Genomic DNA, 72089 nt, shown 5'->3' with positions numbered 1-72089 from the left:
CAGTCTGAATCTAAAAAAGATGGATTTATGTAAGCATATAAAGTTTTACACTTGGGGTTCAGAAAGTCAACCTCACAAGTATCGGATGGAAAAGATGTGTTGCCATAGACACTAGTTTCCATGGAAAAGATCTTGGAGTCTCAGTGGGCTACAAGTTAAAATACAAATCAGCACCATGCTATGGCTGCCATGAAAGCTAATGAAGCCTTAGCCTGTGCGAAGAGGCAGAATGAGGGAAGTACGACTGCTATACTTCGCTCTGGTCAGATGGCATCAGTGGTCATGTATTCAGTGAAGGGCATTGATGAATCGGAGCTCATTCAGAAGAGGGTGACCAAGATGGGCAAGCGTCTAAAGATCATGCCCCATGAGGATTGGACAAAGTAAGAGGGGATGCTTAACCTGGAAAAGAGAAGACTTGGCAAGATCTGGGAGAGTTAGAGGAATGATAGGGATGGCTAGCTTCAAATAGTCTTGAGTCGTCATGTGGAAGAAGGATTCTATTTGTTATTCTTGGCAGAAGGAGGCAGTAACTTGGAGTAGTTGTGGAGAGGTGGATTTTGGCTTTGTGTAAAGCAAAATCTGCCTGAGAATTGGACTAGACTCAAAATGAAATGGGTCCCCTCAGGATGTAGAGATTCCATTTCACTGGAGGATTTCAGTCAGAGGTTAGATGACCACCAGTCCTGGCAATGATGTAGAAAGGATTCTTGTCCAGATTTGGTTTGAACTAGCTGTCTTCTGATGCCAGTCAGTCGTTCAGTTGAAAGGCATTTATTAGGTACTTACTAGACATCAAGCGTGCTTTAGGTGCTACAGATACAAAGAAAGTTAAAAAAATGAGATCTTTGCTCTCTGGGAGCACACATTCGATTGGATGAAGCAACATGCAAAAAAGTAGACATATCATTACAATGTATGTATGTGTGTGGCAACTATGGTGGATAGAGTGCTGGGTCCAGACTCAAGAAGACTCAACTTCCTGAGTTCAAAGCCAGCCTCAGACACTCACTGGCTGTGTGAACCTGTTCAAGTCACTTACCCTATTTGCCTCAGTTTCATCTGCTGTAAAATGAAATGTAGAGGGAAATGGCAAACTATTCTAATATCCTTGCCAAGAAAACCCCAAATGTAGTTATCAAAAGTTGGGCATGACTGAAAAACTACTAAACAACAATATATGTATGTGTGTAGAAAGATATAGTTACCTCCATCTGATTCTCTCTTTCTCCTCTCTCCTTTTCTCCTCTCTCACCTTTTCTCCTCTCTCACCTTCTCTCCTCTCTCTCTCTAACCTTCTCTCTCTCTCTCTCAACCTTTTCTCATTAATTGTGGTAGTTATATTCTATAAGGTCGAAGTGAACACTGAATTAACAGATATTGAGCCATTGTGCCTCAGGGAAATACAGATTTCGGCTTCTCTTAGCCTCTAGTCACAACATTTACTTTAGCACTTTTTGGAGTGGCCATATGTACAGATTGGCAAATTTCCTCTTTCTTTTTCTGGATATACTCTATAGTTGATTCATTAACACTGAACTCATGGCCAATAGCACTTCTGCCTCATGCCTGAATGAAGCTTATTTAACACACGTATTTTCTCCACGAGGCACATCACAGCCATCTACTGCTTAGAAATACTAGACAACACTTCAGCGCTGTGCTTGAAGGCCATTTTAAACAGCAAAATCACCAACAAAATGTACCGAAAGGTGGGAAAATGTGGCACTAAATAGACTGCAAAAAGGACACTTGCTTACATTATGGGGGTTGAAATGAAAATGCAGAGCATCGTCTTGTTTGGCCTCAGTTGGGAATGTGCATTGAGCAACTGAAATTTTTCTTCTGCTTTGCGTGCATGTCCTCGAATGACTGCCAAAACACAACAAGTATTGAGTTGGGGGTTACATATACAAGCAAGTAAGAGAATTCCCAAATACAGTCTGTGAATTAGGTTTGACTGTCTGTGTATACACACACACACACACACACATATGGGTATATACACAGACATATATACATGGATATATAAATACACACAGATATCCAAACATATGCATATAATAAGGTCTTTGCGTATTTCCCTGTTGAGTTTAAAGTATTACAGTACCAAATTCCTTGGATGTATCTATGTATTATGTATTTGTGAGTATGTGTTCAAACAATCTTTTATCTGGTACAGCTAAGAGTTTAGTTGATGTAACGCCCCCTAATCCCTTTTACTTCCTCCATATTTGTATACACTTTTTTTCACCCACTCCAATTATTAGACACAGTAAGTGCTGTACCTTCCCTTACAATTCTGAGATTCTGATTCTATGAGTCTATGGGTAGGGAAGGAGGGCTAAGGATGGAGGGGGAGTAATGGGGAAGGAAAAATTAAGAGAAACTCTTCCACCCACTGTTCTGGGGTCAGTTTGAAGAAGTTATTTTAGCATCAGCAGGAAATCTCTCCAGAGTCCTGCTAAGACAGGATCTAAGTCACAAAGTAAATTAGGGACACGTTTAGAGTGAATACCAGATTTAGAGATATCTACTGCCACACAAGACTTATGAATGAGATCTCAAATTTGAGCAGCAGCCAATGGAGAGAAGGGCATAATGAGGTGATGTGGTCAGCTTGGGTTTGGCAAACAACAGAGGAAAACATAACTTTTTTTCTATCCCTAGAGAATCTAATTTGCAACCACTTAAGCCAAATGTAGTTTGAGGTTTGGATGAAGAATATTTTTCTAGTGGTTCCAAGCACTAAAACTAGAAGTATCGAATCCTTTTGAAGTCTTTCTGAACCCTTCAGCATGAGCACTGCTGAGAAGACAGGGGAAAGGAATGAAGGTTGGGAGTGATAACTTCTAATTACCGACTGAAGAGAGTTGGAACTTGATAACTTAGCAATTCTCATACAGGCTATTTGTATCCAACCTGTGTAGAGCCTTCCCAGCTCACATTGTTCTAATAGCCAAAGTTGAACACACTTCACATCAACCCCGACACAGTCATGCCATTTTAGTCCTCTTCCAGTACAAAGGACAACAACCAGCTATCTCCCTTCCCTCTCCCAATCACTTCTGACCCCATACAACTTTTTTAAATTTAAATTTTATTGATTAATTAAGAAAAATTTTATATGGTTACATGATTCTTTTCTTCCCCTCCTCTCACCTTCTCCCATAGCCAACATGCAATTCCACTGGACTTTACATGTGTCATTGATCAAGACCTATTTCCATATTATTGATATTTGCACGAGGGTGATTGTTTAGAGAAGCGGTTCTCAAGCTCTCAATTTGTAGCAATGAGAATACATAATGCATATCAGATATTTACATTCCAAGTCATAATTGTAGCAAAATTACAGTTTTGAAGTAGCCACCAAAATAATTTTTTGGTTTGGGGTCACTGCAACATGAGGAACTGTATTGCGGGGTCACGACATTAGAAAGGTTGAGAACCACTGGTTTAGAGTCTACCTTCCCAGTCATATCCCCATCTACCCATTTGATCAAACAGTTGTTTTTCTTCTGTGTTTCTACTCCTGCAGTTTTTCCTTTGAATGTGGATAGTGTTCTTTCTCATAGTCCTTCCGAATTGTCCTGGATCGTTGCATTGCTGCTAGTAGAGAAATCCATTATGTTCGATTGTACCACAGTGTATCCATCTCTGTGTATAAGATTCTCCTGGTTCTGCTTCCTTCATTCTGCATCAGTTCCTGGAGGTTGTTCCAGTTCACATGGAATTCCTCCAGTTCATTATTCCTTTGGGCACAATAGCCCATAGAACTGTCAAAGTTACATATCCCATGTAGTGTATAGAACTTAAGATAAGACCAGCATGTTCCAATGATTGGGCAGATCCTCATGTAAGAGAAGACAATCCCCAACCAGGAAAGAGGAATCAAAGTTTAAGCTTGGAGAAAGCAAGAAAAGAGTCAGGATCAGAACCAGGCTGTCCAAAGAGTACCAACCTCTAACATGCTAAGATTAGGTACAGAAAAACTAAAGGAGATCACTGGCCAACTTGCTCGTATCCGATGTGAGGAAACTGAGACCTAAGAAAGCTAAGTTTCTTTCCCATGGTTATCAGAATATCAAATATTTAATATCAGAAACAGGATTTGAACCCCGAACCTCTGACTCTACAGTATTTTTCCCATTGTTCCAAACTGCCATAATACATGGATTTCTGACATGCCAGCTGTCTGACTTAAACCCAACTTACCAAAACTTAGATTTTTAAAAAAAAATTGTAGCTGTTTGCATTCTTCATCCCATGGAATAGAGTCTGACATGAGTTCATGAGTCAAGTCCTCCCAAAACTTCTTCTTCCTTTTCCCTTCGACCACAGGCTTGTATACTACCATTTTGTAGTACATTTATTTGAGCACATGCCTTATATTTCTTACTAGAATGTAAGTGCTTTGGAGAGTAAGGTATTATTCATTTTTTATTGTCCTCTGTACTTAGCACAATGTTTATAATAAGAGCATTATTAAATGAGCATTAAAGTTTGCTGAATTGATTTGAACAGAATCCTTCAGAAATCTAGTCACATGACCAAAAAGATGGGGACTAGACATAGTTTTCTCTGCTTCTCACAATTTCTCAAAATTATGCACAAGAGATAAGTCAATTTCACCTGTCCCTCTGGTTTGGGACACCAAGAACTCAAACAAATTATCAATTTAATAAACTAACAATAAAAGCACTAGTTAATGCTCCTTAGTGATGCACTCACTCAAAACCTTACTCCCCCACCACCCACTTACACTCCATCATCAGAGCTGTATAAGGTGATCCATAGGCTTGCAACAAAATTCAACTCCATACTCTCTTGCTTTTCTCTTCTTTCACTGTTTCTGAAATCCAAAAGGCAAAAGCTTGCTTGGGTTTGTATAGAAGTTTGGCAGTATTCTGTGCTGCAACATACAGAACTCAGTCAGAGAACTGAGGAACAGAGCTAACTGGGACAGGACATGTGTAGGGCCTTGTGGCACTCCACTAAGCTTGAAAGAAAGAGTCTAGCATCCAGCTGACCCCCAGTTCTATCACCCCAGAAGTTATTCGGGGCATAGACTGAGACCTGTGAAATGTGAATTGCTCAGTGTAGGAGGAGGCTATAAGGGTTTTGAGATTTAACCCCACCATCAAAGGGGAAAGAATCAGAAAGTGATAAAATAGAGAATGTAAGATTTTTTAAATCCTGAAATTATTGGAAATCTCAGGAGCAAGAAAAGTTATTTAAAGGTATTAAAACAAGGCTAAACCAATAAGGAAGATAATAATAAAAAAGGAATATGCCCTCCAGATCAACTAAAAGAAACCAGACATTTATGAATAAATATTGTAAGACCTAGAAGAATAAATCAGTACCTGACAAGGCAGAGAAACCTATGAATTCTCAAGAAAGCAGAGAAGTATAGAAATATGTTTCTAATTTTTAAAAAGAGAAATAAGAATCATGAATTGAGTTCTCATTCTAAGATTACAAATCAATCTGGTTTGTAAAATTAGTCTAAAAACTAGGGCATTCTTTGCTTCTTATTCCTTTTTCAGACATCAATTTTTCACTCCTGATTGTAACAAGAGGAGACATTTTCAAACATAAGACCCCAAATATTTCTCCCATCTCTGCATTATTTACTGTCCTAAATGTAATCTAATGTAATCTAAAGTTCACAAGACATTCCTGTTTTTGTTAGACTAAGTAGGGTGGAGTAGCCTAAAGTTCACATCTATTTTAGGAATTCTTAATGAGTCTAAAAATCCCCAGAAATAATTTCTGGGAGTCATGAACTTAGATGGCAAAAATAACATTTTTATTTCCATTAATCTTTAACTGAAATGTAGCATTTTCTTTGAGTATGTCTGGGGCAACAAACATTTATCCTAAGAATGAATCCATAGACTTCATCAAACTGTCAAAGGGGTCCATAACCCAAAAGAGGCCAAGAATCCTTGCTTCATTTATATCACTGGAAAAATAAGATTCAATAGCGGGCAGCTTAATGTAATGGATAAAGTGGTGGGTTGCATTCATAACTTACTGCTGCTTGAATCTTTGTCATTTGGAATACTTAACCTTGAAGCAAAGCAGATAGAACAAACACAATTTAATGTCAGGAAGAGCTGTGTTCAAATATAACCTCAATACTTCTTAGCTATGTGACCCTGGACAAGTATTTATCTTCTGTTTCAGTTTTTGCATCTGTAAAATAGGGATAATAATTCCTACCACCCAGCACTGTTATGAAGATCAAATGAGGTATCTGACAATCACTTAAACCTTAAAATGCTATAGAAATATGAGCTATTATTATCATTTTTAAAATGTGCTATTATTATTATTCCCTTTTTATAGTTGAGGAAAATGAGACAAAATTGACTCTCCCAGAGTCATACAACTTGTCAGTATCTAAGACTGGATTTTTACTGTGGTTTTCCCAACTCCAGGCTCAGTGTTCTATCCAGTATGCCATCTAGCTGCCTCTACAAAGGGAGAGCATCCACTTCTAAGATACCTTCTAGCTTCAAATCTAGGTGCTGAAAGACCTGACTCACTGAGAATCATCCAGAGGGCTTTGAGAAGCAAACACAGGTGGAAAAACATGGCAGAACTGGTTTGGGGCTTAAGACACTGCCATCCACACCTGCTTGCACTATTTTAATCCTGGCCCAAATGTTTGTTTACTGTCATACACAGGCTAAGTATAAATCTGTAATAATTGGCTTTTAAATTTTTCAAAAACTCTAGTTTTCTAGAAACAGGCTGTGCCTCCCTAATTGTCTATTGTGGGATTTTTTTTTTAGTTGCTTAAGAGCTTGGAATCAACCCAATGTAATCCACATTCCCATTTTATGCCTAATTTATAAACTATACCTTATAATTTGCAAGCACTCATTCACTATTAACTTAGTCTCTCTGTTAAAACTCATAACCAATTCATCTGCTCTATTAGCCAGGCTGCCTAAATGTTCTTTTGGCCCCTATTCCAATCAGGAAATCTCTGATACCTTGTGTCAGAGGGGGTGGTATGAATAGCCAACAGGTGAAAGGACAATGGTGGTAACCACAAGAATAAAATCTAACCCTTGTGCAACAGCTCCCAACTTTACAAAGTGCTTTTGTGTTATATCATTATATTTTTGTTATGTTATTGTGTTATATTGTGTCATACAACAATCCTTTGAGGTTAGGAGGGAAGTTATCATTATCCCCATTTTTCAGATGAGAATACTAATGTCCAAAAGAAGTTTACTGATTTGCTTGAGGTCACAACAGTTAGTTTTGACAGAACTGGGACCTATAGTTAGGTCTTTTGACTTCTAGATCGATGCATGTTCTTACCTCCTTTTAATTAGAGATTTGGCACTGATTAAACTAGAGTTTTTGAAAAATTTAAAAGCTAATTATCACCTATTAAGGGAGATAACTCAAAGTCTTAGAGAAAGTTCCTGAAGCCCTTTGAAGCTTCCTCAACTCCCCAGTCCCATAGAAGAGGGATTTTTATAATTTTTAAAAATTTTAATTAAAATTTTTATTTAATTCTTTTATAATATTTTTCATGGTTACATGGTTCATGTTCTTTACCTCCCTGTTTACCTACCTGTTCCCTTTCCCCCTACCCATAGCCAACAAGGGTTCCACTGGGTTTTACATGTGTCATCGATCAAGACCTATTTCCATATTATATACATCCCCAATCACATCCCCATCGACCCATGTGATCAAGCAATTGTTTTTCTTCTGTCTTTCTACTTCCACAGTTCTTTCTCTGGATGTGGATAGTGTTCTTTCTTGCAAATCCTTCAGGATTGTCCTGGATCATTGCATTGCTGCTAGTAGAGAAGTCCATTATATTCAATTGTGCCACAGTGTATCAGTCTCTGTGTACAATGTTCTCCTGATTGTGCCCCTTTCACTCTGCATCAATTCCTGGAGGCCATTCTAGTTCCCTTGGAATTCCTCCAGTTCATTATTCCTTTGAGCACAATAGTATTCCATCATCAATATATACCACAATTTGTTTAGCCATTTCCCAATTGAAGGTGATCCTCTCATTTTCCAATTTTTTGCCACCACAAAGAGCACAGCCATGAATGTTTTGAAAGAAAAAAAAAGAAGTCTTTTCCCCTATGATAGAAGATGGGTTTTTAAAAAATATGTTCTTTAACTGTTCCAATACCATCCAACAGAAAATAACTTCCTTAATTAAAATGTAGCTCTTTGTCAAGTAATTGGGATGTGGAAATATATGTGGGTCCTGGAATAAGTGATGATAGTGGAAAGAATATTGAAAGGACACATGGCTTCCAGCACTGACTGTGCAACTCACTATTCTGTAGCTAAGGAGCTTTGGGCATATAAGTGTTCTCTCTTGGGCCTCAGTCTTTTTATCTGTAAAATGAAAGAGTTGGGCCAGGTGACCTCCAAGGTCCATTCCATCTCAGAAGTCTAAATGGATATGTCAGGGCAGGAACAGAGCAGTAAGACAGTGTGAAGGCTCTGTTCTTACCATTCAACACACATTCTCCACTCTCTCTACTCCCATATTACCCCACAGGAACTAAGGCTTATCTAGCCTTGACAATAACCCTTAGTGCCTGGCAGAAGCCCATGAGCAGTGAAGGGGCTCATTTTGGGTAGCCTTTACTATATAACCCTTGACTACTAATATGAAATGTTCCCTCATGGTATTATAATGGAAACTGAGACCCTGCTAAAAACTGTTCTATAGCTCTCAACTGATCAGCAAATATGGAATATATACTCTTGGGTCTCAGATCCAGATTATGGCTCTCACCCACCTTCACAGGTTATCTCAGACTACTTCAAATCAATTCAATCCCATTCCACAAACATGTATTAAGAGCCTGTTGCATGGGAAGCACTGTACTAGTTGCTGGACATACAAAGATAGAAAAGGATTATTCTTGCTCTTATTGAAGTGAAAACACAGACCTGTCCTGGGTTACATTTAGTGAATGAGAAATGGTTTTTGTTACTTATACCAAGCAGCCACTTGGGATATGGTTTTCTGACACAGACAGTTCTGTCAACTAGCTTTCCTTGTTTGAAACAAGAAGTCTTTGGTTTAAACTTCCAAGGATTTTTAGAGACCTCTAAGCAACAACTTTAGACTGCAAAGCTTGCATTAAAGTTAATAAACATGAACAGGGCATTTCTTTAACAGAAAGGAAAAAGCAATCAAAGATATATTTTATAATGATAATAATAATTCATATTTATATATTACTTTAAGGTTTGCAAAGTGTTTGTCAAATACTTCATTTGATCCTCATAACAACCTTGGGTGGTAGGCATTGCATTCTCCCCAATTTACTGTTGTGAAAACTGAAGCAGAAGTTAAATAACTTACATAGCTAAGAAGCTGAACACAGATCTTCCAGACTTTAGGTCCAGTGTTTGTTTTAACTACTTTGCTTCAAGGTTAAGATTAAAGTATTCCAAATGACAAAGATTCAAGCAGCAGCAAATTATTAATGTGAAATATTCGTAAGAAGTAAATTATGAAAATATGAAGTTCAATTACTTTTAGTCATTGTGGAGATTGGATTTGGCTCTCCCCTGATTGTAACAATGAAGGTACTTAGCTCTTTCTTTATTGTGAAGATTAAATTGTATTCCCCTGTCTACTTTTAGATTTTAATCCCCAAAGTGTAAACCCAGTATTTAAAGTAGATCTACCCATTTTAACCACAAAAAGGCATGAACCAACCACAAAAATGTATGAATTAACCACAAAAGGTGTGAACACCCATTTCATACATTGAGTGGGAGGTCTGTGACCCATGTATGAAAGAGTGAGCAGACCTGGAGAAAAGTGTCTGCTGTAATTGGTTGATGTAGAATTTAGGGGAGATGACACAAGAGAAAAAGGTCTTTAAATAGTGGAAACAGAGACACACAGGTATTCATCAGTGACTCAGAGTTGGACTGGATGAACAGTCACTTGAGGAGGGACTGGAAGAGAGTCACTTGGAATTGGACTGGAGGACAGACACTTGGACTCACAGTTAAGACAGTCACTTGGAGCTGGAGGGAAGACAGACATTTGAGGAGAGCCTGGAAGACAGACACTCAGACTTGGAGTGAAGAAAGTTGGCTGTGGAACTGGATCCCTGGAGGAACTTGTGCAGGAGACCTCAGACTGCTTTCCTTTTAGATGATCACTGTGGTGAGTGTAAAGGCTGATTTCTTTCCTTGTCCTTTCTGGAGGTGTGAACCTCTGAGAAAGAATCATCATCTTGAGACTCCTTTCCCCTGACTAGTGCCTTAGAATTTCTAACTGGTTTAGAGGAAGCCATAGCTTTCTACCATGCTCTCTCTCCCATTTCTCTTTTCCTTAATATCTTCCCTCTATTGTAAAAATAAGCTACCATAAATTCCATTTTACTTCAGCAATTCATTTTGGGATTTAGAAATTAAATCCCTGGTGACCATCAATTAAAGATTCAGTCCAACCATAAAAATAACACATGTAACAACAATTGTTAGGATTATTCCCTGGTACCTCATAGCATATGACAGTATTGCCACATGGGCAATTAACTTTGGCCAAAAATAGGTCTAGTAAATTCAACTAGGCATTAAATCTTTCTTAAATTTTCATTTACTGAAAACTTTGAGACCAAAACTCACTTTCTAAACCTTCCAGGAGCCCATACTCCTATGCTCTATTCAGTAGACTACAACATATAAAGCAATGCCTATAATATACAATAAGGGATTACAGGATACAGATAGAGACATACAGACAAACTTTTTCAAGGGAAATTAGAAGAAGGAAAGATTGCTCTAATCCGGGGGTAGGATTGGGGGTATGGGGACAAAGATAACCAGTCAGCCAGTCTACTAGCATTTATTGAATGCCTACCAAAAGAAAGGGACTGTGTTAAGTGCTGAGGATGCAAAGAAAGGCAAAAAATGGAGAGGCATGCCATTTCATTTTCTAGCTCATTTTACAGAAGAGAAAACTGAGACAGAGTCAAGTAACTTGCCTAGGATCACACAGCTAGTTAAGTGTCTGAGGTTGGATTTGAACTCAGGAAGATGTCTTCCTGACTCCAGACCCAGAACTTTACCACCTAGCTCCCCTTAATGGAGGAGAAAGTATGCAAACAACTATGTACAAACAAGAATATGGGGTAATATCAGAGAGAATGCACTAAGATTAAGGAGGAGCGGGAAAGTGGGAAAGGCTTCTTGGAGAAATTGGAACATCAGCTGAGACTTAGAGGAACCCAGGGAAGCCAGGAGGCATAGATGCAGAGGAAGAGAGTTCCCAGGAACAGTCAGTAAAAATGACCAGAATTGGGATATAGAACGTCATATTTGAAGAGCAGCAAAGAGGTCAGTGTCATGAGATCTAAGAGTCCATTGTCAGGAGTAAAGGATAAAGGAAAATGGCAAGGAGGCGGCATCACCTTGAAGGAAGGAAAGGATTTCATTTAGAAGAGATGAGGAGCTCTAGAGAAAGAACTGTTGAGTCAGATGGATACAAATCAAAGCATACTGTCTTTCACATCTGTGTAGTTAAGGTTTTATTTTGGGGGTTAGGGTTTTGTACAAGTGTGCACTTACAACAGTGACCAATATGGAAGAGTGTCTTGCATGATAACACATGTATGGCCCAGATTAAATTGCTTGCCATTTCTGAGAGGGGAGAGTCGAGATAGGGAGGGGTGTGACTAGTTTGGATCTTATAATTGTGGAAAACATATGTTGAAAATGGTTATCATATGTAATTAGGAAAATAAAATATCTTTGAATTTCAAAAAAGGAGAAATGAGTATTAGGAGCTACAGTCTATTCATTAGGCTAGAATATAGAGTGAAGATGGAGCAACTAAACCTAGAGAGGAAAGTCAGAGGCAGATTTTAGAAAACCTTAAATGTCACATTGAAGAGCTCATATTTTGTCTGAAAGGCAATAGGAAAGTCCCAAGGGGTTTTTGAGAAAGTGAATGACATGGTGAAGCCTATACAGTAAAAAAAAGATAATATTTTCAGTTCAGCAAAGGATGAGTTGGAGAGTGAGATAGACTGGCGGCTGGGAAACAAGTTAGGAAGCTATTAGAACTCTTTTCTGTAGGTGAGAGAGGATTTACAGGACCTAGACCAAGGTAATGAGAATATGAGCAGAGAAAAGATGGATGACAGAGATATCGCAGAAACAGGGAGGAGAATGGAGAAGCAAAGATGACCCTGAGGATGGTGATGCCCTTCACTAAAGAAGGACTTTGAAAGGGGATCCAGATGGAAGAGGAAAGATGATGAGTTCAATTTTGGATATGTGTGCGAGGTGCCAGTGGGATAATGAAACAAACATGTTTAGAAGGTAATTGAAGATATAGAATTGGAAGTCAGGGGAGAGAATGGGGTTGAATATACAGATCTGAGAGTTACCCACCTAGCGATAATAATTAAACCCAAAGGAGGGAATGGGATGATTAAGGACCAGGAGTAGGGTCTGGGGGTAGGGGAAAGAGACGTTTATATTAAGGGGGTAGAAGGGTAATGAAACAGAGGGATAATCAAATAGGTGGGAGGAGAATCAGGGCAGTGCAATGACACGTAAGTCTAATTGTGCTAATTCAATAAGAGGCTGAGTCTCTGGGTTTATTAGCCTAGGCATCCATGCATCCTGGAGTACTGGAGTCCTACTAGTGGTATTCACTGACTAACAAAGATTATTAGAAACGTTGAGAGCATGATCCCAAAAGGACTGTAGGGCAGAAGCTATCATGAAAGGGAAGAGCACTCAGAGAGTGGTGAGGAAATTGAGGTAGCAAGTTTGTAATCCTCTTTATAGGAGTTTTGAGGAAGGAGAAGAGAGAGAGCTATACGATAAAAGTTTGAGGAGCCTGAGGGTTCAGGGTAAAGGTATTCTTGTTATTTGTTTTCTAGGATGAGGAAAGATATGAATACAGGAGAAGCTTGAACAAATTTGCCTAATGTCCATCCCCAGCAATCTCGTCCTACTCTGCCTCATCTCCATGCTTTTGCTGATGCAAAATGTTTCAAATGGTCTTCCCTCACACTGTCTTTGCCAGCTGAAGTAATGCACATCTTCCCAGGCTCACCTCAGGAGCTGTCTAATCTACTAAGCCTTCTCTGACATGTCTCCTAGTCGAAAGTGATCTATCCCTCTTCAGAAATTTCTTTTCTTTTTTTAAACCCTTACCTTCTACTTTAGAATCAATACCATGTATTGGTTCCAAGGCAAAAAAGCAGTAAGGGCTAGGCAATGGGAGTTAAGTGACTTGCCCAGAGTCATACAGCTGGGAAGTGCCTGAGGTGAGGTCACATTTGAACCCAGGACCTCCCATCTCTAGGCCTGGCTCTCAGTTTACTGAGCCACCCAGCTGCCCCCCCCTTCTTCAGAATTTTCAACAAACTTTGCAGAACCACAGAATTTTGGAGTTAAAAGGGACCCTAACTGCTTTCTAGTCTAAACTGTAAGCCCCAAAATATTCTTACTACAATATACCCAACTGATGGTCACCCAGACTTTGCTTGAAAACCTTTTCAATGAGCGAGAACCTCCTTTGGATAACTCTAACAGCTGGGAAGTTTTACCCTAAATGTTTTTTTGCTTGTTTGTTTGTTTGTTTTTGCAACTTTCATTAGCTGGTGGAATGTACCAGTTTGGCCCTTTGGGACTAAATGGGGCAAGTCTTTTACTTCTTCAACTTGACTGTTTCTAGTACTAAGGTAAACTAGAGGATTATCACCTCACCTTCTGGAACTTTGATCTTCCTTAATGCAACCCAAGGGTTCATTAGCTCATTAAGTTTCCATATTGACTCATATTGAACCTGAAGCTCACTAAGACTCTGCTTGGGTTAGTCCTGTCCCTTGTGTTTTCTACAGTCTTTTTGGTATCATAGGTTTTCATAAATGCATCTTCCTGCCTTATCTTCTACCTTAAACTGGCTGAACTTCATTGAAAATTGGGCCCTTTTCATGGCCTTCTCCATATTCCCAAAGCCTTACCCATAGTGGATAAAACATTGGTTGAATTGAATTGTTACAGGAACCACTTATTTCTAGAACTGTCCTTTTAGGAGAGAAGCTTTTTTGTCCATAATATGGGACAGATTCATTTTGGTGAGCCCTATGCCTAGAGTTCAATAAGTATTCCCTTCTTAGAATGACAATCAGGAGTTCTTCTCCAGGACTTCCATGCAAGTAAAGTTACAGGGGAATAACCAATTTCAGCATATTAGAGAACACTCAGCTCTCTTTTTTACCATCTTGCTTTCAAATAACTCACAACACCATTCTAGAGGTTTCTAATAAGTAACACATTTAGTTTAGAGGACTCGGTTTAAAATCCTTAGCTTAATAGATGTTATGTGGGGAAACACAGGATGTAGAGTCAAAAGATTTGGGCTTGAATTCCATTTCTGACATTAATTAATTAGTTGATGGGGACACAGTTAATTAATGTGATCTCAGTAGAGCCACTTAAAATAGAAGTACATTTAATCAACATAGAACAGTAAAGTAAATAGCCAGGAATTATTCTCCTCCACACACAAAAATGTTTATTATCTCAAATAAATCTTCATGTCATAGTTTCTTTTTTTTTGAAAGTCACAAAGAGAGAGTCTGAATAATAGTTAGCATTTATATAAAACTTTGAGGTTTGCAAAGCACATTTACAAATATTATCTCATTTTATCCTCATAAAACCTTGGAGGGAGGTACTATTACTATCTTCATTTGACTGATGAAGAAACTAAGGCAGACAGAGATTATGTGACTTGCCCAGAGTCACACATCTAGTAAGTTTCTGAAGCTAGATTTGAACTCAGATATTCCTGATTCCTAATTCAGTGCTCTTATCTGTTTTGCCACTTTGCAGCATCATAATTTGCTTAACCTCATAATCTCTTTAAACATCACACTTACACATGGATTGAATTTATTTTATTTAAATTCATTTATTAACCAACAGGCATTTATTGAGCATTTGCCTTGTGCAAGTCTTGATGTTCAACACTGGGAATTCAAAAATAAACAAAAAAAGAAATAATTACTGCCTGCAAGGAACATACATTCTTTTGGAGAAGGCCACAATGTATCTATAACTACATCTAAAATATTTACAGAATAAGTACAAACATAGGGCGTAGTTTCCAAACTAGCAATTTGAGTCCTCTGAGGGAGGCTATTCTATCTTCCCTTAGTGCTCCAGGGTTAACCCCGAAGGGATGGAAAGTACCTTTTCAAATGCTGTAGTTCATGAACTCCAACCACTGTGCTTCCCTCCATCAATATCAATTAGTCAGTCAGACTCAATTAGTTTTTAGAAGGGATATTATTAAGGTGGTATAGGAAGAACAGTCAATATATAAAGCATCCTCTTCTCACTATGTCTGTCCCATACTCTCCTCTCAGTACAAGTAGATGCCAGGGGGAAGTGGGTTCAGACTTGGAGAGTTCATGTGTGAGGGTACGTAACTCCACTCCTGGCTGCTAGAAGACTTCTCCTTCCTGTCGTGGGGTTACTCATAAAGTGCTTTATAGGCACAAAGTAGCTTTTCTTCTGTTTTTCTTATAGAGCCTTTTCTCTTCATGTCCATGCTGTTCTGAGCTCCCAGTGTAAGGCTGCCTCCAGCATCTGTCCCAGGGACACAGCTAGGATGCCAGTGAAAGAGATGTAGGACCCTCCAGGCCCTTGGAAGCTCATAAGCTCTTCTTCAGTTGAGGTAGCAGGGGAGGAAATCAAGGCTGAGAATGAGGTGTTCTTATCCTCCACCCTAGGTGACTCATGAGGAGTCTGTTCTCTTGTCTAAACTGTTCTCCCCTAATTTATTAATGACATCTGGGTGGTACCATGGATAGGGTATTGGGCTTTGGAGTCAAGTAGACCTGAGTTTGAATTTGGCCTCTGATACTTATTAGCTGTGTGACCCTGGCAAGTCTTAACCCTGTTTGCCTCAGTTTCCTCATGTGCAAGATGACTTGGAGAAGGAGATGGCAAACCACTCCAGTATCTTTACCAAGAAAACTCCAGTTGGGATCATGAAGAATCAAACTTGACTGAAGTGACTGAACAGTGGCAAAAAAATCTGCTAGCCTCTGAACTCCAAGCTAGACTTTCCAAGACAACTTAGTGCTGCTCTCCTGCTCTTTCTTCCTGGAGTTACTATGTTTTGCTCCCTCTGAGGCTGCCGCTTATTGTTTCCCCACTGAGCTGCTACTGGAAACTGCTGCTGCTGGATTTCTTTACAGAACTTCTGCTCTCATTTACTGCTGGACTTCCCCCCACAGAGAGGGTTGCTGTTCTTTTGTGAGATAGCCTATGACTCAGACTGTTCTAGCTCTTTTATCAGCCAAGACCATAGCTATTCCCAGCCAACACAGAAGAGAGTCCCTCCGATCAAAGTTTTTCTTTTCCCTTAAAAAAGAAATCACCTTACTCCTCCTCAGCATGAACTCTCCAAGACTGACTTGATATTTAGGGTGAGGTGAGTATTTATTTTCAACTCCCATAGTGCCTCTGGCAGCTAGTTCCAAGTCTATCCAAATTACCTAGGAGTTTTACTTAGGAATATTGGAGGGGCAGGATGAAGCTGGCTACGTTTCTGTAACTATGCCTAGGTCAGAACTTCCCTTATGTAAGATGATCTTTTTTGTCTTATTAGCCTATTTTTTTTTTAAACTATAGGGATCAGGGATGGCTAGGATCCAGTGTCTTCTCTCCCCCCACCCCAACCTCATCATAGGTCTGATGAGTTTAGGTGCCTGTAGGGGTGGGGTATAATTCACACTCAAAGGGCTCAAATATTGCCCTACTATTTCTTGAGACCCCCTCTTCTCTTTTTAGGCAATTATTAATCATTACAGTCAGCAGGAAAATAGATTGAAAAATTGTAGCTTTGAGATTTCCTCTTTTGACTTCTTTATTTTAAAAGATGAGGTTTCTGAGTCCAAGAGATATGGAGGGACTTGTCCAAGGATGTAGAGACAGTAAAGCTGGGATTAGAAGTCATATTCTTTGTGTTCATATCTGATGTTTTTTTCCTATTAAATTCTGCTACTTCTTATATAGAAAGAACATTAGATTAGAGACTTGATGATTTTCAGCCAAAGTAAATGTCTTCTAAGATCACAGGGATTTGACTCAAGAAATAAAGATGAACTCCAGGTGTTTAACATAATAATTTAGGTCATTTTGAGCTAAGATCATTCTCTCCTCTCCCCAATCTATAAACATGACATAGTTATCAAGTCGATAGTCCCAAATATAGATCTGGCCATGTGTGGTCTAACCACCTCTTTACTCAAAGAATCTTCAAATTGCCTCTAGAATAAAATATAAATTCCTCAACTTGACATTTAAGCCTCTCCACACCGTTTCTCCCACTTACTTGTCCAATTAAAAAATGGTGATTCCCCTTTCACTTACCCTCCAGTTCAATCAGACTTGGCTACCAGCTATTTCCCTTCCATAATATTCCATCATCATCCTTGGCACCTCCATACAAGTGACCTTCTGTATCTGAAATGCACTTCTGTTTGGTAGAATTCCTAGCTTTCCTTTGCAACACAGATAGGGCACTTACCTCTATGTGAAGCTCTTCCTAATCATCCTAGTTATTAGCTTTTTCCCCACTTCAAATGATCTTGTATACACTTTGCATTTACTTTTGTACATGCTATATCCCTGGTAAAAGAATATAACCTCCTTGAGGGTAAGAACCGTTTCCTTTCCTATATTATATCCTTAGCATCTATGTATAAGTGCATGTAATAAAAGTTTATTAAATGGAATTGAACTGAGTTACCTTAGTATTCAGGCGCCACCCTAGTACCTTGAATTTCTCATAGCCTTTAGAGGATGCAATGCCCTATATCAGTAAATATTTGTCCTGCAGGATCAAGTGATTACTCTAGAAATTATTTTAAGTTGTTCCTATTACAATTAGAGCTTTGCATTTAAAAAGCCTTCTATCTGATTATGTCAAAATGTAAATCCATTTGCCCTGAATTACCATCATGATGGTGATTGTCATTGTTTTATCCCCAGTATTCTGGATATTATGAACCAGTTGTTTCTATTGTTCACCATTTTGGTTGTTTCAATTCACTTGGTGAGGTTTTTCCCACTATGAGTTATTTTACAGTAAGACAAAACTGGACGTGAAGAATAGCAAAGTTCCCTTTTTTCTGGTTTTTCACAATTTTTTTAGGGACTCCTATGCCAGACCCTACTTAACTCTATGAACAATAGTGTATGTACTTATATTTCAAGACCTGAATTAAAGATTTGTTTTTCCTTAACAAATTATGGTGTGAGGATTTTCTGTCAATAGCACCAGTGTACTTTAAAAAAACCTATGCTTTTTGGAGGGTCCTACTCCAAAAAGACTGAAAGAAATCAAGAGCTCAGGGCCACAATTGTGGCATTCATATTATTTCCTGATTAAATACATTTTAGGGAAAAAAAACCCACTCTAAATATGGTGCCTAGAGTTTCCTTCTGCCCAGGGCTATAACTCCATGAGGGTATTAGATATATCTTTTTATGAATACTTTAACTCCAGCTGGGAACTCCTCCCAGTCCCAAATACTTATTCATTTGTGGATGCTCCATAATTATCTCTCCTCCCCTTCTTCTTTACTCCCAGTACAAAATTCCTTAATATTGAGGACCCTACCAATGGTGCTTTAGTTTATGCAGTATATACTTTTGGTATGGTTTTGGAGTCTCTATATGTATGTATGTATATGTGTGTATATATATATGTATATATATATACATATATATATATATACATTCTGTTTTAGTAACAACTCTAAGAAAGAAGGATAAAGATTAGGCAAATGGGCTAAATAACTTGCCAAGGGTTATATAGCTAGATGTATCTGAGGTCACATTTGAACTCAGGTCCTCTCAATTCCAGGGTTGGAACATCATCTACAGTGCCTCTTACCTACCCTTGAATGTTAATATTTTAATCAGTAATGTAATGGAGAGAGCCCTGGATTTGGAGTCAGAAAACTTGGGTTTGAATTTTAGAATTGATACAAATTATCTAGGTAACCTTGAACAAATAACTTTACTTTTCTACAGTTCAGATTCCTTATCTGTCAATTGAGGGTTGGGCTAGATAATTAATTAAATTTCCATAGCAATTTAAGGTTTTTACTGAGTCAGAAAACTAGTATTGAGGTAGGTAGATTGTCCAGTGGATAGAGTGCTGGACTTGGGAGTCAAGAAGATTTGAGTTCAAATCCTGCCTCTGATACTTCCTAAATTGTGTGACCCTGGACAAATCACTTAACCTCTATCTGCCTCAGTTTCCTCCTCTATAAAATGGGCATAATAATGCCAGGATTCTTGGTGAGGATCAAATGAGTAAAAATTTGTAAAGCACTTTGCAAACCTTAAAGTGCTATAAAACACTAGTTATTATTATTGTAGTCTAGATTATCTTTAAAGTCTTTTCCAACTTGAAAACCTTATGATATATTGAACTATAACAGATTATGTTCCTACTTCTTTGATACACAGATGGGTAGTCTTAGAAGAAAGTCTACCACTTCTACTTCCTGGGCCTCAGTTTTCTTATCTTTTAATTGAAGGATCTGTCCTGCAAAATTATTTATGCTTCTTGAGCAGTTTAACATTTATTATATTTTCATATTATGAGGATTCCTAGAGTCCTTTCCAAATCTAAAATTTTATCATCTCTTGAACCATAACAGGCATCTCCCAACTTCCTTTGGCAGATGGGGTTGGGGGAAAGCCTGACCCACAAAGTGAGCCTAAGCAAAACCCCTTACCCTCTCTGAACCTACTTTTCTTCATCTGTAAAATGAGGGAGATGCACTAGGAAACCTCTGAGGTTCCTTCCAGCTCTAAATCCTGACCCAGGTTTGAGTGGCAGTGAGAAGGTGGGGAAGGGGCTGCCAAGCTCTTTCCATTCTCCGGTAGGTACACAATTCTCCCTCCCCAACGTAGGTACACAATTCTCCCTCCCCAAGGTCAGCCACTTTTCTCTTCCGACCTCTTGGAACTACAGGAGAACTGGGATTAAGAGATTGGGAGAGGGATAAAATAATGAAGATGGAGGGACTTGGAGAGAAGTAGACTGGGGATGAAGGTAACTCCGAACTCTGGCTTTTAGGGGATTAAAAGAAAAAAAGTAAAACACCTCCACCCCACCCCCACTTTTAGAAAGGAGCCCTTAATACATTATTCATTGGCCAGAAACGGGCTGCAGCTAAAGTGCTGATGTCAGGAAGGAGTCAGTTCAGCCAGCAAGATCAGCAGCAGCGGCAGCAGCAGAAGAGGCAGCGACTACATCAGCAGCAGCAGCAGCAGCAGCAGCAGCAGCAGCAACGACAGCAATAGCTGCCTCTCTCCCGGTTGCAGGCAGAGCCCTGGCTACCGCCGGAGCACAGAGGGGAGAAAGAGCAAGGGTGGGGGTGGGGGCCGGGGGGCAGCATGCTGCTCGGCTGCGGCTCCGGCTCCCACACCCGCCGCTTCCACCCCTCTAGTAGCAGCAGCAGGAGCAGGAGCAGCAGCAGCAGCAGCAGCAGAGGCAGCGTGAGCGGGCGCGGCTGCAGCGTCGGCAGCCTCTCAAGCAGCAGCAGCAGCAGCAGCAGCAGCAGCAGCAGCAGCAGCAGCAGGAGCAACAGCAGCAGCGGCGGCAGCGCCGGGGTACAGGGGCCACGGGCGCAGGGGCAAGCAGCCAGGGCATGGCTCTACTGAGGGGCTGCGGCGGCGGCAGCGGCGGGTCGCTGCTGCTGCTGCTGCTGGCCGCCGCGTGCCTGCTGCAGCGCGCCCAGGTGAGGCGGCTGGTCCGCTGCCCGGCCACTTGCAGCTGCACCAAGGAGTCCATCATCTGCGTGGGCTCCTCCTGGGTGCCCAGGATCGTCCCGGGTGACATCAGCTCCTTGTGAGTGGAATCCCCTCTTTACTCCCTCCTCCATCTCGTCACCCCACGCCCTCCTCTAGGACTTTCCTCCTGCGTGAGGGTGCTGCGGGACCAGCCCCCCAAACCTCATTCCTCATCCCCTCTTCTCCCCACCCCCACTGCCTTTGTGTCTTCCTTTACTTTCGGGGGTGGGGGAGGATAGTGGGGCGTGGATAGGGGGTATTCTGGAGACTGGCTCGGCGGAAGGAGGGAGAGCAAGGGCGATGGGGTGGGAAGGCCCCCAGGTGGGAGCTTGCTGCACCAAAGACCCCCTGTAGACTGGGCGCTAAGTTGCTAAGTAGTGTGTTTATGTTATCCTGTGTGTGTGTAGCTCTGAGCGCCCGTGTGGAAGCCTAAAGGTGAGTTATCTGCTTGTGGTCTTTCCAGGTACCCAAATTTGGGGCTGCTTTCCCTCCAGCCCTCTTGTGCGAAAGCTTGGCTAGATGGGACTGAAAGCTCTCAGTGTGTGCCCTGAAGTACCTTCTTTCACATAGGGGTGGGGGACACCTGAAGGGGCAGGGGGACGTGGGCTAGGTGACCAAATGTCCAGGTGGAGTGCTGACTGGCCGCCTTTATAAGGGTTTGTCCATATCTTCAACCCAGCTCTTGAAGCTGACTCCTTTTCCTGGGCTAGGAAAACTTGGTGGTGTTTCTGTCCCTCCTAAGCAGCGTTTCTTTCAGTTACTTGAATCCAAAGATCTAAGACCTGCAGGTAGGAGAGCCTAAGAGTTATGGCCAAGTATCCACTGAGAATTGAGGATCATTTCCTGCTCAAACAGCTTGCTTGACAAAGGGCCAGTGAGCCTTCACTAGAGGCTTCCAGGGATGCCACGCTGTCAATGTATGGCAAACCTCTTGCTCTTGGAAGAGGTCCTCAACGGAGGCTGAAAGTTAAGGCCTCCATTCAAAGTCTTGCATCTAATACATACCGACTGTGACTCTGGGCAAGTCAATAACTTCTCACTGTCCTGGGAAACTTCTTAAAACTATGGGTTGCAAAGGTTCTGACTTGCCTTAGTAATGGGTGTCCTTACTTAGGAGAATATTGTTCCCAGTGGTATCATGGGTTCAGTCTCTATCTCCTGTCCTTGATAATATTTGAGAGCAGACACTTCTACCTATGTGACCCTGGGCAAGTCACTTACTCCACATTGCCTAGCCCTTGTGACTCTTGTCCTAGAATTGATACTAGGACAGAAGGTAAAGTTTTTTTTAAGAATATATGAGAAGGGGGCAGCTGGGTGGCTCAGTGGATTGAGAGCCAGATCCAGACCCAGAGATGGGAGGTCCTGGGTTCAAATCTGACCTCAGACACTTCCTAGCTGTGTGACCCTGGAGAAGTCACTTAAGGCCCATTGCCTAGCCCTTACCACTCTTCTGCCTTGGAATCAATGCACAGTATTGATTCTAAGACAGAAGGTAAGGGTTTAAAAAAAAAGAATATATGAGAAGCAGCCTGTCAAAATAGTATGCCTGCTTTGGCATCTGGAAAACCTGTGTTCTACTCCTGCTTTTGACACATAGTAACACCATGTGACTAAGGGTCTGTCCACTTCATTGACACTCTGAGGAACTGCCCGTGGGCTTCAAGGGAGGAAGTTTGCAAGCCAGTATTTCCCTGCAATGAAAAAAAGTCACAGGTCCCCCCCCCCCAAAAAAAAAAGTTTGTAGCTATGCAAAAAATTCAAGAGCAGAACTGAAGTACTTAGTTGTCTAGATCTTTTCAGCTCAGCCCTGGTAGGTCAGGAAGTTGCCTTAATTATCCACAACTTGTTTTTCTAAGCTTTGATCACCTTCACCAGCTCCTCGCTTGCCTTTCCATTTTACTGCCACATCTGAGGAGACATAGGGCAACTCTGTGTAGCCTAGGATCTTCCAGGGAATGCCATGAATGTCTTTACTGTAAAGTGGAAGAAAATGAGGCAAAGGTGTTAGTGGTTGGAAGAAACTGTTTGCTTGGCCCAGCATGTTTTGGGGGAATGCAAGGGTTTGTTCTTGGGGTTTGTTGGCTTTTTTCTTTCTTCTTTTAGGAGCCTGGTAAATGGAACCTTTTCTGAAATCAAGGACCGAATGTTTTCTCACCTGCCTTCCTTGCAACTGCTGTAAGTATGGAAATGTCCCAAATCTATTTATTGTTCCCTCTTCAATCCCTGGCCCCGTTGTTAGCCTCTCCCTCTCTCTCCAGTGTTCTTCCTCCATCAATCAAACAGGATTAACTTGACAAGTAGAGTCTGTGTACAGCACGTTCACTACATGATCTCTTTTATTCTTTTCTTCCTTGGGGCCCCATAAATTTGTTTAGAATTTTTTTTTGGTCCCTTTCCCGTTAGCTATAGTTCTTTACTCCAATGTTTCCTTTCTCTGTCTCTCTGTCTGCTCAAATGTCCACAGCAGTAATGTGCACATTCAGAAGGGAATGCCAAAAGGAGGTTGTAGTGTGACTCATGAGTATTGCTCCCTTACTCCCTATCTTTTAGACTTCTGTGTTGAGGTTGGCTCAAAGGGGATCTCTGAGACCCTTTTGTAAATGATGGAGTCATAACTGGTTTGGGAGGACAGCCCTATTTGGGGGTTTGTGGAGGCCCAGCTATAAATCTCCTCCCTTGTTCTCTCTTGCCTGCTACCTCCACCCCTTGGGGTTGCTTCCATTGTTATGTACCCATAACTCTTTCTGGGGTTGCTTTAGTACAATATTGTTTATGGACCTGGTGGCCAACGCTTATCTAGGGACTACACATCATACTCCAGTCCTCGCTTTATGTTGTTTGTGATTGTAAAAACTTTTTAAAACAGTTAGAATAACTTTAAGAGTAAATTAAATCAAAAGTAGTCATGGGTACATGAATACTTATGTTTGTTGTGGTCAGTATTTTACAAATTGAGAATGAACATTCCATCTAACCATTGATAATTGTAATTAAAATGTCTTACCTTTAGAGATCACCTAATAGTGTTTACACATACTTTTATCAGTAAAATGAGTAAGAAGAATAAAGGCATTAATCATAAATGATTTAATATGACATTTTGATTTTTATTTTCTTTCATCATAAATTCTTTTTTTAAACCTCAATCTTCTGTCTTAGAATTAATATTGAGTACCAGGTCCAAAATCTGTAAGGGCTAGGTGTTTGGGGTTAAGTGATTTGCCCAGGGTGACACAAGGAATAATCTGAGGCCAGCTTTGAACTCTAGACCTCCTGTTTCCAAGCCTGGTGCTCTATCCAGTGAGCCACCTAACTGCCTCAGATTCTTAATTTGGTGGTCACTAGTCATGATATCTTAGATAGGGACTACACATTTGTAAAATGCTTTATAGTTTGTAAAGCAGCATTATGGGTAAAATTGAATTTGGAATTAGAAGACTATATTTTACTATATTTGAATCTTGATTCTGCCACTGACTATATGACCCAGATCATGTCATTTAATTATTATTAGCCCAGTTTCCCTAAATAAAATTGGAATAATAATATATCTTGCATATGAAGACTTAAGGCTTAGATAAGATTATATACAAAACATAAATACAAAAGTATCATATGCTATATACACAAAAATATATATTATATACATTCAAGAATATGAATGTAAGCTATTCCTTAACTTGAAAGGAAGTTAGGTAGGGAACATACCATGGAAAATGGATTGACTTTGAAGTCTGAGAAGCATGTGAGGAAGGACTGAGTTCAAATCCCATTTCTTACTTATGTGACCTGAGGAAAATCATTTAATCTCTCTGGACCTCAATTTTCTCATCTGTAAAATAAGACGTTGTACTGGATTGATTTTTTTTTTTTTTTTTTTTTTAAATATATTTTATTTGATCATTTCCAAGCATTATTCGTTAAAGACATAGATCATTTTCTTTTCCTCCCCCCCACCCCCCATAGCCGACGCGTAGGTCCACTGGGCATTAGATGTTTTCTTGATTTGAACCCATTGCTTTGTTGATAGTATTTGCATTAGAGTGTTCATTTAAGGTCTATCCTCTGTCATGTCCCCTCAACCTCTGTATTCAGGCAGTTGCTTTTTCTCGGTGTTTCCACTCCCATAGTTTATCCTTTGCTTATGAATGGTGTTTTTTTTCTCCTGGATCCCTGAAAGTTGTTCAGGGACATTACACCGCCCCTAATGGAGAAGTCCATTACGTTCGATTATACCACAGTGTATTAGTCTCTGTGTACAATGTTCTCCTGGTTCTGCTCCTCTCGCTCTGCATCACTTCCTGGAGGTTGTTCCAGTCTCCATGGAACTTCTCCACTTTATTATTCCTTTGAGCACAATAGTATTCCATCACCAACATATACCACAGTTTGTTCAGCCATTCCCCAATTGATGGGCATCCCCTCGTTTTCCAGTTTTGGGCCACCACAAAGAGCGCAGCTATGAATATTTTTGTACAAGTCTTTGTGTCCATTATCTCTTTGGGGTACAGACCCAGCAGTGCTATGGCTGGGTCAAAGGGTAGATATTCTTTTGTCGCCCTTTGGGCATAGTTCCAAATTGCCCTCCAGAATGGTTGGATCAGTTCACAACTCCACCAGCAATGAATTAATGTCCCTACTTTGCCACATCCCCTCCAGCATTCATTACTTTCCTTTGCTGTTATGTTAGCCAATCTGCTAGGTGTGAGGTGATACCTCAGAGTTGTTTTGATTTGCATCTCTCTGATTATAAGAGATGTAGAACACTTCTTCATGTGCTTGTTAATAGTTTTGATTTCTTTATCTGAGAACTGCCTATCCATGTCCCTTGCCCATTTATCAATTGGGGAATGGCTTGATTTTTTGTACAATTGATTTAGCTCATTATAAATATGAGTAATTAAACCTTTGTCAGAGGTTTCTATGAAGATTTTTTCCCAATTTGTTGTTTTCCTTCTGATTTTAGTTATATTGGTTTTGTTTGTACAAAAGCTTTTTAGTTTGATGTAGTCAAAATTATTTATTTTACATTTTGTGATTCTTTCTATGTCTTGCTTGGTTTTAAAGCCTTTCCCCTCCCAAAGGTCTGACATGTATACTATTCTGTGTTTACCCAATTTACTTATGGTTTCCTTCTTTATGTTTAAGTCACTCACCCATTTTGAATTTATCTTGGTGTAGGGTGTGAGGTGTTGATCTATTCCTAGTCTCTCCCACACTGTCTTCCAATTTTCCCAGCAGTTTTTATCGAATAGTGGATTTTTGTCCCAAAAGCTGGGATCTTTGGGTTTATCGTATACTGTTTTGCTGAGGTCGTTTTCCCCCAGTCTATTCCACTGATCTTCCTTTCTGTTTCTTAGCCAGTACCAAATTGTTTTGATGACTGCTGCTTTGTAATATAGTTTGAGGTCTGGGACTGCAAGGCCCCCATCATATGTGTTTTTTTTCATTATTTCCCTGGATATCCTTGATCTTTTGTTCTTCCAAATGAACTTTGTTATGGTTTTTTCTAAATCAGTGAAGAAGTATTTTGGTAGTTCAATGGGTATGGCACTAAATAGATAAATAAGTTTGGGTAGGATGGTCATTTTTATTATATTGGCTCGTCCTATCCATGAGCAGTTAATGTTTTTCCAATTGTTCAAGTCTAGTTTTAGTTGTGTGGCGAGTGTTTTGTAGTTGTGTTCATATAGTTCCTGTGTTTGTCTTGGGAGATAGATTCCTAGGTATTTTATTTTGTCTAAGGTGATTTTGAATGGGATTTCTCTTTCTAGTTCTTGCTGCTGAGCTGTGTTGGAGATATATAGAAAAGCTGATGATTTATGTGGGTTTATTTTGTATCCTGCAACTTTGCTAAAGTTGTTGATTATTTCAATTAGCTTTTTGGTTGAATCTCTAGGATTCTTTAAGTAGACCATCATGTCATCCGCAAAGAGTGATAACTTGGTCTCCTCCTTGCCTATTCTGATACCTTCAATTTCTTTATCTTCTCTAATTGCTACTGCTAGTGTTTCTAGTACAATGTCAAATAGTAGAGGTGATAATGGGCATCCTTGTTTCACTCCTGATCTTATTGGGAATGCATCTAGTTTATCCCCATTGCAGATGATATTAGCTGTTGGTTTTAGATATATACTGTTTATTATTTTTAGGAATGACCCTTCTATTCCTATGCTTTCTAGTGTTTTTAATAGGAATGGGTGTTGTATTTTATCAAAGGCTTTTTCTGCATCTATTGAGATAATCATGTGGTTCTTGCTAGTTTGCTTGTTGATGTGGTCAATTATGTGGATGGTTTTCCTAATGTTGAACCAGCCCTGCATCCCTGGTATGAATCCTACTTGATCATGGTGAATGATCCTTCTGATCACTCGCTGGAGTCTTTTTGCTAGTATCCTATTTAAGATTTTTGCATCTATATTCATTAGGGAGATTGGCCTATAGTTTTCTTTCTCTGTTTTTGACCTGCCTGGTTTTGGAATCAGTACCATGTTTGTGTCGTAAAAGGAGTTTGGTAGAACTCCCTCTTTGCTTATTATGTCAAATAGTTTGTATAGTATTGGGGTTAACTGTTCTCTGAATGTTTGATAGAATTCACAGGTGAATCCATCAGGCCCTGGGGATTTTTTCTTAGGAAGTTCTTTGATGGCTTGATGGATTTCAATTTCTGATATGGGATTATTTAAGAATTCTATTTCCTCTTCTGTTAGTCTAGGCAGTTTGTATTTTTGTATATATTCATCCATTTCTCCTAAATTGGTGTATTTATTGCCATATAATTGGGCAAAGTAATTTCTAATGATTGCCTTAATTTCCTCCTCATTGGAGGTGCTGTCCCCCTTTTCATCTTTAATGCTGTGAATTTGCTTTTCTTCCTTCCTTTTTTTAATTAGATTGACCAGTACTTTGTCTATTTTGTTTGTTTTTTCAAAGTACCAGCTTCTTGTCTTATTTATTAAATCAATAGTTCTATCACTTTCGATTTTATTAATTTCTCCCTTAATTTTTAGGATTTCTAATTTGGTTTTCTGCTGGGGGTTTTTAATTTGATCGCTTTCGAGTTTTTTCAATTGCATTTCCAATTGATTGATCTCTGCTCTCCCTTGTTTGTTAATATGAGCTTTCAGGGATATGAATTTGCCTCTGATTACCGCTTTGGCTGCATCCCAAAAGGTTTGAAAGGATGTTTCGCCATTGTCATTTTCCTTGATGAAATTATTAATTGTTTCTATGATTTCTTCTTTAGCTAAACGGTTTTGGAGTATCATATTGTTTAATTTCCAATTGGTTTTAGATTTGGTTTTCCATGTACCATTACTAATCATTATTTTTATTGCCTTGTGATCTGAGAAGGCTGCATTCATTATTTCTGCTTTTTTGCATTTGTGTGCTATGTTTCTGTGACCTAATGTATGGTCAATTTTTGTGAATGTGCCATGTGGTGCTGAGAAGAAGGTGTATTCCTTTTTATCCCTATTTATTTTTCTCCATATGTCTATTAATTCTAATTTTTCTAAGATTTCATTCACTTCTTTTACCTCTTTCTTATTTATTTTTTGATTTGATTTATCTAAATTTGATAATGGTTGGTTTAAGTCTCCCACTAGTATGGTTTTATTGTCTATTTCTTCCTTCAATTCTCCTAGTTTCTCCATTAGAAATTTGGGTGCTATATTATTTGGTGCATACATGTTGATTAATGATATTTCCTCATTGTCTAGAGTCCCTTTTAACAAGATATAATTACCTTCCCTATCCCTTTTGATCAGGTCTATTTTTGCATTGGCTTTATCAGATATCATGATTACCACTCCTGCCTTCTTTCTATTAGTTGAGGCCCAGAAGGTCTTACTCCATCCTTTAATTCTGACCTTGTGGGTGTCAACCCGCCTCATGTGTGTTTCTTGAAGACAACATATGGTAGGGTTTTGGATTCTAATCCATTCTGCTATTCGTCTACGTTTTATGGGTGAGTTCATCCCATTCACGTTCAAAGTTATGATTGTCATTTGTGGACTCCCTGGCATTTTGATTGCCTTCCCTAATTCTAACCTTTTCTTCTTCGGCTCTACCTTTTAGTCCAGTGATTTACTTTGAATCAGTCCCCCTTGTCCCCTCCCTTGATGTTTCCCTTTTTAGTCCCTCCCTTTTTGTTCCCTCCCCCTCCCCCCTCTCTTTCCCTCCCTTTTTGTTCTCCCTCTCCCCCTCCCCCCCCTTGGTTTTCCCTTCTCCTTACCCTTGTTGGGTAAGATAGAATTCAAGATCCCAATGGATCTGGATGTTTTTCCCTCTCAGAGTTGATTTCCCTGAGATTGAGGTTTAAGTAACCCCCCCCCCCCTCTCTTCCTCTCCTTCTTATAGGAGTTTTCTTCCCCTCCCCTTCCCCTGTGAATCTTTGTGTGAGAACCATTATTCTATTTGGTCTTTCTTTACCCCCTATTTATACATTACATTTTCCCCACATATTAGTATACATAGGTTGATATAAATGTAGTCCTTATAGAAGAGAGTTTGAGTAAAAGAAGATAACATTTTTCCCCTTTCCTTAATATTTACCTTTTCAGGTATTCCTTGCTCTTTGATTTTCGGTATCAAACTTTCCACAGAGCTCTGGTCTTTTCTTTGCAAAAAGTTGGAAGTCTTCTATTTTGTTGAATGCCCATACTTTCCCTTGGAAGTATATAGTCAGTTTTGCTGGGTAGCTGATTCTTGGTTGGAGACCCAGCTCTCTTGCCTTTCTGAAGATCATGTTCCATGCCTTACGATCATTCAGCGTAGAACTTGCAAGGTCTTGTGTGACCCTGATTGGCATTCCTTTATATCTAAATTGTCTTTTTCTGGCTTCCTGTAGGATTTTTTCTTTTGTTTGATAGCTTTGGAATTTGGCAATTACATTCCTGGGAGTTGTCTTTTGGGGGTTTAGTGTAGAAGGTGTTCTGTGAGCTCTGTCAGTGGATGTATTGCCCCCTTGTTCTAGAATCTCTGGGCAATTTTCTTTGATTATATCTTGTATCACCATGTCCAGTTTGGTGTTTATTTCTGGCTTTTCTGGGAGTCCAATTATTCTTAAATTTTCTCTTCTCCCCCTGTTTTCCAGATCTATCACCTTGTCGGTGAGATATTTTATGTTCTCTTCTAATTTCTTGGTGTTTTGGCTTTGCTTTATTAGTTCTTGCTTTAAAGCCTGGTTTTCTTTTACAGTTTGGTCAAACTGGTTTTGTAGATGCGTGAATTTCTTTTGCATCATTTCCCACTTTTCCTCCCAGAGGGCTTCCATCTTTTTGGTCCTTTCTGATTCAAATTCTTCATGGGTTTGTGGAGAGTTTCTATTTCCTTTGGAAGATTTTGGAGAATTTTCTTGTATATCTTCTTCTATCTGCTCTGTATTTTGTATTTTGGCTCCATAGAATGTGTCCAGAGTCGCCCCTTTCTTCTTATTTTTCTTGGTATTTTGGGGCTTCTGTGCTTCTGTGGAGTTTGTCATCTCTGAACGTGGAGGATTGGCTTTTCTTGTCTTTGTCTGGTGATCAGTGGCTTTAGTCCTGGGCAGATGGTTCTATGAGCGTTCCCTGGGTTAAACTGAATATGCCTCACTGGAACTGGAATGGAAGGGTCGGACCACGAGGCCACACTCTCCCCCTGGCTCGATTTCCGGAAGTTGCCTTCAGAATCGCTGGCCGTGAGGCTGTTTCGTTGGCCTGCGGGGGGATGGGCTGCCGCTTCCCCAAGCTCCGAGAGCACAGACTTTCACTGAGACTTGGATAGCAGGATCCAGCCCGTGAGGCTGTCTTGCCCGCCCTGAGGGTTGCTGTTGTTTTGACCAGCTCTCTGCAGCGGAGGCCCCAGGCAGTAACTTTCACCCGGACCGACTGGCTCTTTGCAGCGGAGGCCCCAGGCAGTAACTTTCACCCGGACCGACCAGCTCTTTGCAGTGGAGGCCCCAGGCAGTAACTTTCACCCGGACTGGGACTTGGGTAGAAGACCCTGAGGGTTGTTGTTCCTCAGACCCTGCTCTCTGAGCCCGGTGCGGCTGCGGCTTCCGGGAGCCTTGGACTCTGCGCTCCTACCCCTGAGGTCCGAGGGATCTCGGGTTCTGGCTTTTAAGGGGAGCCGTACCTTTTGAACCGGGTCCAGGTCCAGGAGGAGGGTTCCCAGGGTCTGTGCTGTTGATCGTTTTGAATTTCGGCGCCTTAGGAGCTTCTAGTTTGAGATCGGTCGGGAAGGGTTTTCCGGAGATCTGAACTTCAGCTTTCTCTAAGCCGCCATCTTAACCGGAAGTGTACTGGATTGATTTTGCTTGTCAAGTAGTAAGCAGTTAATAAGTCAAATAACCAATTTAACAAGCATTTATTGAGCCCTTGTGCTAGGCACTGTGCCAAGTATTGGGAATGCAAATATAAACAGAAGGAAATTGATGCTGGCTTCGAGGAGCTTGCATGCTAATGGCAGAAGATAACACAGAAAAAGGTAGCAGAGAAGAGTGGGAGGGAGGGACCTGGCTAGCATAGAAGAGAAAGTTCAGGGAGTCATCAGTGCAGTCAGGAGAAGAATGAAGACCTAGTTGGCCTGGGTATCCTCTTCAAAAATAGAGATTCTGGGAGAGAAGCTCAGGGATGGAGGGTGCATCCAATGTGAGAAGTAGATCCAGGCTGGAGTGAGCTTATGTGAAGTTTATAACATGGGAAAGGAAGTCCTGAGTCAGGAGTTGATTCTGGGGAGGAATGAAGTCATTGTAAGGATTTTTTTCAGTTCTTACATCTTACATTACATTTGGACCAAACTTTCTCCTTAAATTGGAGGAACCAGTGAGTCAGAGGGAGAGGCTGCTGGAGTGGAGAATTCTTCCAATGTGAGAAGGATGGTTTTGAGGACCGTGAGGAGCAAGTACGTAAAACAGTGTATACATATCAGATATTATTTATATCTATATCTTATTTGATCCCGGTGAGGCAGGTGGGGTGGGCCTTATCTCCCATCCTCATTTTGCAGAATGAGGGAAAGTGAGACCCAGAGAAATTAAGTGGTTTTTAAAAGTCACATCACCAGTAAATGTTTGCTCTAAATGTGTGCTTTTCCTTTTATACTTCCCTCTCTCTTCAGTCACTGTTTTGTCTCTTATGGGAAACTATAGTTTTCTTAAGTATTATAGGAAATGAAGAAAGCATACTGATTTTCATGTTTAAATATAAAAGAAAACCATACATCTTCCCGGCAATGATATAGTCTTTACATACAGAAATAATTAAATATGTAATTTTTAAAATTACAACTTCAATTTTGTATAGAATTTTCAAAAATCTTTCTTTAATGATAATTCCCACATTCTCAGGTTGTATCCAGAATAGTCATACTGATAACTAAGTTCACTAGTATATATAGCTACAGAAATAGTGTATGACTGAACAATCATGGAAATAGGTCATTTAGAATATAAATGTCTAAATTTTCAATGGGAAAGTTATTATCCCATTGGAGAGTGAGTGGGATAATTACTGCCCCATCCACACATCACAGAGGAAAGAATGAGACTTGAAGACAGAAAAAACTTCCCTCAATTCTCATATTATCTGTATAACTTTGGGTGAATCACTTACGTACTCTGTGCCTCGTTTCCTCTTAGAACTAAGTGATTTCTAGGTCTCACTTAACTCTATCACCCTATGCTCATAAAATATTTATTGATATTATGAATAGGAAAAATTCCAGACATTTTGAGATGTTTTGCTGTTTACTGTACCCTTGCATATCCATCAGGTTGCAGTAGATGATTGTTAAAATCCTATCTCTAAATCCCCTGATCCTGTGAACTCCCTTCGATCTTCACAATGGATTTGTGAAATCGGCAGGAGTTATATTATCCTGAATTTGTCTATAAGAAAACTGATACCATCGAACGTAATGGACTTCTCCATTAGTGGTGGTGTAATGTCCCTGAACAACTTGCAGGGACCCAGGAGAAAAAAACACCATTCATAAGCAAAGGATAAACTATGGGAGTGGAAACACCGAGAAAAAGCAACTGCCTGAATACAGAGGTTGAGGGGACATGACAGAGGATAGACTCTAAATGAACACTCTAATGCAAATACTATCAACAAAGCAATGGGTTCAAATCAAGAAAACATCTAATGCCCAGTGGACTTACGCGTCGGCTATGGGGGGTGGGGGGGGAGGAAAAGAAAATGATCTATGTCTTTAACGAATAATGCTTGGAAATGATCAAATAAAATATATTTAAAAAAAAAAAAGAAAACTGATACCTACAAAGATGTCTTCTGAGGGTCACATAGGTAGTAATCAGTGTAATGAGAACTAGTGCCCTTATCTGCACTTTTCATGCAGAGCTCTTTCCCCCGTGTTTAGTTGCATGTAGATCTAGAGTGATTTCAGATTATGTCAAGGAGCATTAAATGATATTTGATGAACAACTACATGGTGAAAACATTCAATGCTTAGCATTACCAGAAGAAAGGGCCTTGAAAGAATACAAGGAGTTATTTTCAGACACTGACCTTTGAGTGTTAGGATTATCCTGTCAATTGTCTATTCCCAGAAAGATGATAATATCTCTTACTACCAATGAGTAGATGACACAAGAATTGAACCAATGGGTCCACTATAGACAGAAATGACTTAACTGTGTGGCTAATAGGACTGTCTTTGGCTTTTTTGTTTCAGTTTGCTGAATTCTAACTCATTCACAGTTATACGAGATGATGCTTTTGCTGGCCTCTTTCATCTGGAGTATCTGTAAGTTCCATACTTTGTTTCCAAGTTGGTGTTTGGGAAATTCAAGATATTCTGGAGGATTGCTGGAGTCTTTTCATTAGGGGAATTGTGTTCTAGGAAGTATAGGAGTGGGGAAGATGAAAACATTTGCCTTCTTTTTAAAAAAATCTAATTAATTAATTATGAAAAATTTTCCATGGTTATATGATTTATATTCTTTCCCTCCTCTCCTCCCTCCCCCTCCTATAGTCACTGAATAATTCCACTGGGATTGAATAAAACCACTGGGTTTTACATGTATCATTGATCAAGATCTATTTCCATATTGTTAATATTTGCAATAGAGTGATCATTTAGATTCTACAACCCCAATCATATCCCCATTACACTATGATCAAGGAAAAATAACATTTACCTTCTAATTTCAATGCTTTATTAATTCTTACTTGACTTTTCTCTTGAAATAACATGTGGGTTACAGTTATTATGTAGTTCTTATTTTAGTAAAATTCATTTAAACAAATACTTAAGGGCTTAGGTCATGTACAAAATGCTCTGTGCTGATACAAGGATAAAAAATGGCCCAATTCTCACCCTCAGGCAGCTCATGGTCCAAAGGGAACTGTGTGGTCAGGGTTAAAACCAATACCAAATAGAACAGGATAAGGGAAACAAAGAAAGATTTAGGCAAAATGTTCCAGATTGTATGTTACAGATCTCTTTTTGGTAGTCTGGTGAAGCCTAAAAGACCCCTGCTCCAAAATAAGGTTTTTAATAATGAAAGGAAATGCTAAATTTCAGTTGTAGGTTAGTGAAAATAAAGGCATAATTTTTTCCCATCCAAGTTTACAGACTCTATGAAATGTATCCACAGTTCCCTTGACAGGGGGCGTCTGTGGATCCCAGGTCAAAAACTCCTTTCTCTAAGTTAATATGCTAAGAATATTTGAGGAGGCAGAACATTTTTAGCTTGGTGGGTGGTAGGTAGGGATTAGGGAAGATTTCATGAAGGACATAGCACCAGTGCTGGGCCTTGAAGGAATAGGGAATAAAAGAGAGAACAAAGAAAGGAGGTAGAAAAGTGAACTAGGAAGGGGAGATAGTCATCCAGGACTTGCGTTTAATTTGCAGGTAAGTGTATAGTAAGCACAATTGTAGTCTCTTAGGTTGGATATTTTTAACTCTTAGTAACTACTTAATGATTTGCTGATATTAGCCACACAGTGGAGACAAAGGATATGCAAGGCTGCTGCTTCCTTTGTCCATTATTCCCATCTTTCTGGAAAACTCAACAGTTCTTGTTTTGATTGGTCCTTGTCACCCCCCCCTTTTTTGGGGGGGGTTCCTTCTGGTCTGTTATCCTGGCTCTACTTATTTTCTTCTTTCCTTTCAGATTTATATCCTCCTGTCCATTTTATACTTTTCCACCAAATTCCTGTTTCTTCTTTCCACTTTCATGTCTTTTCCCCTCAAGTCTTTTCATCCTGCAATATTTTAAACATTTTAATAACATTAATCCTGTTATCAGGTTGGTTTTTGCTACTTAGCATTCAAAGGGATTTTGAAAGCCTTGCCTATTTTCTTATCTGAAATCAACAGGTATATTTTTAAATTCAAAACACATGCTGGGTACAAGATAATTCCCTCTGTACTAATTTTCAGCATGGAAGGAAAAAATGACTTTGCAAGAAATATTTTCCCTCATTCTATTTTCTGCATCAGGGATGTGGTACAACATGAATTCAAAGCTTCAGCAGAGCTTGTGAAAGCCCGAAGTGTGTGTGTGTGTGTGTGTGTGTGTGTGTGTGTGTGTGTGTGTGTGTGTGTGTGTGTGAGAGAGAGAGAGAGAGAGAGAGAGAGAGAGAGAGAGAGTGTGTGAGTGTGTGTGTGTGTGTGTGTGTGTGTGTGTACACAAAACTATTAGTTTCCTATCACAGAAGAGGCATCTTAGGGACAAAATTAGAATAAGAAACCAGAACTTTGCAGACTTCCAAATAGTCCATACTGCAGATAATTATAAAATTTTCTATCATTATTATTAATGTCGGTTGATATTTCCAACACCATAAATCTCTGATAATTAAAAGCCTCTCTGTAAGTAGTGACATAACAGTGTAATAACATAGTAATGTTCTTTTCTGTTCAATACTTCTCCCAAGACAATAGTTTTATTCAAGACAAAGAAATATGATGAGTTAAGTGCCATGGACTAAAATTTCAAAGCAGCTCTCCTATTAGAATACAAAATTCTCATGTGTTCCTCAGCAGCTTCACAAATAATAATAATCATATTTATGGAGAGATAATGTGGTGTAACAGACAGAGAGAGGGCTGGTCTTGGAGTTCTCAAATGCTTGGGTTCAAGATCTGCTTCTGGTACAATCACAGATGAGTTACTGACCTGTATTGGTTGAAGGTGTTCCCAAACCAAGAATTGCCCACATTTATGGAATCACAGGTTCATCTCCCCTACCATCCAAAAAATAGTAACAGTAATAGTAACTTACACTTTTCTCTGAGGAAACTTTAATAATCGTTGCAAACCTCAAAGCACCTTTGTGCCATAAAGTCAAAAGCTTAACACAGGGAGTCAAACTTTTCTCAAATTATTGTTTTCATTTTTTATTGTTATGCAAAACACACTTCCATATTGGTCATTTTTATAAGAGCAAAGTCATACTTAACCAAAATCCCAAAATAAAACCATAAATAAAATGATGTGAAAGATGACTCCAACAGTTCTTTCTCTAGAGGTGGATAGTATTTCCTGTCATAAGTCTTTCAGAATTGTTCTAGATCATTGCATTGCTGAGAGTAGTCTAATTTTCACAGATAATCATCAGTACTGCTGTTATCATGTACAATGTTGTCCCAGTTCTGCTTATTTCACTCTCCCAGACACATTATTATTTGCATGGGTGTATAGAGATACAAGTTCTTCCTTTATTTTTTTCCCCAGTGGTTTTTAGCCCTCAAAAGCAACTTTTATGTGTGTATTTGCTCAGAAGTACATGTGCTAGTGGCTGGGTCAGGCAATGAAAAAGTATCCCCTTGGACCACAGAGTTGAAAGGGACCCCAGAGAATATCTATTCCAGGCTGTACCTGAGCAATCCTTTCTACACTCTCTTTGGCAAGTGGTCATCCAGGCTCCAAATGAAAGGCTCCAGGGAAGCCCGATTCCTAATGAAGCAGCCTATTTCACTTTTGGACAGCTCCATTTGTGAGGGAGTTTTTCCTTTAGAGTGGGTTAAAATATGCCATTGGGCCAAATTCTGCCAAGAAGACTAAGCCCAGTCCATTTTGTATCCACCAGTCCCTCAAATATTCAGTGGCAGCTATCATTTCCCCCTACCACTCTCCCAAGCCTTCTTTTCTCTCTTCCAAACAGGTATGGCTTCCATCCTGGTCACCCTTCTCTGCATGCACTCAGTGTCCTTCTTTAAAGGTGGTAGCCAGAACTATAGCCAATACTCCAGATACTTTATTTTTGAGCAGTTGCATCATTAAGCCAAAGATTCCTGTTATAGTACTGTTAACATTGAACAAATTCAGAGCCACAGTACAACCAAATTAAAATTCAGTATGTGTGTTGTTTATGTTCAGAAGATGAATCAGATTTTGTGATTTGAGTCGTACACAGCTGTTACTGGTGCTCCTCAGTGAACACCTACTCACTCTTGATTTTTCTTACTATACAGTTGGTAAATGGGGGAATGAGCTTCTTGTAACAAGAGTAGGTGACAGCTAGTGCTTCATGGTTTATGGAGCACTTTATGAACATTATTTTACTTGATGCTTCTGGCTCCCCAAGAGCTAAGTAGGACAAATATAATGTCTTTAACAAAAGGGAAAACCAAAACAGAGAGAGAAATAAGTGACTTACCCATGGTTTCACAGCTGAGAAAGGGCTGAGGCAGAATGCAAACCTAGATCTTTGGGCTCTGGATTCAGTCATTTCTTCCCCCCCCCCCCCCATTTTGTTTCTCACCTCTGTCACTCTAGTAAATCTGTCTTGAGGGATTTCTGAGTTATTAATAGGCAGTATTACAAGAGACTTGAATGCAGAATTTGTTCCTTGAATCATATTCCACATAGGAACAATTCTATATATTGAGTTTTTGTGTAAAAAGGAAGAGAGGAAGCAGTTATTGTGCTAGCCATAGCAGTAAGCTGCTGCCTTATTTAGCCGGTAGGTTAGCTGCTACTCTGCTTAGTGAGCTGGACAAGTGGCATGGACCAAAGGATGGGACTAAGTGGGACTTTCTATTAGATCATGAGCTCCTTGTGGGCAGGGATGGTGTATTACATACCAAGTGGGACTTTCTACTAGATCATAAGCTCTTTGTAAGCAAGGAATTTTTTGTCTGACCTGACTATCTTCTTTTTTCTCTCTCTATTTTATCATTTGGTCTCCTTATCAGCTTCCATGTTTTCAGTTACAATCTCAATGCCCATGACCTCTGGATCTACATATCCAGCCTTAATCTTTCTCCTGAGCTCCAGTCCCTCATCATCAATTGCTAAACTGACATTTCAAACTGGATGCCCTGTAGGCATCTCAAATTCAATATGTCAAAAATGGAACTTTCCCCTCTAAACCCACCCCCCCTTCCAAACTCTCCTCTTACTGTTGTGTATTGTTTCATCATCCTTCCATTCACCCAGGTGTTGTTCTTGACTTCTCATTCATCCTCTCTACCCATTCAGCTGCCAAATCTTATAATTTCATTTTCTACAGTACTTCTCACATTGTCCCCTTCTCTTCACTCATGCAGCTGCTTCCCTAAATCAGGTCCTACTAACCTTCTCACCTTGCCTGTTGCAGTAGCCTTCTAGCTTCTCCTCACTGCTCTCTATCTTCCACATAGCTGCCAAAGTGATTTTCCTGAGATGAAAGTCCAAATAAGTCATAACCTACTCAATAGACTCTAATGGTTCCTTGTTACTTCTAGGATGAAATAGAAACTCCATTTTGGGCACTTAAAGCTTTGCATTATGTGGCTCCTTCCTATTTTTCCAGGCTTCTTATATATCATTCTCCTCTAAGCACTTTATTGGCATATTTGCTATTTCTCATACACATGACCATTTTTTTCTATCTCTGCCTTTTGACTGACTGTCCCCAGGGCCCAGAATGTTCTCTTGTATCCTCTCTACCTTTCACCTCATTGACTTCTTTCAGTTCTCAGCTCAAGTGCCACCTTCTGCAAGAATCCTTTTGGTGTCCCCCAGATGCTCTTAACATCTCCCCTAGGTTACTCTCAATCTGCTCTATCCTACATATGCCCATTTATGTATATTACATCCCCCACTAAAATATAAGTATATGCCTTGAGGAACAGAAACAGTTTTTGTCTTTTCTTTATAGCCTCAGCTTTTAGAACAGCACTAAGCACATAGTAAGTACTTAACAAGTGTATTTGAATTGATTGGGTGGCTATAAGAAGGTGTTCAATAAATATCTTTTAAGTGAATGAAAGCCAGAAGTTGAGATTTCATTCAGCAATCCACTAAAGGTTTTGAGTTGAGAAATGATAGAGCCATAATGCATTAAGATGACCCAGGTATTGTGATAGAGGATGGACCATGGGTTCATTCCCTTCCTCAATCTCTTTTACTTCCTAAATACAACTAATTCCAAATATTTCCTAGAAAAATATATATCTTAGTTAATAGTGGAAATTAGACACAAAATAAAATTGTAAAACATTCAGGTTTGGGAATTATATGTGATTTTTATGAATGAAATTATTCCAAATATTGTGATCTCTCCTCTCTTTTGAAAGCAAGCCATTTCCTGCCATTTTCCTGGAATAAATCCTAGAATGGGAGTTGTAAAAAGGCACCCTGCCCATAGGAGGAGTCTGTTCAAAACACATTTACTACCTACCACATGCAGGGCAACTTCTAAATCTCCGGTGCTAGAGACATAAATATAGATCTAATACCATCCCTGCTCTTAGGGAACCTACTCCAAATGAGAACAAGAACACAATAACTGATGCAAGGGAGAATGAAATGAGTATAAGGAAGATGAGAATGAAAAGTATGTGAAAGGAAGTGGCACAAGAGTAGGTGGGAAAATTTATTAAAGCTAGAGGCAAAGGGCATTGAATGTCAGCCAGGTGCTGAGACTTTATTCAGCAACCCACTGGAGGTTTTGAGTAGAGAAACAATGGAGCCATAATGCATTGAGATGACTCAGGTCTTGTGGTAGAGGATGGCCTGGAGACGAAGGAATGAAGATTGGAAGACCAACCAGGAGGCAATTATAGTAGCCTATATGAAGATCTGGACAAGGGCCATGAGTGTATAATAGCTGAATTGTCTTAATAGTCAGAGATATTGAAATGTAAGCGTATTTAAAGAGGGGAAAGTATTTAGAAACATTCTAATTTTGCTCTATTGAGACCACCTTGCATGCATATAGAGAGATTTATTATTTCCAGAATATTCTTACATACATTGTCCCCAGTTCTAAGGGTTTTCATTCCACTGCTAAAAGGAGTGGATGCAAGCGTGTATGCACACACACCCACACACTCCTACCTTACATTGAGAATTCCTGGTACATAAACCAGCATTCCTCAAAGATGCTATTTATTCAGTTATGCCTTTTGAAATTGGTCAGGGACCACTGTGAAAAAACAATTTTTAAAGTGTTATGATGACAGAATGCAGTTAATGGTGCTTGTTTTCTTTGCAGATTCATTGAAGGAAACAAAATTGAAACCATTTCAAGAAATGCATTCCGTGGGCTCCGTGACCTCACTCACCTGTAAGTCCTTTAAACTGCGTTGGGGGCTATTGATGTGCTGAGCCAGATGCATCTTGCTGGGCATTTCTTTGTTAACTCAGGCAGTTATTACTGTGTGAGAGGACTCTCTCCAAGAAGCCAGTTTGCAGTCTGTCAGAGGCATTCCTCAATCGTTTATGTTACATCTGCGAATTTGTATCATTCTTCCAATTCTATCCTTCCCCGATCTCCGATTTTGGCCACAGTTGTGCCTGCTCTTTTTCTTAATTGTAATAGATCAGTTTTGTGGCAGACTAACCTCCTTGCAAAAAGTCAGTGGAGGTGGCCCATCTCTAAGTGAAAGGGATAAGACCTGGGAGGTTTTTCCTTTTCAGTAGTCAGTGAATAATTTTAACTTAGCCAACTTAGTAGAATTTTGCAACTGAAAGGGACCTTAAATGTGATCCAGCCCATTCCCTTCATTCTTCTGATGAGAATAAAAAAAGGCTTCTTCCAAGTTAAAACTTCTACAATATGGAAGAGTGAGTAGATGTTTTAGAACTCCCATCCGGAATGCTTTTCTTTTATACTAGGCTACATTTTCATGATTTCTTTCATTTGAGTGCAAACAGTTTTTTTTTTAATGTGGAAATAATCTATGCCTTGAGTTAAACCTTCTTTAAAGACCTTTTTCCTTTAAAAAAATCAACAATCAGAGCATACTATCTTTCATGTGAGTTTTACAGTTTTATTTTGGGGTTTTGGTTTTATATGAATATTCTCTTATAATAATAGCCAATATGGAAGTATGTTTTGCATGACAATACACACACACACACACACACACACACACACACACATATATATATATATATATATACATATATATATATATATATATATATATATAACTCAGATCAAATTGCTTACCATCTCTGAAGGCAGGAGGGAAGAGAGGAAGGGAGAGAATATGGATCTTATAATTTCAGAAAACATTATGTTGAAAATTTTTCTTATATGTAATTGGGAAAATAAAATATCTTTGAATTAAAAATTTGCAGATTGATTTGCTATTTTAGAAAGAGGCCAAAGCACTTTTTTCCTCTGTAAATTCATGAAAACTCTAAATTATCATGCATTTCTGAAAATGTGAGAAAACCCCATTACCTTTGGTTAGCTAGGAACCAGGGTATGTCTATATGAAAAGCATTTAAAGAGCATATTATTTCCCAGCTATAATCATTTGTATGTAGTGAAAAGAAAAATGAAAGGAGATAAGATGAAGAAAATACCCTTTAAAAAGATATAGACATCTTAACAGAAATTGGTTCTAGCTAGGTCCATTAGCACCGGTGGATATATTGTCCTCATTGTTCAGTACTTTTAGATCAATGACTTTTGGGCCCTTTGTTGTCTACTATCAGGAATGCCTGGGATGAGAGAGTGACAAGGGAATGAGAGAGAGGATAAGAGAAGGAATTGAAGGCTAGGAAAAACATTTTTATGAACACAGTAATTGAACCTAGGAAGTGTTTTAGAGGTCCCAATTGGGTTAGTATTATTTTTCCCAGGTGACCCCCCTTCCTCCAGGGTCCTGAATCTTTTCAGAGTTAACTCTAGTGTCAAGTTCTTGCATCCTATTGCCTTTTTCTTATCCTAAAAAGAAGTTTGGATCTCCTCCATAGCATTGCAATCTGAATTAAGCATGCCAAAGCAGTTTTGCTGGCAAGAACCGGTTTTGGTAAGCAAATAGTTCTGAACAGTTGGCAAATAACAGCTATGAACTGATCTTGGTGCCCTTAAATGAGGAAGAGGTGGTCTTCCAACAGAGGCTAAGTAACTATAGATCATGGATTGGTAAAGCTAGAAGGGGTCTTCGAGATCAATGTCCTCATTTTGCAGGTGAAAAAACAGGCTTTGGTTTTGGTTTTCTTAGCAAACGCTATGGATAGATCATTAATGTTGTGGCTATTTAACTGGCTGATATGGGCCAGACTGAAAAGTCTGGTTGACCCAGTTAGCTATGAACTTACTTCTATGGCCCTGGAGTACAAGTTCTGGTGTTCAGGCAGAAGTGAATTGAACCAGTAAAGAAAGAATGTGTGTTTGTGTGTATATAACAGAGAGAAGTTTGTTGTTCTTTTGAGGTCCACACTCCTACAATTTCCCAGTGTTTAATTAAGGGTTGCTTAGTTCTTTATAGAGGATGCACTGCAGTCTTTCTTTACTAAGTGTAGTTTGTTCCCAGCATAAAAAACATAGCTTCCAAGGGCACCTGACTTAGCCAGGGAATATATGGATACCTCATTCAACCATTGGTGAACTAATATGTATTTATTGAGCACCTGCTCATCACTTTGTTAGACACAGTGAAAGATAAGGAAATACCAAGAGACATGGTCCCTGTCCTTAAGGAATTTGTTGCCTAGTTAAGGGGCAAGGCTAACACTCATGGAAGAACACACAAAAAATACAAGGCAGTGTGTAATTAGGGTCTAAACGGGGTGGTGCAGACTGTATTTGCTATAGAGGAATTCAGGAAGGAGAGAACTCTGGGAAGGCTAGACTGGAGCTCCATGGAAGAAGTGGGACTTGAGCTGGGTCTGAAGGACAGCTAGTTAGATGAGCTGAAGGGTGAAAGTCCCTGTGCTAAAGTAGCTTGCATTTGAATGGGGATGGGGGAAAGGAGTAGGAAGGGAATATTGGACAGAAGCCCCAATAACTTGTTTCTAAGTTCCCAGTTTATGTGCCCTTCCCACTCTTCTCTTTTCCTCATGTTTATCAGAGTTAAATATATTCTTTTCAAAGAATTCCAATTGCACTTGCATAGGCCAGTCTGCCATTTTTGTACGGATTTTCAACAGTACAGATGGAACCTCAATTTCCTCTGGCATGAAGGAAATAGGAAATACAGAAATTTGTAGGTAGACTGGGATGAAGGGAAGTTCCAGTCACTAACATATCCCTGACTCTGGGCAGATCTATATACAATTATTACCCTCCTTCTCTCCACTCCAATGCAACACATTAGAAAGTGTTATAGGTACCAGGAGCACTAAAATGGGGGGAGCCATAGCTCATAGATCATTGTTTTAAGAGAATATTCATGTAAAACCAAAGCAACAAAATAAAAGCACAAATAAACTAAAGTGAAAACTAGCAGACTTTCACCTGCATTTTGAACAATGGGGATATTTTTAAGCAAATGGAAGTATGATATCAGATAAGATTCATCATTCTAAGTAGCACCTCAGGAGGTTATACATTTATTGACTGCTGTGCATATGTATATATGAAATGTATCCCTAAAGTGATGAGAATATTTTTATTTGTATTTTTATTTAAATATTTTATTTTCCAAATTACATATAATAACAATTTTCAGAATACATTTTCCTAACTTATGAGATATAAATTGTCTCCCTGCCTTCCTTCTTCCCTCTCGGAGATGGAAGGAAAATTGATCCAGGTTATACACAGATTATCATGCAAAACATACTTCCATATTGGTTATTATTGTAAGAGAACACTTACATAAAACCAAAAGCCCAAAATAAAAACACAAATAAACTAAAGTTAAAACTAGTCTGCTTTGATCTGCATTTTGACTAATGGGAGTATTTGTAAGCAAATGGAATTATGATATCAGATGAGACTCATCATCCTAAGTGGTACCCTGGGAGGTTATACATTTATTCCAGTAATATCATCATTACAGAAAGAACTTTTCTGACTCCTCTTTTGGAGTTGCCTTCAAAGGTCATTTTTGAAGCCTGCAAAAAAAAAAAACCAACAACAACCTATATCTTATGTCTTTTTTATAATGTTATAATTACATTTTCTCTCACTCAAAATGGTGCTATACAGGTTTGATCACTTCCTTATTCATAAAATTTGGTTTCAAACAACTTAGGCTATTTCCAAGAATCAAATACACATCTGAAGGTTAAATGTTGCTTCACCCCTTCTCTCCTCCCCTGAACTGTCCATTGATGATACTCAAGAGAATATGCTACAGCCAGGGACAGCTAGATATCTCAGTGGTTTGAGAGCCAGGTCTAGAGACAGGAGCCTCTGGAATCAAATCTGGCCTCAGATATTTCCTCCCTTTGGGACCCCGGGCAAGTCACTTAACCTCTATTGCTTAGCCCTTACTGCTCTTCTGCCTCAAAACCAATATATAGATAGTATTGACTCTAAGATGGAAGGTAAGGGTTTAAAAAAGAATATGCTATAGCTTTGAGGGTATTTCTTAATGTAGAATTTCAAAAATGTTTTGATTGATGGAAGCAGTTAAAACTAATAGCATCAATAATAACTTATATTTCTGTAGTATTATAAGATTTATAAAGCACCTTCCTTACAACAGCCAAGATACAGAAAGTATAAGTATAGATCCCATTTTATAATGAGGATACAGATGCCCAGAGGTGTGAAGAGACCTTAAATATTAGAAACTGGCACTTCAATCCAAGCCTCTGGATGCTAAGTCTTAAGCTTTTTCTGTTACACTAGGAAGATTGTAATAGCCAACAACTATATAGTCCTTTGAGATTGAAAAGCACTGCATGAATATCATCTCATCTGACAAAAAAACACCATGATGTAGGTGCTATAGTTATCCCGATTTTACAGGTAAGGAAACTGAGGGTGAGAGGTTAGGCGACCCAAGGTTACATAGCCAATAGATCTGAAGTTGTATTTGAATTTGGGTCTTTCTGACTCCAAGTCTGTCTCTTCGTCCAATATACCCCCTAGCTGCCTCAAAATAAGAATAAGCATATAGTCATCTAAGAGACTATTTTGAAAGTACCAGCACTCATTTGGATAAGTAACCTGGGGTATGTTCATTTTTTAAGGTTGCATTTTTTTGTTATGTTTTACAGTCTAAGTTTAGAAAATATTAACAAATACAATGTTCAAATCAACAAATAGAGCTCATAGCCTCCAAATAATTTACAATTTTAAAATGTGTATTATATTTGGCAAAGTAAAAACCAAACAAATCCTCAGTTGCTTCCACATCTCCTCATAGTCTGTCTCAAAGGACCCTACTCATCTGGCTAACATTGTCTGGATTTTGTCCATTACCATTCAGTTCCTTAGTAGGCTCCACAGAGAAACAAAATCATGTTTGAAAATATGAAAGAGACATTGCCACTCTGTGATTCTAATTTGAGGCATTCGTTTTCTCCTAAACATCCTGAAGAATAGAGAATCTTAAGGATGGGTATTTCATTTCAGAAATGAAATAAATGACATGATATTTCAGGAAATGGAGAGCCAGTGACTTATTGGACAAATTGTTTTCCCTTTCAAGTCTTTAACATAAAACCAGAAGTTTGAATTACATGATTTCTGAGATCTCTGTTAGCTTTAAGTTTGATTGAGGTAGGCAATCTAGATCATTTTGGCAATGGGATTTTGGCAGGCTGCTTATTTGTCAGATATAGAGGGTAGATGCTGATTGGGTTTGAAATTAGCCTTTCAATATGTTCTTGATACTTAACTGAAACCTAACTTAGCTCTACCTTCAATTGGCCGAGTTTCGCCAGCCTTACTGTTACTTTCGAGAGAAAGAGACCAATTGCCACCTCCAGGAAGCTTGTACACATACAGGATCTCATGTTCAAAAGTATGTCTTGTGCTCAGATCACCTTCAATCTCCTAAACATTCTACATCGATAGACTTGTACAATAGTCTTTTGTGTTCAGAATGACACTGGACTGCTTTGAGATCCTGAATCATGAGAAAAAGAGATATTATAAACTATTTACTAAGGTTGGAAACTGAAGTAATACATTTTGTTTAATAGGTTTATATTATAAATTTTGGTACTTTTGGTTTTGACACACTAGATACATCCTAGCAAGCCCATAAACAACACCCGCAACCCAGGCAAAATCCATTCCTTGGATTAAGTGGGAACTACCCAAAAAGAATGCTTTAAATGGACAGTTTTTGTGGATTTCCACTTTTGTAATTTATGTTTAGCAGAAAGGGAGGATGTGTGCTTTAGCTTTAATAAATTGGTGCCCCCATCATCCATTGTTCAACCTGAGTTTTATAGAGGTTAGGTCTTGTCTTCATTTACATTGTTGTCATTGCATATATTTTCCATTTGGATTGCTTTCTTTACTCACTTCGTATAAGGCTTCTCACATTTATTTGACTTCTAAATATTTCTTATTCCTTGTGCCACAGAATTATTCTATTACATTCATAGACTGCACACTTGGTTCAACTAGCTTCTGATTGTACTCGTAATTTGTTTCTTACTTTTTTGCTGTTAACAAGTAGTGCTGCTAGGAATATTTTTGAGTAATTGGATCTTTTCTTATTGTCATTGACCTCCTTGGAGGTATAATTCCAGGACAGGAGTCACCAAAATTAAACAGTTTAGTAGATTTTGTTTTCATAGTTTCATTTTTATCCCCCACAGCTTGGATCAATTCATTAATATAACATTAATATAGTTTAGTTTATATTTTTTTAAAAATGAACTTTTATTGATATATTTTTGTCTTTTATATTGTTTTCATTTTCTCCTTTAGGGAGTAAATGTATGTAGTATAAAAGCTTTCCCCCATGCCAGAAGGTCATCCCTTATGGCCAATAATTAAAAAAAAATTAAAACGATGGAGAAGACAAAAATCAGCAAAATAATCGATACATAAAAAACCCTGATAATGTTTACCTTGTTCCATATCCATGGACCCTCTTTACCACCTTAACAAAGTAGTTGGGGGAAATGTCTTGAAAGATTTTTTTGAACAATGAGTTGAAAAGGGTTTTTCCACTTAACTTTGGCTACTTCAATTTTTCAAAGACCCCATTATCCCACCAATGTGGGTATTCCCAACTCATCTACTCCACACCTTTTTTTTCCATTTGACTTTTTTTCCATACCATCCCATACATTTTCAGCAAAGGGCCCACCTGGTGTACTGAGGGGAGGGGGGCTGGAATGCCTTCAGATTTTTAACTTCACACAGATATCAGTGCAGTCCTCAGGCTGTCCATATGGTATACCTCTCTCTCACCACATGACTGACCCATTTCCTTTTCTAGTCATGGAATGACTGAATGTCTTTTAGATGATATCTTTTTTTTTTGCATGTGAGCCATTGTTGGTTAGATGCTGTAGTCCATTTATCTTTTTGTTGTCCTTTGGATCATACCCAGTTGTGAGTCTTCACAGATTATTTATAATCATATAGCCTCTCTGGAGGACTCACTTTTTGGTGTTAAAAAAGATGAATTTTGTTTAAGAGAGGAGCTTGAGGTTAATAAAATCGCTGTTCAATCCCCTGAATTCCTATTTCAGTGCTAAGAATCAACCTTTGGTTAATGAAAAGATAATTGTTTACAAGTCATTCTCTGAAAAGCCCAGTTCATTGGAAGTCTAGTAAGGTTTGATTTTTTAACACATGCAAATGTTAGAAACCAAGACATAAAAATGACTTTGCAACAAGATACTTTACTGAGTCCTTTTTTATTGAAAGCCCTTTCTTGTGTCCATTCTCAAGGTATTAAAACGATTATGAATGGAACATGTTTAAGTTCTTTGAAGGAAGGAATGATGCCTTCTAATCATAGAATATTTATGTTGGAATGGACCTTAGAGGTTATCTACCCATAGATGAGGATTTATACAGATGAAACACTTTATAAATTGTTTTTGAATGAAAGAGGCAGATGTCTAATATTGTCTAATGATTGAAATAATATATTGTCACATAATTATGAATTATTGTTCTAAAAATCCAGACCTTAAGTTCCAGTCTGAGTAGTCTGCTTTTTCTCTGTGTAATTAGTTCATTTCCTAATCTAAGTGTCCATTGCCAAAGTTGAATAGTTCTGAGTTGAAGGCATTAGGTCTTTATTTTACATCATTAGCTTTATTTAAGTGACTTTAGAATGAAGAGGAATCAAGTTAATAACCATGTTGAAATGTAACTTTCTTCTTCCAGTTCTTTGGCCAATAACCACATAAAAACACTTCCAAGGGATGTCTTCAGTGATTTAGATTCACTGATTGAACTGTAAGTAATGCAAACCACATATATATTTGCTTGCCATTATGGTCCAATGAATTATGAACTTTAACTGTCTTCTCCTCTCCCTTTTTGTTTGCATCTTAGCCAAAATATGTGTTAAACTAGAGTATATTGTGTTATTTGTATATATATTGTGTATATGTTGTGTTAATTTTTGTAATTTTCAAATGCATTTCTTATTAAGATTAAGTTCAATTTAAAGGTGGGCTCTTCTCATCTACCCTACTTCCCTTATGGCTATTGGCTATTATTTTCTGTTGTTTGTCCAGTTTCCATTTTTAACCAAACTTGGTTTAGACCATTCAGTGTTTCAGTTGTGCTTGTGAAATATTTTCTTGTTATGTCCTGTTTGAGTTGGTGAGAACTTGTGTCAGTAGAATTCTTAAACCAAACGTGTTTTGCATGGAACAGCTACAATTTCAATGGTATTTGAAGACAGAGTGCCATTTCATCCCAATAGAGTTTTTCAGTGAGCAACAAGTGCTCTCTTACTGTAAAACTAAAATCCTGAGCCCAGAAGACCTTTAAATAAAGTTGTTGTGACAGGTAAAAAGAAGGAGGTTGCAATGATTGGGAAATTTAAAAAACATCTATTGTCTTGGGGATTAAATATATTTGGGTACTAACAGTGCTATTATTTTGAATTACTACCAACCATTTCAAAACATGTCTATTTCTGTGTGTTTTTTTAGAGATTTAAGGGGCAATAAGTTTGAGTGTGACTGCAAAGCCAAGTGGTTGTATTTGTGGTTAAAGATGACAAATTCCACTGTTTCTGATGTCCTGTGTATTGGTCCACCAGAATATCAGGAAAAGAAGTTAAATGATGTGGCAAGTTTTGATTATGAATGCACCACTACAGGTATTCGGAATGTATCTTTTTAACCACACCATAAATAACTGAAGATTCATATTGAGAACCATTTCTTTCTTTATTCTCTGTTAGAAATGTCGATGGGGAGTGGAACAGAAGCTTCAAAGAGGGAAAATATTATTACTAAAATGGTTTAGGGAAATTAACACAATAGAATGAGGAAAAAAGGAAATGGAGGCAACAGATTGGTATTCCAAAAGAATATGAAGAGATCCAGGGTATTAAAATTCTTCTAATCACGATTTGCTCTTTGATTCCTAGTTCATTAGACAGTCCTTTAACTCAATAAACCAGTCAGGCAGTCCTGTGCAAGGGAATTGCAACTAGCGTTAACATAAAAAAGTGGATCAACAATGAGTGTTTGCACACCTGGAGGGAAATTTTTTTATGCCAATTTGAATTCCCCCTACTCCAAAGTAATATCCCAAGAATAACCTCAAGGTGCCAGTTTATGCTTTTTTGAAGGTTGTCAGATAACGATATTAAAATATTAACTGCAAGGAGAACTGCAACAAAACATCAGTGATATGTCTTCAAGATGAAAAGATTTGGATTTTTGCCTCTTTTAAGGCAAGCTTTAAAGATAAAGTGAATCAATAAAGGAATGGTATGAAAGTTGCTTACCAAATATATAAAAATAAGCATTCACACTGATAGTTGATATCTCCAAAGCCCCAGGGCATGCTAAAAGGAGAAGCCATGAGAATGAGGAATATGAATTCAAGGGAAAAAAGTGAAACCAAATAGTCAGAGCCAAAAACAGCAGAATGTTGGAGCTGCAAGGTATTCCTGGAGGTCATCTAGTTATTTTTCACAGGAGGAAACTGAGGTTCAAACAAATTGAGGAGATTAGCCTGGAATCACATAGTAAGTGGTAAAGTCAGTACTAGAACCCAAGTTTTCTGGATTCATATCCAATCAGTGCTTTTCCTAACTATACCAAGTTCCTTTTTATCTGTTATTTCAGGGTCTATTCAGTTAAAAAAAAGCAATCAACCAGCCAATAACAAAGGGAATATGATTTTTTAGAATTCTACATTCATAAATAGATGACCATGCAAACAATGTCTTGATCTAATGGAGAACCTGAAATTTCAGTAAGACACTGAAATTCTTCCCTATTTCCTTGTCTTTTGTGTCTGGATAGAGGCTTCACCTGTGCCTTGAGCCTTTGAGATTATATGTGAATGTGCTTTAATTCTTTGCTAGAGAGATCATTTATTATGTATCAGAAACCCACTGACCATTGATATTTATGCCAAAGATTCCCAGCCACCCACCCTGATCAGACTTTTGTCTGACTTTAGTTTTTCAGCCTCCCTCCTTTTCTCATCTCTACTCTTAAGTGGAGAGACATGCTGTTAGTATTCAACTTGGCCTGATGTATCCTGTCCCTCCTCCTGGTTCACTCCTGGAATATGAACATCTTGTCAATTTTAAGACTGTAGGTTTCTAAAGTTCTCTCCCTAATGGTCTGGAAGGGCAATGTTTTCCTGACTCCTTGGGGCAGAGGGGAATTTTGAGTGCCTAGGAAGATTCTATATTAGGGGAGATTGCTGAAGTGGAATCCCATTAAGAATCACCTAACAAAGTATAGGATCTGAATTCAAATCTGCCTTTGGACATTTACTAGCTATGCCATCTTGAGCCAGTCAATTAACCTATGTTAAACTCTGTTTAATAGGGATAATAGTAGCACTTCCCTTCCAGGCTTGTTCTGAGGATCAAATGAGTTAATATTTACTGAGTGCTTGCTTAGCATAATGCCTGACTTATAGTAGGTCCTATATAATTGATAGCTAATATCCTCAAAGTGTCATGGAAATGAGTCTTGGTTCTGGGTAGTCAGAACCTGAAATCTGCCCTAAATCTAGAATGCATAGGGTAACAGAGGCCTGATAATAGATTTTAAACCATGCACAGTCAACAGATTTTCATTAGTTAACATTTGTTGGGTAGACCTTGACTGGTTTGAGGAGCATGTTGTCATAAAGTTTTCCCCAAAAAGGGAAAAAAGCAACCCTCGATTTTGTTTTTCCCCCTATCTCCAACTAGCTAGTCTTTGTTTGTTTTTTCCCCTCATGATGAAATTGACTCAGAAAAATTATGACCTGCCCAGACCATAGAAACACTGCATTGTAAAAACTAGGTCAAGATATTATGAATTAGTGGCTTCCTCTCCTTTGCCCAGACCCTACTTTGCTTCCTCTGTTGCTTTAATATAGGCTCGAGGAGAAGCTATCTTGAGAAAGAATAAGAAAAGCAAATCTAGAGCCTCCACTAAGTATTTGGAAAGGGGTATTATTTTTCCTCCCAAGACATTCTCTTAGAAATGGAGCGTTTAAACTTGCCACCCCAATTTGCTTCTAAGTAGGTGAGGTGGGCTATTGTTTCTACTATCCTTTGGCAAAAGGTCAGAAGCCATCAAGACCCATAGTCAAAGCTGGGAAGTTTCACCATGTGTATGGAGCTCCCAGCTCCATTTCCCTGCCTCCCACCCCCCAGCTTCAGGCTAATTTTAGCTCTTTCCTAGTATTACCTGTGTAAGGTGGAGAAGTCAACGGAACCAGATTCCTTCCTGGGATTGAATTCTGCATCCTAATTTCCCCGTTGTCTCCCTTGTTTCAGGGGCTAATGAAAATGCAAACAGAAGCGATACATTAATGTGCAGTTTCTCTCCCAATAGGATCGACATCATGTATAATTTATTTAGTAAGTGTGCTAAAAATAGCTATGTGAAATTCTGTTGATTCCAGTGGGAGGCAGATTTAAATTGTAACAGCCCCACTGACATCATGAACTTAATCCAATGTGAACAGAAGTGGCAGCTCCGACTCCAGAGAGCCCTATTAATACTTTATCACCAGTGAGTTGATGTCATGCCAATATATGCAGTCTTTGAGAGACTTTCAGGATGAGTATGTTTCTGCTAACTGCTATTTAATGGTAAATGAGGGATTTTATGGAAATGTCTTCAATCCCCCACACACCTTTTCCTTTTAGCCTTCCTTTTTGTCTAAATGTCTCCCATTAAGAATTAGACATCCAGTTCCAGCCATTAACAGATTTCGTTATGCCAGATATTCAGTCCATATAAAGTAAATGCAAACCCTTCTACCAAGAGAATTCAGCAACAGGAGGGCATAATGGGACCAGTAAAGGAGAGAGCTTCCAGAATTTGTTTTTAAATTATCTTATCTTTTTGCCGTTATAACTTCTCATTTCATGACTCTTTAAAGACTTAAACTACTGGTGAATTACAAAACCTGACAATCGAAAAGAACCACATATTTAATCGAATGTTAATGTGTCTGAGAATTAAGAATGCAGTTAGGAGACTATTGTGAACCAGAAAAACTCATGAGTTATGGGTGAGGTGGGACTTGTTTGGCACTCTTGGCAGATTTGGGTTATACTTATAAAACAGGAAACCCTATAAAGAAAGTTTAAAGTCATCTTTGTTGTAATTAAAAGAACACAGCTGCATCCTTTGTATCTGTCTACACATCTTTAGAACAGGGAACATGTAACTGCTATCAACACCCTCCCTTTTTTTCCATTTGTCATCTTTATATTTACAAGAAAATGGGTGAGATCCTGTTCTTCCTTCTCCACAAGCCCTGCCAGCAAGAGCCGGATGAACCCACCTAATTATCTGAACTCCAAATTTTATTAGTGTTGTCTTCCTTTCTGTTGATGGACAATTTACTCTACCATCACCCTGACCTCTTTTTGTTTCTCCCCACCTCCTGTGCCCAGCCCAGCCATCTCCTGTCCATCATGGATTGCAGTAATATCCTTTCTGCTCCAGTCATCTCTTCCCTGCCAGCATCAATTCACTCAGCTGGGGCCTCCTGATAGAAGCAGCTTTCAGCTGACTAGAATGATGACAGGAGCCTCTACCGACTTTTTTCCCCAAGAGGTGCCCAAGTTTTCTTGATAAATCCTATGTAAGGAAGAGTTGACAACTACTCATTAAGTCAACAAGTATTTATTAAGTATGTCCTTGGGAACTAGTGCTGGGAGTGTAGAGGGTACAAAGGAGGCAGGTATTGTCCCTACCCTCAAAAAGTCTTGCTGGCAAACAGGACTTGGGATTTAAAAGCTATCGCTACTGACAGAATCTGCACTTAATTATGACTGGAACAGAGGAAGGGACAGGTGAAATGATCATCCTCCTTAAACATATGCCCTCACCTCTTGGCCAACTCGATCTTCCTGTCTCCTGCTGTTTTCTTTCCTTACCTTCAACTCTTCCTCTACCCAACCCAACTACATTTCTTCAGATGCTCATTTACCATTTTCTTCCCCCTTCAACACTTCTCAGTTGTCTCATTTAGCTAGTCTCCCTCATTTTCTGGACCATTCCTATTGTCTTTCTCTTCTTACCTTTTCTGTTCATGTGCAATCTCTCTCTCTCTCTCTCTCTCATTCTCTCTGTCTCTGTCTCTCTCTGTCTCTCTCTCTCTGTCTCTCTCTGTCTCTGTCTCTGTCTCTCTCTCTCTCATTCTCTCTGTCTGTCTCTCTGTCTCTGTCTGTCTCTGTCTCTGTCTCTGTCTCTCTCTCTCTGTCTCTCTCTGTCTCTCTCTCTCTCTCTCTCTCTCTCTCTCTCTCTCTCTCTCTCTCTCCCCCTCCCTCCCTCCCTCCCTCCCTCCTCCAACTTTTCCCTGAATACCTCTCTCTTCCTTTCCTCCACTTGCTAGTTATCAATTGAAATGACTTTTGTGAGACCATCTAAGCACTATCATAGGATAGTATTTATTATTTGATATGCTTTTTCGGGGGGGGGGGTAGATTCTTCAAGCCCCTATTTCCAACATCATTTCTAAGAGACAATTCTCCTGATGCTCACACAACTAGTCAGACATGCCAGCATTTAAAGTATTCAGCTAGGTGTCTTCTGTAGAAAGAAACAGGGAAGAACATTAACTGGCACCAAACACATTGAAAATAAAGTTTGCTAATGAGATGGTGGTGAAAAATAATCACCTGTGGCTAACAAAATCCCATAATAACCCTCTAACTTCTCTATACAACCAGGGAGTCAGTAAGTCACCAAATTTAAGTTATTTCCCCTCTCCTCATCACAGATTAACTGGCAAGTATTGAAGGAACACAAAGAGAAAAAGAAATGCCACGGAGACACTGTAGTCGCTCCTATTGCCTGATTCTTATAAGACAGGTCAGGTTTCCAAGCTAAGCTTGACAGCCTCCCTTTTCAGTATTTTCTGTGCCATTGTTTTCACTAATTAGTCACAGTTTTTTTTTCCATCAGAAGCCCAGGATCTGAGAGAACTGGTATGTCAGGCTGCCTTCCTCAGTTCTTGACTTCACAGAAATGCGTCTGTTGAACAAAAACAATAGGCTGCACCTGAGGCTTGAGGACGTGATTCCATTTCAAAATCTGAAGGCATGGTAGCAAAACTGACACAAAACGGGAGGTTTGCATCAACTTCTCAGCTTGGGTTTTTGATGGGCAGCCTCTATGGCATATAGCCTCTCTCCTACAACTTGAAAAGCTGTTCCTGCCAATTTTATTAGAAAGATTTGAAATCCCTTAACTTACTTCTGAAGCTACTCACCTGGAGGGAAACTTAATAGGAGCAGTAACATAGGCTGCAAATCCTGTGCAAACCATAATCTTTCCAGGATCCCCCACAGTGAATTATATTTTGATGCTTTTAGTGAGTTTAAACATGTTCTCTTTCCCTCATCTCTCCCTCCCTGGTCTGGCAGGGCTATTGATAAATGAGGTAGCATATAAGCGATTGTGGGAACTTCTAGTGAGGAATTTTTATGGTCATTGTTATTTTTTTTTAATTTCTGGTTTTAGATTTTGTGGTGCATCAGACATTGCCCTACCAGTCTGTTTCTGTGGATACGTTCAACTCTAAGAATGATGTCTTTGTGGCCATTGCACAGCCCAGTATGGAAAATTGTATGGTCTTAGAGTGGGACCACATTGAAATGAATTTCAGAAGCTATGACAATATTACAGGTATATTTATGACTCTAATTGGTTTTATTGACCAACATTCAGCTTTGTGTAAGGTCTGTGAAAGAAGAAATGTTTTCTGTCATAAAGGGAGATCTTGGATGCTAGACTCTATAAATGCATACTCATGTAAGTATAACACACATTTTCTCTCTTGTTTTCGTTCCATGTTATTTCTGAATGGAATGATGAACATATTTTCTGGGGACTCTCATCAAGTAAGGATGGGGAAAAAAAAGAAGAAAAGGAAATGTATCTCTTTTTTAGACCATTATCAACTGATATTGGTAGGTCATGTGTTTGAATTAAATTTCCAAGACCAGCGATGGGCCATGGAATCATCCATAGGCTCTTGACTTAATCTCCTTAGCCTTGAAGTTTTGGTTTCAGATTTTGGCTAACTGGGCAAATGCCAATTGTGCTATACCTGCTTAGAAGTACATCCTTCAAAGCTAGGCCAATAGCCCTTTTCTGGTTGATATCCCTATTTCCCAGTTGACTTTTAAGGAACTTTTAAAGAAACAAGGTCAATTAGGGCAGGCCAGGAGCTTTTTCTTTTGTTTTATTACTACTCTAGAGAATCTTGACCGAGTCTGAGTTGATTCTAGAAACACAGAGGAAGCAACAGAGAGAGGTAGACATGGAGATATTCCAAGTTGCGCCATACTGAATCAACCCCATACTATTCTGTGACTTCCATTTTGAAAAACATGACCCATAGAGCTACTATTCCAGTGGTCACAGTCTTCTAATAATAGAGCTAACCAAAGCTGGTAAAAGATCCCAGTATGTGGCTGTGACTTTTTTTTTTCACAGTCTAACATAGATAATATTATTGCTTTGGGGAAAAATCAGCTCATTTACTCTTCTTTTTCCAAGTCTTGACATTGACCATTTCCTTTTACACATTGATTGTCTGGCCATGACAACACAGTACATGTACTCTTAGACCCAGAATGCTAGAGTTGAAGAAGACCTCAGAGATCATCTAGCCTCAGATCTTCACCCACTCTAGGAACATCATTTTCCCCTTATTAGGCAAAGTAACTCCCCAGGTACATGGCAGAACTACTTCTTTTGATTCTGAGTATGTTGGCTTACCCTATGTTTCTTTCTTTGTGAAAGTGGAGCTCCTCAATACCCTCATAAAATTGTGAAAGGTTATACCCTAAGCTGTCTAGTAATGGAGCCAGCTCCCATAGCAGTTAGACTGCCTGACCCAGATCTAATCACCTAAATTAGACTTCATAAAATTGCTTGGAAGTCTGTTGAGTGGTTCCACGTAATGGGGACTTATTCTTGTTTAGGTGACAAGAACCAGTTTGAAATGTCTCTCCCAAGGAGCTCCCTTTCATGAATCGAGGCAAGTTTCTGTGGAGCTACCTTTTTTTTTCTTTTTTTGCAAACTAGAAGCCTGTGGTGATGTCACTGTGCTCAGCTGATTTCAATTAGACCCTTCAAATTGAAGCTGGGTAAATGATCTGGCATGCTGACTTCTTAAAAGGCCACAGTGTTTTGAAAGGGCATCGGTATATGTTATATATAGAGGCAATTATTTAACAGTCATAAGAAAATAGGTTTCTTCATACCGTCACTCTACCAAAAATGTCTACATTTAATTTTCTCCACTCCCCAAGACAGTTTCTGCTATCTTCCTCTATATTTTGAAGCAACTGAATCTATATAACTTTGAGTTTTGAGGACCATTAAAAGGTTCCTCTCCTGTAAAGATAATTTTAGAGTCCTACCATCAATAGGGAATGCACTAAGTGTTGTTTTCGAAGTTGTGTGATGGATTTGCATTGGCCTCTTCATACATACATTTGGGGAAAAAGTACTGGCTAAGGGTATATATCTATGGTCATATCATGGACTGAAATCGGCTAGCTCACATGGGGATTAAACCCATGTCCCTGGAGTCCGTAGCAGAGGTTTCTACCCAACTGAGCTAACCAACCGTAAGTCATGAATGAAGTAGTGATCATATTTATTTATATAACATACTTTAAAAAATCTCTGGAGCCTAATCTTTCTAAATGGGATAGTGAAACTTATTTTGTTAGGTTGTCAGGTAGAGTGTTGGACTTGGAGTCAGGAAGATCTGAATGTGAATCTTGTGTTACCCAGAGGAAGTCATTTAACTTCCCCCCTCCTCAGATTGCTCATCCATAAAATGGAACTAACAATAGGCACCTATTTCACAGGGTTCTAAGATTTTTATACACACAGACATACACAGAATATTAGTATTATGTTGATGAGAGGTTGGACTAGATGATCTCTGAGGTCCCTTCTGGCTCTAGATCCATGACCCTAGCATTGCTATTATAGCATTGGGTTCCATAACTTGAGTTAGAACCCATGTTCATGAAGTACGATATTTTTTTAAAAAGTTATCTAATTATAGAAAAAGTGTACCTTGAGGCTATTTGCTTTAGTAAAAAAGAATAGACTGGACAGGATTATTCTGTTTAGTCAGCTGTTTCTGTATTGACTATATTTAATGCCTCTATTTATTTAAATCAGTCATTTCTTAATGTCCCCCTTCCCCACTACACCCCCATACAGTGATCGTACTTTTGTAACAAAGAAAAAAAGTGGAACAAAAGTGACAAACCAATTACATCTGATGATACACTCAGCACTCCATGCCTGTAATCCCCCACATCTCTACCAAGAGGAAATTATATATATATATATATATATATGTCATATGTGTTTATTTATATACTCACACATATCTATATATACACATGTAGAGAGAGAGGAAGCTCAGTGGCACAATGAGTAGAGTACCAGGTTTTGGCATCAGGAAAACTCATCTTCTTGAGTTTAAATATGGTCTCAGACATTTAACTAGATGTATGACCCTGGGCAAGTCACTTAACCCCATTTACTGCAGTTTATTTATAAAATGATTTGGAGAAGGAAATGGTAAACCCCAAATGGATCACAAAGAGGTGGACACACCTTAAAAAAACAAATGATCTGAACTAAATACACATAGATCTATCAATCAATCAATCTATCTATCTATCTACACATATATGTAGTCCTGTGAACATACTACATTTTTAGAAATTCTGTCAATGCTTCTATGTGGAAAATACATGCAATAAAATTTTTCCAAAACTTGAAAAAATAAATAGAGATATCACACACACACATTCACATAACAACAAAAAATTTCCTTACTCAAGCCCACTAATTTCAAGATGTATTTTATACAATAAAACTCTAGTCTGCCAAAATACTTTGGGCAATTGCTTTTAGGAATTTGACCTGTGATTTACAAAGTCCTTTACCCTCGAAAACCCTATATAAAGTGTGTAGTACAAATAATATTATCTCCATGGTAGGGATGAAAAAAAAACTGAGGTCCAGAGAGGTAAATGGGCTTGGCCACTGTAACACAGCTTATAGGAGGCAAATTTGAGATAAAACTCTGGTCATCTGATTCCAAGACTAGATCTATTTGGACTAATGAGATAATCTGGAAACTCCTTTGAATCTTAATGGAAAGAGGAATACACCTGATCTCTACTTTCAGGCCACTGGAGTCAGATTTATTAGTTTCTCTTTTCCAGTGTTCCCAATGTCCTCTTTCTCTTAACACTGAGTAGTCTCCTTGTTTTTCCCCTCTCCTTTCTCATTAGTAGGATGGTATCCAAGTACTGTATTTTAAGAGCTTTCTTGATAATTCATATGACAACTGCTACTAACATTGATGCTATGAATTGGCAAAGAAGTCTAGGCTATTTTCCTATCAGGGGAATTTCATAAAAACGAAGAATCAGAGCAGCTAGGTGACTCACTTTATAGAGATGGAGATGGGAGGTCTTAGAATAAAATTTGATCTCAGATACTTCCTAGCTTTGGAATCCTGAGCAAGTCACTTAACCCTACTTCCTAGTCCTTACTGCTCTTCTGCCTTTGAATGAATATTTAGCATCTATTCCAAGACAGAAGGTAAAGGTTTGAAAAAAAAAACAATCTAGAGCTAAGCATCTATTTAAATCAACAAATATTTGTTAAATGCCTACTGTGGACAAAACACTTAGCTAGCTCCAAAAGGAGATAATTCCCTGCCTTTATGAAGCTTATAGTCTTATAGGAGAATACAACAAAGTCACAGATGACTGTAGATCAAAATGATACATTCTTTTTTTTAATTGCTTCCACAGTCTGGCTCCTCATTTATTTTATTTTTTTATTTTTAATTAAGTTTAATTAATTAAGAATATTTTTCCATGGTTACATGATTCATATTCTTTCCTTCCCCTTCTCCCACTTCCCTCCTGTAGCCAATGAGCAATTCCACTGGGTTTTACATGTGTCATTGATGAATATTTCCTATTACCTATTTCCATAGTATTAATATCTGTACTAGGGTGATCGTTTAGAGTCTACATCCCCAATCATATCCCCATTGAATCATGTAATCAAGCAGTTGTTTTTCTTCTGTGTTTCTACTCCCACAGTTCTTTCTCTGAATGTGGATAGTGTTCTTTCTCATAGATCCCTCTGAGTTGTTCAGGGTCACTGCATTGCCACTAATGGAGAAGTCCATTACAGTTGATTGTGCCACAGTGTATCAGTCTCTGTGTACAATGTTCTCCTGGTTCTGTTCCTTTCACTCTGCATCAGTTCCTGGAGGTTGTTCCAGTTCACATGGAATTCCTCCAGTTCATTATTCCTTTGAGCACAATAGTATTCCACCACCATCAGATACCACAATTTGTTCAGTCATTCTCCAATTGAAGGGCATCCCCTCATTTCCCATTTTTTTTGCCACCACAAAGAGCATGGCTATAAATACAAAATAATACATGCTAAGTGCATTAAAGACAGACTGCTCTCTGAGGGCCAAAGATCAATAAGAGAGAAAGAAAAAGAATAAGCATTTCTATAGTATCTACTATGTAGCAGGCACTAAAATGCTAAGCACTTGACAAATATGTCATTTTATCCTTATCACAACCCTACAAGGTAGATAACCTAGTGGGATCAGGATGGTTTCACAGAGGAAATGGCATTTGAGTTAGGCTTTAAAGGATGGGTAATGATAATAGTTAGCATTTATATAATGCTTTAAAGTTTGTGAAGCATTTTACAAATATTGTATCATTTAATTCTATAACCCTGCAAGGTGATATCCTCATCCCCATTTTGCAGATGAGGAAACCAAGGCAAACAGAGGTTAAGTAATTTGCCCAGGGAGAAACAGCTAATCAATGTCTGAGTTTGGAACAGATCTACTGTTCTTTCCATTGGCACTAGCTGGATAGGGATTAAATAAGCAAAACAAAAAAAAGGAAAAAGAAGGCTATTTTGAGTGCAGGGAACAATATGAGTAAAGATACAAAGATGAAAAGTTCAGGGGACAGAGAATGGTTGGTTTGGTTGGAGCATGAAGTAAGTGAAGTGAATTAAATAGTTTAAGATAAAGTTGGAAAATTAGGATGAGGCCAGATTGTAAATCACTTTGAATAGCAAGCAGAGAAATTTGAACTGTACCAGGTAGACAGTAAGAAACTCTCAAACTTTTTTTAAACAGAAGAATGACATGAACAGAATTGTGTTAAAAATGATGACTTTATCAATTAGATAAAGGCCCGATGGGAGAGACAGAGACAAGGGGGGAAGAGAAAAATAGAGGGGGGGGGTAGGGAGAGAGAGTCAGGAAGACTTGTTGGGATTCTAAAGTTCAGGTGACAAGTTATAAGAGTGTAGCAAGGGGATGATAATGGGAAAACAGAAAGGGTGACTTGGAGAGCTTTGATGGAAGAAGTCTCTCCAGGGTTTGATCATTTCTTGGATTACTAATCTAGCCAATGGAATGGTGAGGGGAAAAGAAGACTCAAATACAACAACAATGTTTTCAGCCTGGGACTGAATGATGGCTGCTAGAGGCAGGGGGAAAAAGTGAATTCAGAGGGGAAGCAGGTTTACAGAGAAACATAATAAACTTGGTTTGGGGGATGTTGAGTTTGAGGTGCTAATAGAGCATCCAGGCATAAATATTTTACTAGTGCTTAGAGAAAGGAGTCTAGGACTAAAAGAGACAACGAATGGCCTAGTCCAATTCTCATTTTAAGGATCTCTTTTAGGGTAAGTAGCAGGAGCTTACAGTTACAATTAGGAGCCCTTTTTGCTAGCATTTCAGGATAGGAGACTCCTAGGAGTTTCTCAGGACTGAACTGGGCTTGGTAGCAGATGCAGGGACATCAGGGCTCACCGAGAATGTCATTTCACCCCCTCAGGAAGAAGGGCTGCTAATTAGCCTAATCTCACAATATTGAGAGGTCTGCAAGAGACACATCCTGATGCTCCAAAGATGCCATTTCAAATAAGGCTCCTATGTTTGTTGTCAGGCCATCTGGTCTCTTAGTGCTGAACTAACATTCCTGGAAACAGCAGCTCCATTCTGGAAATGCAAATTCAGCACACTCTAGGGCAGGTGGAGCTAATGAGAGAAGATGGCTGTCCTAAGAACTTAAACTAATAAATTTTAAAAGTACAAAAAGCAAAAAAGGAAGAGGTGGTAGGGACAAGTGACCAGAGTCTGTCACTACTCCCTTTTCTGTTCTATTAAACATGTAGGATCTGAGAACTTTGCATTAATTATGTTGATTACTACCTCTTTGCCACTTCTGGTGAAGTAAAGTTTCTACAGTTGGTTCCATTGCAGCTTTTCTCTATTTGAGGAGGCAGAAACCAGTTCCTCATCAATTTTGCTTCACGTCTCCTTAAGTTTTCCTTTTATTCTGTGTTCCAAAGGGATCTCAGATGGCACCAGGAGGTAGATGGTGCTTACTTCCACTTATTTTTCAGGATGATAGTTCATGATTGGATTCCTCATGTGATGTTTTCTTGGCTTTTTTCCCTTAAACTCTTCCCTTCCATCTTAGAATCAGTACTGTGAATTGGTTCCAAGGCAGAAGAGAAGTAAGAGCTAGGTGTTAGAGAGTTGTTACTTATCCAGGTTTACACAGCTAGGAAGCATCTGACTCCAGACTTGAATTCAGAATGCTCCATTTCTAGGTCTGCCTCTCAACTTTTTGAGCCACCTAGCTGCCTCCTTTCTTGGCCTTTCAAAAGAGCAGAAAGTACATAGCCTGGACTTTGAAACATAAAGAAGAATCTAGGAATGGACCAGAGGTCCCTGTCCAGGGTCCTGCTTTTCATCCCATAGGGCAAAGGAGAAACCCCTGTTTTCTATATTATCTGCATCTCTTCATATGTTTTATAAATATCATTGAACCCGAGTCATGTGGGTCAAAGGGGCAGCATGATAGACAGTGAAGAGTATAAGCTTCCAACCTTGGAGAGAAATTGCAGTTGATAAAACACAAAACAGCAGTAGTGATGACAATTAGAAATGAATAAAAAAAGAACCACTAAAAAATGGACCAGTCTTTTCCTCACTGAGCAGTGTTTTATTATCACCTCATTGACTGTGGGTGGATGCTTGGCTTCCTGGGGGACCCTCAGCCCCCTAACACTTTATGTGCTGACAACAGGAACTCCAGCTGAGCTTCCATTACTTTGATGGGGTTCTCAGTTCCTTTTTCTTAGGTGTCACTTGTGGGGACTCAAATGAAGTAGGGCAAATTTGCATCTTTTCCAGACCGTATTTCCCTACAATATACACGTTATTCATAGACATTATTCACCTATGGTGCATTCCATGCCCTCATTACTCTGTCTGCCTCTGTGGTACCCACATTTTCTGCATATCAAGTTGGTGACAATTTTGTTAGTGTTTTTGAAATGAGATATTTTGGAAAGATGCTCATATTCACCTTAGATATTGACCTTGGCCTACCCCAACCAGCCGCTGCAGAATAACATTAGCATTTTCCATTGGTAGAAGAGACCTCAAGAAAGGCAAAAATGAAATATTCTAATGAGGCTTGCAGGATTTAGTGACCTGAGTTCTCAGTTCAAATCTCTTCAGTTAAAGCAAAGTGGATAACTGGCGCAACTGTCCTGATTGTTGAAAGTTCAGTCCCTCTTGTCCACATCTGTGCAAAGAATTCCCATTTCTCTGACTTCTGATGCTAGCTTGTTCTAATTCTTTTCCCTCCTTCATTTAACAATCTAAAACTAGGTTCTTAAGTTTTTTTTGTATTGTGGACCCCTTTGGCAGTCTGGTGAAGCCTATGGATCCCTTCTTAGAATAATATTTTGAGCATATAAAACAAAATATGTCATATTTTATGAAGGAACCAATTATATTGGAATGCAGTTATCAAAATATAAAAAAAACAAGTTCATGGATAAGAACTCACCTTAAAGTGAAAATAGTTGCTAATGACTCCATAAAAGAAGTGTTTTCCTGGGAGAAGCTGGAGAAAGCATCTCTTCACTTTGTTAAATGCTGGCTCAGGCTGTCCCTCCAATCAGCTGAGCCCAACACTTCTCCCTGCTGCTTCTGCACTATGGGGACCTTGGTCAAGCGGGCCATTGAATTAAGGTGAAGCAAAGCAGTAGAGATAAATAAATGGCTCCTAAGGAGTGCTGTGAGGAACTAACAACCCCAGGCCTGGTCTTCCTGCTGAAAACAAAAAGGAGAAGTGAAGGAAGAGTTTCTGTAACTTCCAAGAACAATACTCACCTTTTGTCCTAATTGCCTAGGGAGTTGAGGAAAATATACTCATTGAATTTCCTAGGTCATAAGTCAGCAACCTTCAGAAGACTGCTGCCACTTTGCTAGTACTATACACAGTTCTAGAAGGTGGAAGTAGGGGTATGATTAGGAGATGATAATGGCCAGAGTAAGTGCAACCACTCAGTCTGCCTTGGAAAATCCTCTTATGTGCCATACTTCTGTGCTGTCAGTAGGTTGTCAGTGTTTGATGCAAGTAATTCAGAAAATTTGTTTCTTCATTTACAATTAGTGGAAAGACATCTGGACCTTTTTCCAGCCAATAAAGACCTAAGTTTGAATCTTATCTCCAACACTTCCTAGCTGGTGCTTGAATACTTAAAAAAGTCATGAACTTCTATTACTGCCATCAAGATCTTCATATGTAAAGTGGTGATAAAAATTCCAATAAGAACTATCCCCCATGGTTTAGTGAGGGAACAAATAAGGGAACATTTTCTCCATTTTTCAGGACATTTAACTCAATTTTCCTTTTTGATTTTTCTTTTGTGAGACTTTTACTAAGAACACAAATATCTCTAAAGCTATTGGTTCCTTCTCCATTTTTCCTCTCTTTTTCTTTGTTTTCCCAAACAAATCTTGTGCTTCCCCTCCTATCCTATGCCAAATATAGCTAGGACTTATTTCATTGCCACAGTCTTCTGTGAATAAAGAAAAAGGAATGACGTGAAAACTATTTGTTTTGTTTTGTTTTAATTGATGAATTTTATTTATGGGTTTTTTTCTCTTAGTGACTCCAAAGTACTTGAAAAATAATTTCTGTTATTAACTTTGGTGATGCAATTGGACTATAACCGCACTAATACCCTCCCTTCTCTTTTGTCTTGGAGAACAGGTCAGTCCATAGTAGGATGTAAGGCAATCCTGATCGAAGACCAGGTCTTTGTGGTGGTAGCACAGCTTTTTGGAGGTTCACACATATACAAGTATGATGAGAGCTGGACCAAGTTTGTCAAATTCCAGGACATTGAAGTTTCCCGGATTTCAAAGCCCAACGACATAGAGCTATTTCAGATTGATGATGAAAGGTTCTTTGTCATTGCAGATAGCTCTAAAGCTGGTTTGTCAACTGTTTATAAATGGAATAGCAAAGGATTCTACTCTTACCAATCTCTGCATGAGTGGTTCAGGGACACAGATGCTGAGTTTGTTGATATAGATGGAAAATCCCATTTAATCCTCTCCAGTCGCTCACAAGTCCCCATCATACTGCAATGGAATAAAAGTTCTAAGAAGTTTGTCCCACATGGCGACATTCCCAATATGGAGGATGTATTGGCCGTGAAGAGCTTTAGAATGCAGAACAGCCTATACATTTCCCTTACCCGGTTTATTGGGGACTCCAGAGTCATGAAATGGAATAGTAAGCAGTTTGTGGAGATCCAGGCTCTCCCATCCCGGGGGGCCATGACCCTGCAGCCCTTTTCCTTTAAGGATAATCACTACCTAGCCTTGGGAAGTGACTACACCTTCTCCCAGATTTACCAGTGGGATAAGGAGAAGCAGATCTTCAGAAAGTTTAAAGAGATCTATGTGCAGGCACCTCGTTCGTTCACAGCTGTATCCACAGACAGACGAGATTTTTTTTTCGCCTCCAGCTTCAAAGGAAAAACACAAATATTTGAACATATAATAGTGGACTTGAGCTTGTGAAGACATGAGGAGTGAGTAACACACAGTGGCACTGGCTCTTAAGAGAGGAAAAGAACAGAGCTACAGCTTTGACTGGGGAAATTGTTAGATGTTTTCAGAACTTTTAGAACTCTCATTTTAATCAGGGATTGCATTTTCTTGGCTAACTGCATGACATGTCCACTCTCTCATTTTAAAAGACATTTTAAAGCCTATAATTATTGAGAAAAGCTTGCAGCTTATCAGCATTAACCATCAAAAAGGAAATGTGATTTTTTTAAATGAATAAAGGAGGAGAAAATTGGATCATATGGGACAGCTCTGATAACTAAATGAAAAATTTGGGAACTATCCATTCCACCTTAGTGATTGTTTCAGAAAGAATGCTTAAAGCAAAAGTCAGCTAAAAACATTTACTGATGATTAGTATAAAATCTTATAATGTCAATGCTCAGCAAAACTATTTTGGTCCATCTTGGTTTCCTGAAATTGATGTACAGCCATTTTTTGCCCTCCTTTGAATAAAATGAAGGATATTATTTTAATTCACATTGATGTGACATACCATAGTATTTGAAAAAATTTTGGCCACTGCTTGATGGAAAAAAATGACCAACATCTTTGAGGGCTGGATGTGTGCCTTAGCAGGAGCACTGAGGATCTCTCAACCTTTCATTGGAGCTTGAAAATTGGCTTAAAAAGAGACCAGAAGTGTGTAGTGGTCATTTGTAAGAGCTGAAGTTGTTGAATTCAGTGTGATTCCTAGTATCTGCTTATTCAAAAATCATTCCTTGAGTTTGTTGGGTAACCCAACTGTCAGGCCAAAGATTGAATGATGCCATATATCTGGCCCTCAGAGAGATGAATCCTGGGGGGCAGGCACCTCCGTCCACTGCTGTTGATCGTTCTGTAGATTTTTCCAAAAAGATTTTTCCTTAGAGAATCATGTTACATTGTAGGGAATCCTTCATGACAGACAGCTTGCTTAGAAAACCACAGGTAGTCCTTTGGTTTTTGCATGCTCCTCTCTCCCCCTACCAGATGATGTACCCATATAATATATGTATGCGTACCCACATGTATCTACCACTTATCTATAGTTCTGCTTGGAGTTTGGTGATGCTATTAGCAACACAGTGAACTGCTAATTCATCTTTTCTGCTTCTCTTATCCCGCCCCTCACTGGCCCCTGACATAAGGTGCTGCAGGTGCCCAGACCTCCTCGATGAGCAGAGCTCTTTCCTGGCTTAGTAACAGCAATGCTTAACAACCTCAACCACAACAACAAACTTCTGGGGCCAGAGAGTGCCCACAGGCTCATCCACCTCCACTTCAGTGAGGGGAGAAGGGAGCACAGGACCCTTTAGGCTTATCACAAGGGACTGAATATTGAGCCAGATGAGCTGAGTCACAGAGACCAGTTCCAAGATTCATAGGACCAAGTTGTTCCTGATCCAAATAAGCCTTTTTTGACTCATAATGAAGTTTTTCCTTCTGGCCCCAGTTTTGTGGAGGATTCTCACTGGATGCTCTGCTTGGTTAATAGTGTTTATGACTCTAGTTTTCTTTGAAATATATCAGGCAAGATTTTTTAAGACTGCCCATATAAAAGGAAACCAACCACCTCTGTTCCAGCAGTGAAGTTAGCACAATATTATTGCACTGATTTTTTTAAAGTCCATTTGCCAAGTCATGGGTAGGTAACAGCTTAGCTACAAATATAAATGTTTACCACCTATGAACAGCGTGATCTGTAGGCAGCAGCCCTTAGCAAGGTGATACCATGATGTTCTAGCAGCACCCTTGGGTGCACTACGAGACTGCAGGCAAAGAGTTTCTAGCCCAGAAGATGAGTGGATCTAATGAACCAGCCCACACATAACCAGAAATGTTACCACTTTGACATTTCTTTTCAGTCGAGCACTAAATTAATGCACAAGAAGCCCACTTTCTTTTTTTCCTTCCCTCTCAATATATTTCAGATTTCTTTGTCCTGCTCAAGTTTTATCTTCTGTGATTTATTTGAACTGATGACACAAGCTGTAGAGGCTTCCATGACTCTCCTGGGAGGTGGGAGCACCTGGGCCACTTTTCTGCTCTCTCATTAGCTATAAAGATGGCCAATGAACACTTCTGCTCTCTGGGCACCACTCAGTCCAGCTTATGTAGCAAACTGGGCAAGTAGCATAGGAAAGGTTTGGGTTTTTTAAAAAACTCGGTGCCCCAGCCCAGTTCACTCTAGCATTCTGTACCCCAAGTGCTAGTGATGGGGCTCACTTGAAGAGGCATCATCTCATGGTACTGCCTCAATTAATTGGTTTCCCAGTCCCTTTTCTGACAGCAGAAAATAGTGGCGCACAATGTGGATCACCAGGAAGCACAGAAGTATTCATTTTATGAGAACAGATGGGCATTAATGAGTAGGGAAAAACAATTATAAGTTACCTGGGTGGCATAGTGGATAGAATGTTGGACTTGTAGTCAAGAAAAGGCTCAAAATCCTGCCTGATCTACTTCCTAGCTGCATGACCTTGAGCAAGTCATTTGAGCTTTCTCAGCCTCAGTTTTCTCATCTGTAAAATGGGACTAACAAGAACACCTACCTCACAGGGGTGCTATGAGGGTCAAATGAATTAACATATAAAGTGCTTTGCAAACCTGAAAGTGTTCTACAAATGCTAACTATGATCATCATTATTTTAAAAGTATGTGATAGGAAATGCAAAAAGCAAATTCTTCTTTAGTTCCAGTTCATTTCTTTGGGTTTGGGTCAGGGGAGAGAGAGAGACAGACAGACAGAGAGACAAAGTCATTTCTGTTTTTGTTTTTAAGAGAGCATGAGGCAGTACAGACTCCTGACATACTGAGCCCCTTGTGGGAAATCATTTGACTAGTCATTTTCTTTAAAGAAGCAGGAAAAATTCGAGCAGCAATTGAATAAGGCTCTTGATGCAAGAGACTCTTCTCCATTAGCAACTTAGAGAACACCAAGAGACCAGAGAATATTTGAGATCACATTCAATTGGAGGTCAGCATTATTAGTGGCTGTTCATCTATCCTGGCCAAGATGTCTGATCTCTATCTTTGTTCCCTTCCAATCTTTCAGTTTTCCCTTGGTCCTGGCTTCTAGTTCTATATCCTCTGTGCAGCTGGGTGGGCCAGGTTACCTACCTGAAAGCCTGGAGGGGTTTTAAAATCTCACCTTTGGGGGTTAGATGTCAGGCAAAAGCATTAATGAGTTCTTTGACATCATTGCTCTTTCTGGCTGCAAATAATAACGTCTTTCCAACAACACCTTCCACTCTTTCAGAGCTCATTTATTGCCTTTATTTCATTTGAAATTCATCACAATTTTTTTTTCAGTTTAGATAGGAGCAGGTATTGTTGTCTATTTTGCAGGTGAAGAAACAAAGAATGAGGATGGCTTAGAATCATAAATTCATAGGATGATAGATTTAGAGTTAGAAGGGGCCTTAGAAAGTACAGGCACCTTAATTTACAGAGGAGGAGACTGAAGAACAGAGAAGTTAAGTAGCTTTTCCAGGGTCACAGAGCCACTAAGTGTCTGAGCCTTTTGACCCCCAAGTCCCAAGTGTAATCTCAGGCAAATTACTTCCCCACTTGAGGCCTCAATTTTTCTCATCTGTCAAATGAGGGATGGGACTAGATGATCTTGCCATCTCTCCTATGCCCTTGGAGATCATCTAGTTCAACCCATTCATTTCTAAGAGGAGGAACAAGGGACTAGAAGGATAAGAGACTTGCTCCCCCCCACACACAAAGCTATTTAGTGACAAACTGGACCTAGAACCCTAAATTCTTTCCAATACCTACTCATTCCTCTGTCCTAGACTTTTTGTTTGTTTGCTTGTTTGTTTTCTCCTCTCCTGGAGTGAATGGCATCTTTGAGAACGACTCCAAAAAAACACTAGTTCAGGAGGGAAATGTCAAGCATCATTCAGTGACAAAGTTTCTGAGAAGTTCCTTCCACTTTCTAAAGAGCATTTCTGCTTCATCCAGTCCTTTCTTCTTTTTGAAAGAGGCAAGGAGAGAAAGCACTGAGTGCCAAGGCTGGTGGGGCATTCAAGGCAGTCAGATGGGAAGGGCTTTCTGGGGAAAAAAAATGGAAAAAAACTCAGGATGCAGGAGAATGGCTCCTGTGCTGTCGTCACTCTTTGGGAATAGGGCAGGAGCAGAGACACCGTGGTGCTCTTCTCCTGCATAGTGAGAGACTGTTTATTTTTAGGAAAGAAATCAGCGTGGGATGTTAGAGGTTTGGCTGCTAGGAGCAGTCACGATGGAAATTTCTTCCACTGTGGGTATCACGAAAGAGAAATGAAGGTCTGTAGGAGGGGAGTTTATTTACATACCCACTAAAGAAAATCATGTTAGCAAGGGAAATTGACTCTTGTGTTATGAAATCAGCCCCCCACTTCCCCTCCACACACACACACACACTGGCAGCTTCTAGGGAAGATTCCTCCATTAAAGATGTCTGACTGGAGATTTCAGCCAAAACAGTACAAAGGAAAGATGGAGGTGTTCATGGAAGGAGCCCAATGGTCCAGAGTGTGGGAGGATGTAAAAGAAGAAGGGATCCAAGAGGAACTCTGGGCGGCTGGGAGAAAAGAGGGAGGACACATAGCATCAGGGAAGGAAAGGTTTCCTTTGCCTTAGGCTGTCAGAATTGCTGAGGGGAGAGCTGGGTAAGAAGGTAGCATCCCACTTCTTAAGAGAAGCAGCCTAAAGAAGAGATGAAAATGGATATCGGGATCAAAGCGGGATTCTATTGTAAAGTTCCTAATCCAGATTGAAGCATAGCTTTTTCCTTCTGTCCAGAAGAATAACCCCATCTGGTTTCTCTGGCTTGTTAGAGCATAATCTGACTTTTCTAGTAGTAAACTATGCATCCCCTCTCATTGTCCTTTGACTATCAGGAATGTATCTGGACTGTGACAAAATGGGCCAATGTGCCATTTGGTACAGTTTTTATGTATTTTCTGTATTTTAAGTGCATAGCTTAGGTCTACTAACAGTAGTTTCTAAATGAAAGTACATTTTACGGTGTGCAGTCTACAATGATTGCATTTTAAGGTTGTCTATATTTAGCTCTTTTTGGTAAATAGATTCAACAAGTTATATGCCTCTTAAGTCCATGTACCCTTAAAATATGAATAAAAAGTAGCACATGATTACCCTGGTTTGTGTTTATGAGTCTAATTGAATAGAAAGCCCAAGACACACCCTACGATGATGATATGGCAAATAAGGAAAGCTTTGCCACAGAAATCTAAAATCGGACTCGTTTAGAGCTGCAAGAGGTATTAGAGGGCATCCAGTGTACCTCAACTGCAAATGAAGCAATTGAAGTTTATGGAGGTGAAGCGATTTGTTCAAAGTTAAACAGCAAATGACAAAACTGGTCCAGGAGCTCATTAGCCTTTTCAGCATGAGGTGAGTATCTTCAGAATTCTTTTGAGAGAAAGGGCATGATATAATTCAAGATGCCAAATAGAAATAATTCCACTAAACCAACCCTAAGCTGCATATTGACTTAGAAAACCACATATTAGCATTATCTATATTCTATTGCATAAACTATTCTATGCTTTATTGACTTTGTTAAATATTTATGATTTATGTTTTAATCTGGTTCCCTCCTTGCCTCTCAGTACTCCCTAATGGCCTGCAACAATGAGTGTTTGTCACCACCAGTATAATAAATATAGTGTTGTGCTTGAATTTAGGAAAATCTGAGTTCAAATTCTGTCCCCAATACATTTTAGCTGTGTGACCATAGGCTGACTCAGAGACTCAGTTTTCTCCTCTGTAAAATGGGTCTGATAATGAAACCTGTAGTATCTATTTCAGAGGGTTGTTATGAGGCTTGGTTGTACTTATGAAGTACTATACAAGTATAAAATGTTACATAAATATCAATATCCTTCTAGTGCCTGGAAGCAGATACATTCTTTCCATCAGCTCATTAAAGACTTTTTCAGGTTACAGCAATGCCTGAGCCGAGTCCATAAAAGATGCCTTTCAAAGTTCTCAAGCATTTTAAACATTCTCAAGTCCCCTGAGCCAAACTACCCCAGACTTGATAGATGGACAAAAGCACTCGGGCAGTTTGTAAGTCTGATACTGCCTACATCTGTCTTTGTCAGTAGAATTCAGGCTCTAGATGTGCAAGACTTTGATTAAGAAATGGCTTAGGCTCAAGCACTGATTTGGGAGGGGGGGTATTTTGCTGGTCAACAGAAGAAAAGACCAAAAAATATGTTAGCCAAATGTTTATCCAGCATCTATTCAACAGACTCCCACTTGAGATTTACTATGAGCTTTTCTCATAATAACCCTGTAAAATTGGAAGTGCAAATAATCATCATTACCATTTTATGGATGAGGAAACAGATTTAAAGGTTTTTAAATTTTCCAGAGTTTCTTCCAGAAAGGTATTCTGTACAAAGTAGTAGGCATTGGGTTTAGGTTAGCTATTTTTTCCTC

General features: G+C 39.1%; 1 protein-coding gene across 1 annotated transcript; it reads left to right on the top strand.

The window, feature by feature from the left end:
* Positions 1-20262: 20262 nt before the first annotated feature.
* LGI2 (leucine rich repeat LGI family member 2) lies at positions 20263-70774 on the top strand. The gene is made up of 8 exons (XM_001367556.3): positions 20263-20938; positions 22987-23058; positions 33562-33633; positions 40320-40391; positions 48324-48395; positions 49103-49272; positions 55118-55282; positions 64786-70774. The coding sequence occupies exons 1-8, from the start codon at positions 20739-20741 to the stop codon at positions 65601-65603; spliced, it is 1641 nt and encodes a 546-aa protein (XP_001367593.1). The 5' UTR covers positions 20263-20738; the 3' UTR covers positions 65604-70774.
* Positions 70775-72089: the final 1315 nt, after the last annotated feature.

Source organism: Monodelphis domestica, chromosome 6 (assembly GCF_027887165.1).
Source record: "Monodelphis domestica isolate mMonDom1 chromosome 6, mMonDom1.pri, whole genome shotgun sequence".
In the NCBI taxonomy this organism is placed as follows: domain Eukaryota; kingdom Metazoa; phylum Chordata; class Mammalia; order Didelphimorphia; family Didelphidae; genus Monodelphis; species Monodelphis domestica.
Note: the sequence above shows the minus strand (reverse complement) of the source record. Positions and strands in the feature narration are given on the sequence as shown.

What these genes read in the sequence shown, in the direction of transcription:
- LGI2 (XM_001367556.3), top strand. Translation starts at nt 20,739, where the DNA reads ATGGCTCTACTGAGGGGCTGCGGCGGCGGCAGCGGCGGGTCGCTGCTG. An exon ending in TTAGATTCACTGATTGAACT is followed by an intron (nt 48,396 to 49,102) that starts GTAAGTAATGCA and finishes GTGTTTTTTTAG; the next exon opens with AGATTTAAGGGGCAATAAGT. An exon ending in AAGCTATGACAATATTACAG is followed by an intron (nt 55,283 to 64,785) that starts GTATATTTATGA and finishes CTTGGAGAACAG; the next exon opens with GTCAGTCCATAGTAGGATGT.